This window comes from Pristis pectinata, chromosome 8 (assembly GCF_009764475.1).
Source record: "Pristis pectinata isolate sPriPec2 chromosome 8, sPriPec2.1.pri, whole genome shotgun sequence".
NCBI classification, from domain to species: Eukaryota; Metazoa; Chordata; class Chondrichthyes; order Rhinopristiformes; family Pristidae; genus Pristis; species Pristis pectinata.
Genome location: NC_067412.1, coordinates 5,579,993 through 5,652,081, shown reverse-complemented (window position 1 = coordinate 5,652,081; position 72,089 = coordinate 5,579,993). Strand labels below are relative to the sequence as shown.

The window sequence follows — 72,089 nt, the reverse complement described above, 5'->3', positions numbered from 1 at the left end:
CAGTTAGCGTAACACTATTACAGCGCCAGCGATCCGGGTTCAATTCCAGCCGCTGTCTATAAGGAGTTTGTACGTTCTCCCCGTGTCTGCGTGGCTTTCCTCCTGGTGCTCCGGTTTCCTCCCACATTCCAAAGACGTACGGACTAGGAGCTGTGGGCGTGCTATGTTGGTGCCAGAAGTGTGGCAACACTTGCGGGCTGCCCCCAGCACATTCTCAGTAACGCAAAAAAGATGCATTTCACTGTGTGTTTCAATGTACATGTGACTAATAAATAAATATCTTTTCTTATCTATGGACTTGGGGTTTATGGTTGACCATTTCCTGCACTAACCTTGCGACTCTTAATTCTCGAAATCCCTAAAAATTAATCAACAGGCTCCTTCTGTGGTGGAATTATTCCACAATTCCACAAACCGTTCAGTGGGCCATGGGGAAAGAGCAAGAGTGAACGTTTATCTCTTTCAAAGAGCTAACACAGAGCAAGACGGGCCGTATGGCCTCCTTCTCATGGCATCATAGAAACATACAGCACAGAAACAGGTCCTTGCTGCCCACCTCGTCCATGCCAACCATGACGCCTACCTGCGCTAATCTCATTTGCCTGCATTATGTCCTTTCCACAAGCCTCGTGCCCACCTCTGCTCATTCTGAGAGGATTATCCATGCTCATTCTGGGAGGTTTATCCATTGCGGCATGGAATGCGCTGCCTGGGGCGGTGGTGGAGGCAGGTACATTGGTCAAATTCAAGAGATTACTAGATAGGCATATGGAGGAATTTAAAATAGAGGGATATGAGGGAGGAAGGGGTTAGATAGAGGAATTTCCCGCTTTTTCTCTCTTATCTAATTATCTGTCCAAATACCTTTTAAATGTAATAATATCTGCCCCCATCACCTTCCGTCGCAGCTCATTCTAAATATTCACCACTCTCTGCATAAGAAACTGACCCCTCAGATCTCCTTCACATTTCCCTCTTCTCACCTTACGCCTGTGCCCTCTAGGTCTAGCTTCCTCTACCCTGGGAAAAAAGATTCTGACTCTCTTTCCTACATCTGCCCCTCATAATTTTATAAGCCTCCATAAGGTCCCCCCTCAGCCTCCTGCACTCTGTTGAGAATAAAGCCAGCCTGTCCAATCTCTCCTTTTAACTACACCCTGCTCTACAGTCTGTTTTCTTGTTCTATTATTGTAGAATTCTTAACTCAATCAGCACAAAATTTGCCACGTTCATGTTAAGAAGAAACATTGATTGATGAGAATTATGGATCATTTTTAATTAGCTTCCAGTTTCAACAAAAAATGGACATTCCATCAAACCAATTTTCCATTAGCGTAAGTGGTCCAATTTAAGACAGGCGGCTGATTCAGCCAATGATATCGAGATTAGATGTTATCATCTAAAGAAGAAACACTTTGCAAAAATACAAATTTGCAATAAGGCTGAACAAACAGGAATGTAAAAGGGTAGGGAGATTACACAGATGAATATGCATTGTTAACAGGGACAGAAGCTGCTCAGGCAATGGAAAAAGTGAGGCAAGACATTTAGCTGCGTTGTTCCAGTTTTCCTGAATAATTTAAATACTATTGATCTCCGGGGAAGTATAGGACATTGCTATCCATATGATTAATTCCAGGCAGAGGTAGTGGCTTCATATCCTTGTTCTCCTGGTGAAGTTTTAACCTGGGAGGTAAAGGATAACCATATGGACTGGAGACACAAGAGAGTCTGCAGATGCTGGAAATCTGAAGCAACACACAAAATGCTGGAGGAACTCAAAGTGATCCAAAAAGTCGCCTGTCTCTATCTGTCCATAGATGCTGCCTGTCCTGCTGAGTTCCTCCAGCATCTTGTGTGTTGCACCATATGGACTAGCCTCGTTCAGCACCAGTCTAATCCCTGACAGCACTTCAAATGACAGCCAGACTTTGATGGTACCATCGAGGACATCTTCAAGAGGCAGTACCTCAAGGAGGCAGCATCCATCACTAAGGACCCTCACCACCCAGGACATGCCCTCTTCTCGTTACTACCATTGGAGAGGAGGTACAGGAGCCTGAAGACCCACACTCAATGATTCAGAAACAGCTTCTTCCCCTCCGCCATCAGATGTCTGAACGGTCCATGAACCCGTGAACACTACCTCGTTATTCCTTTCATTTTGAACTATTTGTTTATTTTTGTAATTTATAGTAACTTTATGTCTTTGCACTGTACTGCTGCCACAAAACAACAAATTTCACGTCACCTAAGTCAATGATAGTAAATCTGATTCTGATGATTCAAATGGTGCAAGAGTGACAATCAGTCTGGTCAACCCAGAGGTCAGGGTCAGCAATGCTGTAAGGTCAGTGGTTGGTCAACATTTAGACGGCGCTCCAACAGAGTATTGTCTGTAAATGCAGTGATACAACAAATAAAAGCAGCGTCCTATTGCAGTAGCATGTTGGGCTTGGTCAAAAGCTACATAGCACAGAAAGAGACTCTTGGCCCAATAAGTCCACATTGACCATCAAGTACCCACTTACACTAACCTGATTTATTCTCCCACGTCCCCATCTACTTTCCCCTCCACCAATTCCACCACTCACCTACACGCTATGTGCATTTCAACCGGCGCCGGCTAAGCTACCAATTTCGCAGGTCTGTGGGAAAACCCGGGGGGAACCCCACACGGTCACAGGAGAAGTTGGAAGATCCACACAGACAGCACCCGAGGTCAGGACTGAACCCGGGTCACTGAAGCTGTGAGGCAAGCGGCTTTACCACTGTGCCACTGTGCCGCCCTTGGGTCCTTGGTTCAGTCTCTCAGATATGAACAGTCCTGCAGAGGACATCTACCTGAGCACTCCGTGGAACCTGGATGAGACTTGAGGATGTGCAATGTTAGCAACAGCACACCAAGGAAATCAACCAAATGGAACTTAAGTCTAAAGGCAGAGAAAGAGAAAAAAATTTAACTTATGCAATGCACTTCAGAACCTCCGGACATTCCAACGGCAGTGACACACATTTCACCACGATGCAGTCATCTTAGTAGTCAGGTCGAGTTTAGTCTCCTGTGCACAAGTACAGTGAGGTACAGGGACAATGAAAAACTTGCTCGCAGCTGCATCACAGGTGCATAGGCACAGACAACACACACGACTATAAATTATACAGAAGTTGTATAAGGCAGTGAAGAGAACTAAAAAGAAGACTGCGAAACAAGACATTAGTGCAAAAAAAAAAGCTTTGTGCATTGAGACGTCCTTCAGTAAATCCTTGGTTAAAGGATTAATATTGGCAGGACACAAGTTCTTCAGAATATCTCCATGGGATCTTTGCCTCCAGTTTGATCCTCAGTTTAACACCTCATTGGACTTCCTCGGGGACGGAGGGATCTGGATCATGTGCAGTTAGATAGAACACGGAACATAGAACACTACAGTACAGTACAGGCCCTTCGGCCCACAAAGTTGTGCCGACATTTTATCCTGATCTAAGATCTATCTAACCCTTCCCTCTCTCTCTCTTTCTCTCTCTCTACAGATGCTGCCTGACATGCTGACTATTCCCAATACTTTCTCTCCATGTTCCAGGGATAGTGAAACTCAGGAACATGCAAAACACCAGAACCTGAGGAGCAGAGAGATTTGGACAACTGGTGGAGCATACTGCTCTGACAACCAGAAGTTTGATGAGTGACCTGACGACTGTCTCTAATGTGCAGATTGGGTGATTGCTTTGTGGAACCCCTGCATTGTCTCCTCAGGAGTGACCCTGAGCTTCCTTTCGCCTGTCACTTCAGTTCCCCATCCCATCCCCATTCTGACCTATCTGTCTGTGGCCTCCTGCACTGTTACAGCAAAGCTTGAGGAACAGAACCTCATCATCTGTCTGGGCACATTGCAGCCTTCCAGACTCAGTACTGAATTATCCAACTTCAGGTTTCTTATTCTGTTTCAGTCGGACATCAGTGAGGTTAGCTCAGCTCCAATGCTCCAACTTCAGGTAACCTGCTCCCCCTCTGTCCCTTTTCTCTATCCTCCTGATCTACCCAGTTCCCCTGACACCCACCCCAGCCCCCAGTCACCCAGTTTCTTTCCCCTCTACACCCACTCCTCCTGTCCCGTCAGTGGGATGGTGCACAGATCCCTCACTGGCCTCATCAGCTCAGAACTTAACAGCATTGATTACAGTTGGAGCTCAATCCTGACAAGTGTGAGGTGTTTCACTTTGGGAGGTCAAATGTAAGAGGAAAATATACAGTAAATAACAGGATCCTTGGGAGTACTGATGTACAGAGGGATCCTGAGGTCCATCCATAGCCCCCTGAGTGTGACCATGCATATGGCATGCTTGCTTTCATTGGTCGGGGTGTTGAGTATAAGAGTCAGGAAATCATGTTGCAGCTGTAAAACTTTGGTTGGGCCACACATAAGAGTGTTGTGTGCAGTTCTGGTCAGCCTGTTACATGGACGTAGAGTCTTTGGAGAGGGTGCAGAAGAGGTTCACCAGGATGCTGCCTGGATTAGAGGGTATGAGCTGTAAGGAGAGGTTGGACAAACTTGGGCTGTTCTCCCTGGAGCATCAGATGCTGAGGGGAGACCTGAGAGATTATGGGATGCATAGATAGGACAGACAGTGAGAATCTTTTTCCCAGGGTAGAAATGTCAAATACTAGGGGACATGCATTTAAGGTGAGAGGGGGGAAAGTTTAAAGGAGATGTGTGGGGCAGGTTTTTTACACTGGGAGTGGTGGGTGCCTGGAATGGGCTGCCAGGGGTGCGGGTGGAGGCAGATATAATAGTAGCATTTAAAAGGCTGTTGGATAGACATGAACGTGCAGGGAACGGAGGGATACAGATCACGTGCAGGCAGGAGAGATTTAGTTCAACTCAGCATCGTGTTCGGCACAGACATGGTGGACCAAAGGGCCTGTTCTGTACTGTTCTATGTTTAATGTTCCACGTTAACTCCCAAAGTCATCCTGGATCCCAATGCATCATATCATACAGAGACTAGGGCTGTGCAGAGTTACACCGTCCCAAGTTTGAGTCAAGATTCCCATAACTTAGACCCTATCGGTGTATAACCTGGAGATCAATCAGTGAGAAATAGAGGTTAAAATGGAAGAGTTAATAAAAACACCAAAGACTTCTCCCTTTGCAACAGCAGCAGTCAGTGATGTGGAACAGTATAATGAGATAATGAATGGCTGCTTCAGTCAATGCCAGTGAAACCACAAAGTCTTATCACCCTGTGCTCAATGAACAATCACTCATCTTCCTTGTTCCTCTGCCTTTTATTTACTCCTCTCCCTGTTAGTTTTAAACAGTCTAATCGTCAACTGTAATTAGCAGTCATTTTGCAGTGATAAATTATGGCATACATACAACCGCTGCAGTGTACGTTCTCTCCATGGTTAGCTCTCTTGCCTCAGTAGGTTGGTGGAGGTTTGAGTTCAGAATCTATGCCGTCATTCACGGAAGATGGAACATAGAACAGTACAACCCAGGAACAGGTCCCTCAGCCCCCCACGACGCCAATCTCATCTGCCAGCACGTGGTCTCTATCCCTCCATTCCTTGCCTGTTCATGTGTCTGTCTAAGTGCCTCTTAATCGTTGATATCATACCTGCTTCCACCACTTCCTCTGGCTGCGTATTCCAGGCACCTACCCCTTGCTGTATAAAACTTTTCCCTCGTGAATATCCTTTGAACATTCCCCCTCTCACCTTAAATCTATATCCTCTAGTAGTTGACATTTCCACTCTGGGAAAAAGACAGGGACGGTAGTGTAGCGGTTAGCGTAACACTTTACAGCGCCAGCGACCTGGGTTCAATTCCGGTCACTGTCTGTAAGGAGTTTGTACATTCTCCCCTTGTCTGCGTGGGTTTCCTCCGGGTGCTCCAGCTTCCTCCCACATTCCAAAGACGTACGGGTTAGGAAGTTGTGGGCGTGCTATGTTGGCACCGGAAGCGTGGCGACACTTGCGGGCTGCCCCCAAAATACTCTACACAAAGGATGTATTTCACTGTGTGTTTCGATGTACATGTGACTAATAAAGATAACTTAAATACATGCCCTCTAATATTAGACATTTCAACCCTGGGAAAAAGATTCTGGCTGTCTACTCTATGCCTCTCATAATTTTTTAGCCTTCTCTCAGACCTCCCCTCAGTCTCTAAATTCAGTATATCATGTGCCTAAGAAGGTTGAAAAGTGAGGACATCTAAACATTCAGGGAGCGGGTGTATAGAAAGCGTTTCTTCTTGATCCAGAGACCATCAATACAAGGCAGTCACCAAAATATCCAACTGGTAATTCAAAAGCAATTGTCTACCCAAAGTGTGATGAGAATGTGGAATTTGTTCCCACAAGAGACAGCAGACGCTGGAACCTGAAGCAACAAACAATCTGCTGGAGGAACTCAGCGGGTCGAGCAGCATCTGTGGGGAGGGGAAAGGAATTGTCGACGTTTCAGGCGGAAACCCTGCATCATTTCCTCGAGCAGATTGTTTGTTGCTTTGTTCCCACAGGGGGTGTTTGGAGTGATTGGTATGGATGCATGCAGGAAGAGACCGGAGAAGGGAATAGAGGGTCCTACTGATAAAGTTAGATAAGAAAAGAGAGGAGGTTGCAGTGGAGCAGAAATGGTATCATGGACAGGTTGGGCTGAATGGCCTGTTCCTGAGCCGTACAGCCTGTGGAATCCAGTGCAGAAGATCCCTGCTCCTTCTCCAGTTATAGCACGTGTTTAACCTTGATTGTCACAGGGAAACGTCTCTGAAGTAAATATTCACCTTTGACATAACAGGAGATAACTTATTCAGCAAAGTTTGTGCACCCAGTAACTTTCTGATTGGACCAATTAATTTTACGACCAGACTTTCATTCCCAGTATACTTCAGCCAGTGATGTTATGCTATGCACTCCCAGCTCACTTACATTGAATTCATCTCTCTCCACTAACTTAATAGATCCCATTTAACTGTGTTAACATCTGCTAAAATAGCGGAGGAATTTGATTACGCGTTCCTACAATAATGTCACCCACAGTCAGAGGCTGGTTTTAAACCACACAGAGGTTGCCTTCTCTGCAGCCTGAGTTTTGATGTGATGATATTCCGGTGGGTCTGCAGAGCAAAGAAGCCAAACATGTTCGTGCTTTGTCGTCATAGCGCCTTCCCAAAGTCGATCGGAATATTGAACTGGATCGGAAGTGCGGAGAGTAAATAAACACTGGGCAGAGTTTTTACATCTGCACTTCCTGGAGAAATTGTGCCCTGGAGATCACATAAAAATCTCCCAAATTTCAGTGCCTACGCTGTATGCTGTGAAGATTCTTCCCAAGTTTGTTTGTTCAAGGGACGTGGGTGTTGCTGGCAAACCCAGGATGTACGGACCATCCCTAATCGCCCCCTGAATTTGTTGGGCCTACTTAGAGGGCAGTTAATTGAAGCCACATATGAGTCAGATTGAATAAAGATGGCAGATTTCCTTCCTTGAAGGACATTAGTGAACTAGCTGGATTCAAAGGCAGTCTGGTAGTTCCAAAGCTACTATTACTAAGGCTAACTTCTTATTCCAGATATATTTAATTACTTGGCTTAGATTCCACCAAAAAAATAATGCAGTTGAAAACCCGTCATCACGTCTATCCTAGCCAAAGTAAATGTGCAGTTATGAATTTTATCTGTGCTGTATTTAAGCAGAGGATCTAATCATTTCGAAGGAATGTCAGACTTTTATTAAACTAGCAGGCAAAAAATAACAGAGCCAGGAAAATTGGCTCTGAAAGTCATGAAACTGTAAGAAGTAGAAGTTAGGAACAACAAGCTACAGCTCATTGTTCCTACTCACCTTTCCAAAAGAGCACAATCATTTATCTCAGTGCCACTTCCCCGCATTCCCTTCCTACTTCATTTTCTTAACATCCAAAAACCTATCTCGCATCTGCACAGCGACCGAGTTTCCACAGCTTTCGTGGGTAGAGAATTTTACCACTGTCAAGGAGAGGAAATTCCTTTTCACCTCATAGGACATAGAATATAGAACATAGAACAGTACAGCACAGGAACAGACCCTTCAGCCCACAATGTTGTGCAGAATTAATTAAGCTAATTACACCTAATCTCTTCTGCCTGCACATAGTCCATATCCCTGTATATTCTGCATATTCATGTGCTTATCTAAGAGCCTCTTAAATGGCTCTATTGTATCTGCCTCCACCACCATCCCTGGCAGCATATTCCAGGCACCCACCACCCTCTGTGTAAAAAACTTGCCCCGCACATCTCCTTTGAACTTTGCCCCTCTCACCTTAAACGCATGCCCTCCAGTATTGGACATTTCGACCCTGGGACAAAAATACCGGCTGTCTACTCTGTCTATGCCCCTCATAATTTTATAAACTTCTATCTGGTCTCCCCTCAGCCTCTGACTCTCCAGAGAAAACAACCCAAGTTTGTCCAACCTCTCCTTATAACACATGCCCTCTAATCCAGGCAGCATCCTGGTGAACCTCTTCTGCACCCTCTCCAAAGCCTCCACATCCTTCCTGTAATGGGGCGGCCAGAACTGAATGCAATACTCCAGATGCGGCCAAACAGAGTCACCCCAATCTACTCAGCTTACGAAAGAGAAGGCAAGCACAGCACAACAGATGGCGGCAGCACTAGTGTAAAGACATAAAATTACTATATAAAAAAAAATGGACAGCACGGTAGCGTAGTGGTTAGCGAGACGCTATTACAGCGCTAGCGATCGGGGTTCGATTCCCGTCGCTGTCTGTAAGGAGTTTGTACGTTCTCCCCGTGTCTGCGTGGGTTTCCTTCGGGTGCTCCGGTTTCCTCCCACATTCCAAAGACTTACGGGTAGGTTGATTTGGGCTTAAAATGGGTGGCGAGAACTCGTTGGGCCAGAAGGGACCGTTACCACAATGTAAATTAAAAAAAGTCGTGCAAAAAAATGAACAACAAGGCCCTGTTTCTCTTTCCACAGACTTCCACTGCTTTTTGTTTTATTTCTGATTTCCAACATCTGCGTTTTTTTCAGTTTCTGGTTAAAAGCCTGTTGTGCATTATTAATATCTGTACCAGATCTTAGTCGAGGTTTTCCCTGCCTGTTCATTTACCTACAGCATTAACCTCTGTTCAATTCACCAACAAATAATCCTCGGAATGAGACACTGCACCAGGTGCCAACATCACACAGCTTCCTCTCAACCTACAAGTGTTTTGTTTGCAAAGGAAGGAGGGTGATTGATAACACTCCTGAGTACTGCCATGCATCAGACTGACCCTACTGCCTACACAACACCAGGGTCTCTCTTCCAGCAACGTGTTTGTATTGGTGAAGGAAAAAATGATAGGAAGCTTGGCTCTTTATCTCCCATGGGCAATACCTGATACGTTCTTCCAGACAGGAAGTTACGATGAGGTTTAACACTCGCAGTGCTACTGAAAAGTAAGTGTTAGCCTTAAAGGAATGCCTCTCTCCACTGTGCTGTGGTCGAGAGGGTTGACAGCTTCAAGTTCCTGGGAGTGAACATCACCAACAGCCTGTCCTGATCGAATCACGTAGATGCCACGGCCAAGAAAGCTCACCAGCGCCTCTACTTCCTCAGGAGGCTAAAGAAATTCGGTTTGTCCCCTTTGACACTCAACAACTTTTATCGATGCACCATAGAAAGCATCCTACCTGGATGCATCACGGCTTGGTACGGCAACTGCTCTGCCCAGGACCGCAAGAAACTGCAGAGAGTTGTGGACACAGCCCAGCGCATCATGGACACCAGCCTCCCCTCCTTGGACTCTGTCTATACCTCTCACTGTCTTGGTGTAGCAGCCAGCATAATCAAAGACCCCACCCACCCGGGACATTCTCTTCCATCAGGTAGAAGATACAGGAGCCTGAGGGCACGTACCACCAGACTTAAGGACAGCTTCTACCCCACTGTGATAAGACCATTGAACGGTTCCCTTATACGATGAGATGGACTCTGACCTCACGATCTACCTTGTTGTGACCTTGCACCTTATTGCACTGCACTTTCTCTGTAGCTGTGACACTTTATTCTGTACTGTTATTGTTTTTACTTGCACTACCTCAATGCACTGTGTGCTAACCCAACGTAACTGCACTGTGTAATGAATTGATCTGTACGATCGGTGTGCAAGACAAGTTTTTCACTGTACCTCGGTACAAGTGACAATAATAAACCAATACCAATACCAATAATTCTCTGGGAGGTTCCCAGACCCAATTCTTACCCCACCATGCTGCCTCATCCCCTGTCCACATTATCAGGGTATGCAGAAATTGTACTCAAGGGGAAATTCTCCTGAGGTTGAGGGTAATGTGCAGGTTCAAATCCAAGCAAGCTACATTCTTCATCAGGACTGTGGCCTCACCAGGGATTATTGGATGAGGCTTTAATTTATGACCCAGCCTCCTCTCTCATGGTTATGGAAGTTTCCAATGACACAGCTTTGAAGAAGAGCAGGTGGGTTCTCCCTAGCGTTCCTTTTTTTATTATCCAGGACCACAAAGAACAGACTGCCTGGTGTTATCACGTTGCCATTTGCGGGAGCTTGCTGTGTACTAATTGGCTGCCGTGTTTCCCACATCACACCAGTGACTGCACTTCAGCTGGTGTTAAAGGACGCAAAGGGTGCTATAGAAATACAAATCTTTCCTTCTCTTTTACTTTTATTCTTGTGATACCAAAAACCATCAGTGGGAATTCCTTAAATGGCCTTTCATAGACCAGTACAGCACAATAAAGGCCCTTCGGCCCACAATGTTGTGCCGATCTTTAAACCTTACCTAAGACGATCTAACCCTTCCTCCCACATATCCCTCTATTTTAAATTCCTCCATATTTCCTCCAAATTTCCTGATATTATTCTGGAATGTTTGAATTAATCTCACGGCATCCCCTCCATATCTCCTCTCTCAGGACCTCGTATAGAGTCATAGAGTTGGACCACACATAAACAGGCCCTTCAACCCACCATGTCCTTACTGAGCTCACCCATCAACGCATCCCATTTGCCTGCACTAGTCCATATCCTTCTATTGCCTTGCCTATTTGTGCCTGTCTAAATATCTCTTAAACACAGTGATTGCATCTGATTCCACCTCCTCTGGCAGTGAGTTCCAGATACCAACCACTATCTGTGTAAAAAACTTACCCCACAGATCCCCTTTAAAACTCCTTCCTCCCACCTTAATCCACTGCACTCTTGTTTTCAATACCCCTACCGTGGGAAAAAGATTCTATCTACCCTATCTACAATCATTTTATACACCTTCCAACAGGTCACCCCTCAGCCTCCTTTGTCCCAGGGAGAACAAGCCCAGTCTACCCAACCTCTCGCCACAACTAAAGTCCTCCAATCCAGGCGACGTCCTGGTAAATCTCTGCACTCTCTCCAGCACAACCACATCCTTCCTATAGTCTGGTGACCAGAATTCCACACAATACTCCAAGTGTGGCCTAACCAGTGTTTGTAAAGTTGCAACAAAACATCCTAGCTCTTAGATTCTCTGCCCTGACCTACGAAGGCAAGCATGCCACATGCCTTCTTCACTACACTATCTGTCTACATTCAATGTTTCAGTCAAAAACCCTCTCATTCTACTAAATTTCAGTGCATAACAAGCCTAGCTTGTCCAACCTTTCCTCATACAACAACCCACTTATTACAGGTATTAGTCTACTCAACTTTCTTTGATTGTTTCCAAGTTAACATCTTTTTTTAAATAAGGAGACGAAAAGTGTATGCCAGTGTTCACAATATGGTCTCACAACATTCCAGTAGACAGCATAATCAAAAACCCTTCCCAGCGTGGTGATTCTCTCTTCTCCCCCCTTCCATAGGGCAGAAGATACAAAAGCTTGAAAACACGTCCCACCAGACTCAAAGACAGCTTCTTCCTCACTGTTGTTGACTCTTGACCAGAACTCCCCTTCGTTGACTCCGTCTATACTTTCTGCTACCAAGAAAGCAGCCAGCAGGACCCTTCCACCCCAGACATTCTCTCTTCTCCTCTCTCCCCGTCAGGCAGAAGTTATAAAAGTCTGACAGCATGAACCACCAGGCTCCAGGACACCCTCGATCCCACTATGACAAAACTCTTAAACGGACCTCTTGCACAATAAAGATGAACTCTTGATCTCTCAGTCTACCTCGTCATGGCCCTTGCACCTTATTTGTCTACCTGCATTGCAACTTCTTCACCATATTCTACATTCTGTTTTCCTTATATTACCTCGATGTACTTATCTGTGGAATGATCTGTATGAATGGCATGCAAACAAAAGTTGTTCACTGTACATGTGACAATAATAAACATCACCAATATAACTAGAGTGTGAACTCCCTACTTTTGTATATTATTCCCCAGCTATTAACAAATAACATTGAAGTAACTTTCCTAATTCATTGCCCTACCTGCAATGTGAATTGTGCTCTGAACTCCAGACCCCTTTTGCAGATCAGAGTTCTGCTCATACCTTTTAGATAATATGCTTTATTGTTACTTTTCCTACCACAACGGACAATGTCACATTTTTTCACAACTACGTGCTTCTTTATACAGTGGTATAGTGAAGGAATGAGCAGCCAGGGTTCTGAAACATTGACCCAATGCATGTTCCAATCCCAACATGGCAATTGGGGAATTTAAATTCAAGTGATGTAAGGAAGTGTATGGTCATGGACTTCGGCAGAAGGAATAAAGGCGTAGACTATTTTTAAACGGGGGAGAGAATTCAGAAATCGTAGGTGCAAAGAGATTTGGGAGTCCTTGTGCAGGATTCCTTAAAGGTTACTTGCAGGTTGAGTCGGTAGTAAGGGAAGGCAAATGCAATGTTAGCATTCATTCGGGACGACTGGGATATAAATGCAGGGAATGTAATGCTGAGGCTTATAAGGCATTGGTCAAACCACTTTGGAGTATTGTGGAGCAGTTTTGGGGCCCAATATCTAAGGAAGGATGTGCTGGTGTTGTCAAGGGTCCAGAGGAGGTTTACGAGAATGATCCCAGGGATGAAGGGTTAACGTATGAGGAGTGTTTGATGGCTTTGGGCCTGTACTCACTGGAGTTTAGAAGGATGAGGGGGAATCTCATTGAAACCTACCGAATATTGAAAGGCCTGGATAGAGTGGATGTGGAGAGGATGTTTCCAGTAGTGGGAGAGTCTGGGACCAGAGGGCGCAGCCTCAGAATAGAAGGACATCCCTTTAGAACAGAGATGAGGAGGAATTTCTTCAGCCAGAGGGTGGTGAATCTGTGGAATTCATTGCCACAGACAACTGTGGAGGCCAAGTCATTGGGTGTATTTAAAGTGGAGGTTGATAGGTTCTTGATTAGTAAGGGCGTCAAAGGTTACGGGGAGAAGGCAGGAGAATGGGGTTGAGAGGGAAAAATAAATCAGCCACGATCGAATGGCAGAGCAGACTCGATGGGCCGAATGGCCTAATTCTGCTCCTATGTCTTGTGGTCTCATAAATATAGATTTTTAAAAATCTGGCCTCAGTAACGGTAACCGTGAATTTATATTGGAATTGCTTTATTATTGTCACATGTACTGAGCTACAGTGAAAAGCTTTGTTTTGTGGCATCCATACAGATCTTCCACACATAAGTACATTGCGGTATTAAAAGAAAAAAAGATACAGAATATAGTGTTACAGTTACAGAGAAAGTCATCGTCATAGGGTCATAGAGTCATACAGCTGGAAACAGGCCCTTTGGCCCAACTCATCCATGCTGACTGTGTTGCCCAGCAAGCTGGTCACATCTGCCCACGTTTGGCCCAGAGCCCTCTAAACCTCTCCTATCCATGTACTTATCTAGATGGCTTTTAAACATTGCTAATGTGCCCGCCTCAACCATTATTTTTTATTTTATTTTATTTTACAGTGTGGTAACAGGCCATTCCAGCCCAACAAGTCTGCACTGCCCATTTTTTAAACCCATATTAACCTACCCGTACGTCTTTGGAATGTGGGAGGAAACCGGAGCACCTGGAGGAAACCCACGCAGACACGGGACAACGTACAAGCTCCTTACAGACAGCGACGGGAATCGAACCCCGATCGCTGGCGCTGTAATAGCGTCGTGCTAACCGCTACGCTACCGGCAGCTCATTCCAAATACGCACCACCCTTTGCGTGAAGAAGCTGCCCCTGATGTCCCTTTTAAAGCTCTCGTCTCTGATCTTAAACCTATGTCCTCTTGTTTTTAGCACCCCCTCCCTGGGAAAAAGACTGTGTGCTTTCACCCTGTCTATGCCCCTCATGATCTTGTACACCTCTATCAGGTCGCCCCTCAATCTCTTACGTTCTGGGGAATAAAGTCCTTGTCGACACAACCTCTCCTTGTAACTCAGGCCCCCAAGTCCAGGCAACATCCTGATAAATCTTTTCTGCACTCTTTCTAGTTTAGTAACATCTTTCCTATCACAGGGTGACCAAAGCTGTGCACAATACTCCATGTGAGGCCTCACCAATGCCTTATATAACTACAGCGTAACACTCCCCAACTCCTATACTCAATGCCCTGACTGATAAAGGCCAGTGTGCCAGAAGCCTTCTTCACCACCCTGTCTACAGTACCTGTGACGCCACTGTCAGTTCTTGCACTCCAAGGTCCCTCTGTTCCATAACACTCCCCAGGGCCCTACCATTCACTGTATAAGTCCTACCTTTGTTTGATCTCCCAAAATGCAATACCTCCACATTTATCTCGATTGAAAACCATTTGCCAATCCTCAGCCCAGAGACCCAGAAGATCAAGATCTGCCGTAATTTCTCATCACCTTCTACACTATCTACAACACCACCTATTTTAGTATCATCCACTAACTTACCGAGCACGCCTTGTCCATTCACATCCAAATCGTTTGTATAAATTACAAACAACGGTCCCAGCTCTGACCCCTGTGTCACATCACTAGACACAGGCTAGAAACAACCCTCAACCATCACCCTCTGCTTCCTACCACTGAGCCAATTATGAATCCAATCCACTATTTTCCCCTGGATCCTAACCTTCCAGACTCACCTGCCATGAGGTACCTTGTCAAAGGGCAGAAAGTCCAGTGCAGGTTGACAAATAAAGTGCAAGGGTCACGACAAGGTAGATTGGGAGATCAAGAGTTCATCTTTCAGTGTATGAGAAGTCCGTTCAAGAGTCTGGTAACAATGGGATAGAAGCTGTCTTTGAGTATGGTAGTTTGTGCTCTCTTTTGTATCTTCTGCCCGATGGGAGGGGGTAGAAGAGAGAATGATTGGGGTGGGTGGGGTCCTTGATTATGTCGACTGCTTTCCCGAGGCAGCGGGAAGTGTGGGCGGAGTCAGTGGAGGGAAGAACTGTTTTCTCACAAAAGCCTATCAAGTTCACTAATGTCCTTCAGGGGAGGAAATCTGCCGTCCTTACCTCATCTGCAACTCCAGACCCACCAAACTGGCTGACTTTTAACTGCCTCCCAGTTCAGGGGCAAATAGGGATAAAAAAATGCTGGCATTGCCAATGATATTCCCATCCTGAGAACAAATAAAACAGTGAAAACTGCGTGGACATACACTGGACAGTAAAGTGACATGGTGTGCTTACTGTATAACAATGCAACACTAACCTGAAGCATGCAGAAGTTTGGAATCACAACATGTTCATATGTTTATAAATTAACCCTGAACATAGAACATAGAACAGAACAGCACAGGGACAGACCCTTTGGCCCATGATGTCTGTGCCAAACAAATTAATGACAAATTAAACTAAGTCTCTTTTTAAAGATAAGATCTTTATCAGTCACATCAAAACACACAGTGAAATGCATCTTTGTGTAGAATGTTCTGGGGGCAGCCCGCAAGTGTCGCCACGTTTCCGGCACCAACATAGCATGCCCACAACTTCCTAACCTGTATGCCTTTGGAATGTGGGAGGAAACCGGAGCACCCTGAGGAAACCCACGCAGTCACGGGGAGAACGTATAAACTCCTCACAGGCAGCGGTGGGAATCGAACCCGGGTCGCTAGCGCTGTAATGGCGTTACGTTAACCGCTACACTAACAGCCTCTGGAATTCCAATATCATATCTGCCTCCACCACCACCCCTGGCAACCTATTCCAGGCACCCACCACTCTCTGTGTAAAAAAACTTGCCCCGCACATCTCCTTTAAACTTTTCCCCCTCTCACCTTAAGTGCATGTTTTCTAGTACTTGGCATTTCTACTCTGGGGAAAGGATTCTGACTGTCTACACTGTCTATGCCTCTCATAATTTTATGAACCTCTATCAGGTCTCCCCTCAGCCTCCGACACTCCGGAGAAAACAACCCAAGTTTGCCCAACCTCTCCTTATAGCTCATACCCTCTCATCCAGACGACATCCTGGTGAACCTCTTCTGCACCCTTTCCAAAGCCCCCACATCCTTCCTGTAATGGAGCAAACAGAACTGCACACAATACTCCAAGTGTGGCCTAATCAAAGTTTTATATAGCTGCAACATGACTTCCTGAGTCTTATACTTAATGCCCCAACCAATGAAGGCAAGCATGCCATGTGCCTTCTTTACCACCCTATCTACCTGTGTGGCCACTTTCAGTGAGCTATGGACTTGGACTCCCTTAACGTGTATGTACTATGCCTCAATGCATTTGTGAGGGTGTTTCAATGGCAGAGATGCACAAATGGCTCAGTTCAATTTTATATGATTTTGTAGCGGCCCGTACTTACGGGACTTGAACCGCCATCGACGGCCGCGGGCAGATGTGCGGCAGCGCGTCGTGAGCTAACCGTGGGGCGGGCCTTCCCGCGGGATCCTGATGTCACATCTGCCGGAGAGGCTCTCGGGTATCTTCAATCGCGCGCGCGTTTTGCTTCACACAGTAAAGTGTGCTCCAATTCAGCCACAACGTCTCCGAGTTTTCCTTTCAGGAACACGTCGTGTTCGGCTACACTTGGTGACCCCGGTGCTTCCAGACGGCACCTGGAACCCGCGACATGAATTCCAATGACTCGCACAACGCAGTCTCGCTCAAGCTCCCGACTTTCTGGGCCGCTCAGCCCCACGTCTGGTTTGAGCAGGCTGAGGCCCAGTGCAGCATCAGAGGCATTACAGCCGATGCCACGCGGTATCACTACGTGATCAGTGCGCTCGACCAAGCCACAGCAGGCCGGATCATCGACTTCCTGCACCAACCACCAACGGAGGACAGGTACGCTAGCATCAAGGCGCTCCTGATCCGTACTTTCGGACTCCCAGCAGACATCCCCTCCGACAGAGGGGCACAGTTCACAGTCAGGCCTGTGGATAGCACTGGCGCAGCTCTTGGCACCCGGTTACATCACACCACGGTGTACCATCCCCAGTCCAACGGTTTGGTCGAGCGGTTCCACAGGCATCTCAAATCAGCCCTGATGGCGCGCCTCCCCTCGGTTTTACTGGGCATCCGCACGGCCCCCAAGGAGGACCTGGGCACCTCCTCAGTGGAGTTAGTCTACGGCACTCCCCTGACGGTCCCAGGCGAGTTCGTGCCAGAGGCCCAAGGTCCAGCAGGGATGCCGGCGGAAGTGCTGACGAGGCTATGGGATAAGGTAGAGACCCTGGCACCGGTTCCCACCTCCAGACATGGCACTACACCGTCCTTTATCCCTAAGGACCTCCGGGACTGTGAGTACGTTTTCATCCGCAGGGGCATGCACAAGTCACCGCTGCAGAGGTCGTACGAGGGACCCTTCAGGGTGCTCCGACACAATGGATCTACGTGTGTCGTGGAGGTGGGTGGCCGTGAAGAGACTTTTACGGTGGACCGCCTCAAACCGGCGCATTTGGACATTGAACAGCCGGTGAAGGTACCCTCACCGCGCTGACAGGGCAGGCCACCCAAGAGGGACACACAGACTGGGGGTCTCACGCCCCCGATGGACACTTCTGGGGGGGGAGGGGGTGGTGGTGTAACGGCCTGTACTTATGGGACTCGAACCGCCATCGGCGGCCGCGGGCGGACACATGGCAGCGTGTCGTGAGCTAACCTCAGGGCGAGCCTTCCGGCGGGATCCTGACATCACGTCTGCCAGAGAGGCTCTCGGGTATCTTCATGCGCACGCGCGTTTTGCTTCACACAGTAAAGGGTGCTCCGATTCAGCCACAACGTCTCCGAGTTTTCCTTTCAGGAACGTGTCACATTCGGCTACAATTTATGTTAATGTTCCTCTTGTGAATGCTGCTTATCTGATGCTATGTGCTTGTGATGTTGCTGCAAGCAAGTTTTTCATTGCACCTGTGCATACATGTACTAGTGCACATGACAATAAACTCGACTTTGACTTTATAGATTCATACAGCTTGGAAACAGGCCCTTCAGCCCATCGAGTTAGCACCAACCATCAAGCAGCCATCTCACACTAATCCTACACTGATCCCATTTTACCCTGCCCGCATCTTGGTGGTTGCTTTAAGTGCTCCAAGGGCAGGAAGACTTGAGCAGAGCCGGTGGCCTTTCTTTAGCTGGTCCCAGTCGAGGATTTGTACCCGGAAAGCATGTGGGAGTGTGGGATGCAGGGGGTGGTGAGCAGGAAGGTTCATCCAACCATCTCACAGCACAAAGGACCCAGTGTGTTTCTTATTTACATCGAGGCTTTGAAAGGCCACGACGGATTATATTTTGATTGGGTCACTGTCAAACTATACAAAACCTTTTAAAAATGCACAGTAAAAATTTGTTTTCCAGTTGCTGGGCAAACCACATACAGTAATCATAGCTGTGTTTCCATGACACAGCTTCTGTACCGGAATTTGGAATCTTTGCTTGGTGGAAACCACATCTGGAGGAAGACCAACATCACATGATCAGGCAGAGGGACATGTGGACAGCAGGGAGTCCAATGATCGCTCCGCGTGCAGGATTCCACCCCCACTGACCCTGCCCCCAGCTTGGGGGGATAAAGTGAGTCATCCCATCTCGGAAGGAACTGAAGGAACCTCTTCATAAACTCGGCTCCTCTCTCTCTCTCTCTCTCACACACACACACACACACACACACTCTTTCTCTCTCTGTCATACAGACACACACTCTCTCTCTCTTTCTCTGTCATACACACATGCACACTCTCTCTCCCCTCTCTGTCATACACACACACACACACACACACACACACACACACGCACACTCTCTCTCTCCCTCTCTGTCATACACACACTCTCTGTGACATACTTTCTCTCTCTGTCTGTCTCTCACACACACACACTCCCTCACACACTTTCTTTCTCTCTCTGTCAGACGCACATGCACTCTCTCTCTCTTTCTCCCTGTCATAAACACACACACACACACACACACACACTCACACACACGCCCTCTCTCACACATTTACAATCTCTCTTTTTCTCTTTCTCAAGTGCACACACACACACAATCTCTCTCACACACACATACACGCAAACACACAATCTCCCTCTCTCTCACACAAACACACACACATACACATATATATAAACACACAAGCCTGTGCCTTCTCAACCAGCCCAGCTTCGCTGGGCCCCTGTATAGCTCATGCTAACATGTAACCATGTTGTTATTTACAAAGTGGTGCATTTATACTCAAGGTCCTGAGCTTTATTCCTGTTATAGAGGGCTAACCTGGCCAGTATGAGGACCTACTGTCTGTTTCAAAGCTGACCCAACTCACCTTTGAAAGGCACAGTGAGATCCCATTGGGCGCTGGTAGGTGGTCAGGTCCCACCAGAGGATGCAAGTGAGCTGTGGCTAATATCCAGAAGCAACTTTACACCTGATGGTCAGGAAACAGTTAAGTCCTGGTTTGCCTGCTCTCGCATGGTTTACACAGTGAATGGTGGGGCCTGGGGCATGTTGTAGGATAGACAGAACAAGTGGTACAGATACCTAGTTCCCTGAAAGTGGCCATGCATGTAAACAGGGTGGAGAAGAAGGCATTTGGCACGCAACATCGGTCAGGGCACTGAGTATAGAAGTTGGGACATCATGTTGGGACGCTGGTGAGACCACACTTGGAGTATTGTGTGCAGTTCCGGTCGCCCAGCTATAGGAAGGCTGTCATTAAGCTGGAAAGGGTGCAGGAAAGATTCACAAGGCTGTTATCAGGACTGGAGGGCTTGAGCTATAAGGAGAGACTGGATAGGCTGGGACTTTTTTCCCATAAGCGTAGGAGGCTGAGGGGAGACCTTACAGAGGTTTATAAAATCATGAGGGGCATAGGTAAGGTGGACGATCACAGTCTTTTCCCCTGGGTAGAGCAGTCTAAAACTAGACAGCGTAGATTTAGGGTGAGAGGGGAAATATTTAAAAGGGACCTGAGGGGTAATTTTTTCACACAGAGGGCAGTGGGTGGATGGAACGAACTGCCAGAGGAAGCTGTAGAGGTGGGTACAATTACACCGTTTAAAAGACATTTGGACAGGTTCATGGAAAGGAAAGGTTTAAAGTGATATGGGTCAAATGCAGGCAAGTGGGACTAGCTCAGATAGACAACTTGGTTGACATGGACGAGTTGGGCCAAAGGGCCTGTTTCCATGCTGTATGTCTCTATGACTCTGGTTAGGCCACATTCAATTCTGGTCACTCCATTATAGGAAGGATGTGGAGGCTTTGGAGAGGATGCAGAAGAGCTTCACCAGGATGCTGCCTGGATTAGAGGGCATGTACTATAAGGAGAGGTTGAACAAACTTGGGTTGCTTTCTCTAGAGCGGCAGAGGCTGAGGGGAGACCTGATAGAGGTTTATAAGATTATGGGAGGCATAAATAGAGTAGACAGCCAGTATCTTTTACCCAAGGTTGAAGTGTCTAATACTAGAAGACATGCATTTAAGGTGAGAGGGGGTCAGTTCAAAGGAGATATGAGGGGCAAATCTTTTACACGGAGAGTGATGGATGCCTGGAATCTGCTGCCAGGGGTGGTGGAGGCAGATACAACAGGGGTCTTTAAGAGGCTCTTAGATAGGCACATGAATATGCAGAGAATGGAGGGATATGGATATTGTGTAGGCAGAATGAATTAGTTTAGGCATTTAATTATTATTTTAATTGGTTCGGCACAACATGGCCTGTTCTTGTGCTGTGCTGTTCTATGTTCTATGTTCTGGGGCTGCATTGCTGAGCTGGCACTCGGGTCCAGTGCCTGGTTGGTGAGAACAGACTAAGAGAGCAGCGGAGGGAGAACTCCCTCCAATATCCAAGTCCGTCCTCCTCCCCGGTGAAATAAACAGGTGACCCGTGGCATTACCAATACAGCAGGGAAGAAAACACAACACTCCTTGGGCACCATTGCAATTCCAAATCAACGTTCCCTCACTTACAGTCGTTTTGTTTCATACATGGCCAAGAATTTTGCTTAATACAAACAAACCATCCACTGCAACATAACAGGGGAACATTCAGAAAACACTTGGCTGCTTGTACTTGTTAAAGTGTTTTCCTCTTTAATGCATTGCCGGTCATTTCAGGCATCAGTCTGAAGCTCCTCCAGCTTCTTGTTTGTTGCTACGGAATTAGTTGCTCCTGCTTTAGCCAGAGAGCGTCCAAACATTCCTTTACTTGTGTGGAAGATAACAGGGATAGGTTTCTTGGCAAAGTCCAATTTAGCACAAGAACACAAGAGAATAGGATAAGATAAGATATCTTTATCAGTCACATGTATATCGAAACACACAGTGAAATGCACCTTTTGCGTAGAGTGTTCTGGGGGGCAGCCCACAAGTGTCGCCACGCTTCCAGCGCCAACATAGCACGCCCACAACTTCCTAACCCGTATGTCTTTGGAATGTGGGAGGAAACCGGAGCACCCGGAGGAAACCCACGCAGACACAAGGGGAGAAGGTACAAACTCTTTACAGACAGCGGCCGGAATTGAACCCGGGTCACTGGTGTTGTAATAGCACTGCGCTAACTGCTGCACTACCGTCCGTGCCCAAAGCAGGAGAGAGAATAATTTGCAGTGTTCTGGGACAGTGAAAGAGCAGAGAAATGGGACTGATAGGTCTGCTGTACCAGGAGACAGTATGGACTCAATGAGCTGATTGGTCTCCTGTTCTGCTGTAATGATTCTATGTCTAACAGATGATTGCAAAACCTTCAGACAACAGTGTGATATCGATCCCTTGTTCAGCTATCAGTTACGGCCTTGGGATCTTTACACTCACCCTGGAGCACAGGTGGTGCCTGGGTTTGACGTCTGACAGTGTAGCATGTCCTCAGCTCTGCCCGGGAGCTCTACACATTGTGCTCTGGTCCCTGGATGTGAGAGAGCTGTTGATCCCATCTACACCCCCCCCATCAGGACACAAGACACATACACCACTGATATAAAAATTGTACAACAGAAGAGTTCACCAGGACCAAGTGGGAAGTGTCTGCCAAATCACATCCCACTTAGATAAGATAATGTGGGAGGAAATCGGAGCACCCGGAGGAAACCCACGCAGACACGGGGAGAACGTACAAACTCCTCACAGACAGTGGCTGGAATTGAACCCGGGTCGCTGACGCTCCGGTTTCCTCCCACATTGCAAAGACATACGGGTTAGGAAGTTGTGGGCATGTTATGTTGGCGCCGGAAGCGTGGCGACACTTGTGAGCTGCCCCCAGAACACTACGCAAAAGGTGAATTTCACTGTGTGTCTCAATATACATGTGACTAATAAAGATATCTTATACCTTATCTCTTGAATAATAATCTGAATTAATCCTTGTACAAGTTCAAGTTTATTGTCAGGGACATACATACCCAGGGTATAAATGCCATGAATATTAGCCTTTTACAGCAACAACAACAGCACAGTACGTTACAAACATGACAGATGTAAATTACTTAAACTTAACTGAACATTAATTATACATAACTTACATGACAAAGTAAAGGGGCTCTGACCTCATGATCTACCTTATTGTGACCTTGCACCTTATTGCACTTCACTTTCTCTGTAGCTGTGACACTTTACTCTGTACTGTTATTGTTTTTACTTGTACTACCTCAATGCACTCTGTACTAACTCAATGTAACTGCACTGTGTAATGAATTGACCTGTACGATTGGTATGCAAAACAAATTTTTCACTGTACCTCGGTACAAATGACAATAATAAACCAATACCAATACCAATACCAAAATATAACAACATCAGTGCAAGTTGAGAGAAATATGGTCCGAGGTAGAATGAGAGTTCCTCAGGTGGGTTCAAGAACCTGAGGGCAGTGGGGAAGAAGCTGTTGTTGAACCTTGAGGTGAGGGTCTTCAACAACAGTTTCTTCCCTGTCTGTGTTTGCATCAACCAAAATGTTTACGTCCTCTCATCCTGATGGATACCAGTCCAGTCTCTCCTACCTGTGGGACAACTCTTCCTAAAAATACTCTCTGAACCACACACAAGCTCTGGCGCATATTAGAACATTCAGTTGAAGCCAGGGAGTCCTGGGATAGTTGGAGCTCTTGCCTGTATTGTGCCATGTGCTCCAGCTGTCTTGAGTGACAATCACACAACACCAGCTGTCCCTCTCTCCGAGCACTGGAGCGAATGTTTGGATTGGGACAAGATGTACCTGGCTCTGCGCTGGCTCAGATAAAGCACATTCTGCTGAGCGAGGCAAGGCTTCCAAAGCTTTCCCTGACTTTTGAATCCAAAGGCATTGTGAAATCCCACTGTGACTGAAAATCTCCTATCGAGATCACAGTCAGAAATGTAGACAGAAGGATGGTTATTCTCAGTTTGAATTTATACATATCAGTCAGATTGGAAGGTCACAGTGACGTTTTTCACTCCCTCCAACCCTTCCGATTCCAAATATATATCCTTGGTTTTCCTAACTCCACCACCGGCAGCCATCCCTTCAACTGTGTGTCCTAAGCTTTGGAATTCCTTCCCTCTCCACTCACTCCCACCATTTAGGATTCTCCTTAAAACCTCCCTTTGACAGAGCTTCAGTTATCTGCCCTGATACCTCTTTACATGCTGTCGAATTTTAGTCATAGACTCATACAGCACGGAAACAGGCCCTTCGGCCCAACTGGTCCATGTTGACCAAGATTCCCATCTAAGCTCGTCCCATGTTTGGCCCATAACCCTCTAATTCTTTCCTATCCATGTACCTGTCTGAGTAGCTTTTAAGTGCGGTTAAATTTTGTTTCATTATGTCCGTGTGAAGTTCTCAGGGTCAGATTTCTACATAAAAGCAAATGGTTACGGTTTATTGATGGTAAGGCCTCCCCAGACACACTACACACTTTGACAGTAACAACATATTGTCCACCTCACTTGCACATCTTCCTGATGGGATCGTAGAGGGAAATTCTATAAAATTTTAAACTCAGCCAAGATAATGTCAATGAAACGACCTTATGGAAGAGAAACAAAGGACTGCAGATGCTGGAACCTAAACAAAAAGCACGATGATGCTGGCGGAACTCAGCAGGCCAGGCAGCATCGGTGGAGAAAAGCAGGCGGTCAACGTTTCGGGTCAGGACCCTCCCTCAGGACTAAAGATAGGAAAAAGGGAAGCGCAATATATAGGAGGGAAAAACAGAGCAGTGATAGGTGGACAAAAGAGGGGAGGGGGGTTGGGAACAGGGTGGTGATAGGTTGATGCAGGTAGGAGATAGTGATAGGCAGGTGTGAGGGAGGAGGGGAGAGCAGATCCACCGGAGGGTGGGTCAAAGGTAAGGAGAGAGAAGAGTAAAAGGGCTAGGAAAGGGAAGATGAGCAGAAGCATGGTGGGGAGGGGGGGCGGGGTGGAGGGGTTGTGGGGAAGGGGGGGCTGCGATAACCTAAAGTGGGAGAATCCAATGTTCATGCCGTTAGGCTGCAAGGTTCCAAGACAGAAAATGAGGTGCTATTCCTCCAGTTTGCGCTTGGAATTCTCCTGGCAGGGAGGAGGCCGAGGACTGACATATCTGTGATAGTGTGGGAGGGGGAGTTGAAGCGATTGGCAACGGGGAGATGCAGGTCGTGGTTACGGACGGAGCACAGGTGTTCTGCGAAACGGTCACCTAGTCTGCGTCGTCTACCTAGACCTTATGGAAACATTCACGATTCTGAAAGGATATGTTCTTTCGAATTGGGTCTTTGGAATTCTCCACCCTAGAGAGCTGTGGAGACTGGTCATTGAATATATTTACAGCTGGGGTGGACAGATCTGTAGGGGAGTCAAATATCATGGGGGACTCCCGTCATTAGGAACAGCTTCCCTCTCACCACCTGGCCTGAACCAATCGTCCACCCCTGTCAATCCCCCTCCTTCGCTCCAAGGTGACCGACCCCATCTTCTCCAGTCACCTTCTAGTGCTTACGTATACCGTTGGGTCATTCCCCACCAATGAAGGCTTGGATTCCTGTTGTAGACCCAGGAAAGTAAGCACAGAATAAGCAACGAGAACCCAGAACGGGAAAGCTCAGCCCCTGTGATCTGTTTTTAAATTTGTTTGTGGTTGAGATGTGGCAGTGTTGGCAATGCCAGCATTTATTGGCTATCCTTAATTGCCCCTGAAGTGAAGAGGCTGTTCGAGAGTCCATCACATTGTTGGGCCTGGAGTCATACATAGACCAGACTAAGGATGGCATCAGTGAAGTGGCTCCAGTGATTTAATGTTTACACACACACTCACACACACATACACGCACATGCACACACACACGAATACACACATGCACACACACACGAACACACATGCACACACAGACACACAAATGCACACACACACACACTCACACACACGTGCACACAGACACACACGCATGCACACACAGACACACACATGCACACATACACACAGACGCACACACGCACACACACAGGCACACACAGACACACACACAGACACACACACACTCACATACACATACTTACACATGCACATACTCACACACACACTAACACTCACACAGACACACACACAGATACACACACGCACACACATACTCACACACACACACACATGCACACACAAACAAACACACACACACACACGAACACACACACACACGCACACAGACTCACACACGCACACACACACAGACACTCACATACACATACACACACACATGTACACACACACGTACACACAGACAGACGCACACACAGACACACACACACAGGCACACACGTACACACAGACATAACATACATACATGCACACTCACACACGCACAAACACATGCCTCCTAGTCCAATAACAACCACTATACCACCATAGCCCCGACCTGCTTCTGGAGACCCCCAGCTGCTGACTGACCTCACTGACTTTTGTGACCTCTCATCCTGCCTGCTTGAAAAACTCGTGCCTTTGGAGCTGAACTGCAAATCCAGGGGCGAACACACGGGAGAGTGTTGGACCTGTGACTGCTGAAGTCTGTGGATGTTTGAACGTCAAGGGAGGTGAAGGGTTAATCCTGAAATTAAAAGTGATACAAAAACAGAATTGAAATTGGAATGTGATTTTATTGAGATAAGATTATAGGCTTCATTTCACCACCAAATTATATTTTAAATGTAAACCAGCCTCTATAATCTCCTCAGTATGGCATTATGTTTTTATGGTTACAGAAAGTAGGTTGGCTAGTTGGATACAGGATCGACTGTCCATTTCCCTCCGTGGATGCTGCCTGATCCACTGAGTTCCTCCAGCTCCTTTGTGTATTGCTCCCGATTTCCAGCATCTATAGTCTCTCTTGTGTGTCCTCCAGTTATAAGATCTTTATTAGTCACATGTACATCGAAACACACAGTGAAATACATCTTTTTGTGTAGAGTGTTCTGGGGGCAGCCCGCAAGTGTCGCCACGCTTCCGGCGCCAACATAGCATGCCCACAACTTCCTAACCCGCACGTCTTTGGAATGTGGGAGGAAACCGGAGCTCCCGGAGGAAACCCACGCAGACACAGGGAGAACGTACAAACTCCTTACAGACAGCAGCCGGAATTGAACCTGGGTCGCTGGCGCTGTAATAGCGTTATGCTAGCCTAGCCACACGTTGGATAAACTGTTGGGGAACTGGAGTCCCACGTGGAGTGGACCCATCACTGAGGATTTTGGGATTGTTACTGGGGCAACTGCGCTGTGCTCTGGACCAACCTCCCCTCTCGTCTCCCGAGATGTGATTTACTTCACACGGAAACGCTGAGCTGAGCTTGCAGAGCATGCAGTTGACGTCGTGTGGCTGAGCAGAAGAGCACCATGTTTCTTTATGAAAGAACTGAGCAGGCAGAACTGAGACTGCAGTGGACATGTGGACCTTATGCAATGAGACGGAAAGGAAGACCTTGCATTCATTTACCAGGTGATGTCAACCTGCCTTTAATGAAATGCAGGAGCTCAATTTGCTTCAAGTAGCTTCACAGACAACTAAGCAGCTTTTGTAATGTGGGCACCATTGTAATGTCGGGAATGAAGCATCAGATTTCTACACAGCAAGATCCCCCAGAAAGAAACACCATCACAGCCAGATTGTCATTGGATAAATCTTTTTATTAATGACGTTGGTTGAGCTCATCCTCTTAAAGTCACAGTCATACAGCAGGGAAACGGGACCTTCAGCCCACCAAGTCTATACGGACCATCAACCATCCATTTGCACTAATCCCATTTTTTATTCTCCCCACATTCCCATCAACTCATCCCAGATTCTACAACTCACCCACACACCAGGGGCAATTTACAGCGGCCAATTAACCGACCGACCTGCATGCCTTTGGGATGTGGGAGGAAACCGGAGCGCCGGGGGTGGGGGGGGGTGGTAAACCCACGCAGGAGAGCACTGGGAGAACATGCAAACTCCACATGGACAGCACCCAAGGTCGGGATCTAACCCGGGTCTGCGGCGCTGTGAGGCAGCAGCTCTACCGCTGAGCCACTGTGCTACTCGTTTTCCCCCGTTCAGCAGCTCACCTGATCACAGGAGTCACGTAACACTGACCAGGGCGGCGTGACCTCTGAAGGCTGGAGGTTGACTGCTCTGCCAATAAATCTCAACGCCACTCTTTGCTTTGTTGCCCGCTGTTGGTGTTTGGAAATAGTGAGTGACAGCTCAGCGGAGGGTCTGGGACGAAGAGCTGTCTCTGAAAAAGGCAGTCTCTCGGCTAAGGCTCTACTCTGTTGACAGGGGAACACCACCATCTGCAGGTTCCCCTCCAAGTCGCACACCATCCTGATTAAACTGGTAATTGTTTTATTTTTGCCACAAGTACCAAGGTACAGTGGAAGGATTTTGTTTGCATGCCGTTCGGATAGATCATTCCCTGTATAAGTACAACAGGGTAGTACAAAAGGACAAAAAAAAGAATGCAGAATAAAGTGTTACAGCTACAGAGAAAGTGCAGTGCAGGCAGACAATAAGGTGCAAGGTCATAATGAGGTAGCTAGTGAGGTCAAGAGACCATCTTATCATACCGGAGACCATTCAATAGTCTTAAAACAGTGGGATAGAAGCTGTCCTTGAGCCTGGTGGTACGTGCTTTCAGGCTTTTATATCTTTTGCCCAATGGGAGAGGGGAGAAGAGAGAATGCCCCGGGTGGGTGAGGTCTTTGATTATGCTGGCTGCCTTTACCGAGGCAGCGAGAAGTGTAGACAGAGTCCATGGAGGGGAGGCTGGTTTCCATGATGTGCTGAGCTGTTTCCACAACTCTCTGCAGTTTCTTGCGGTCATGGGCAGAGCAGTTGCCGTACCAAGCCGTGATGCATCCGGACAGGATGCTTTCTATGACAAAAAAAAATGCAGAATAAAGTGTTACAGTTACAGAGAAAGTGCAGTGCAGGCAGACAATAAGGTGCATGGTCCATGACGAGGTAGACTGAGAGATCAACAGTTCAACTTTATCATACAAGAGGTGGAAATATATCACGGTTCCATCATTGTCACCTGGTTCCTTTGTTTAAGAAGGGCAATAGAGCAATCCAGCACATTATAGGCCTGTGAGCCTTACCTCAGCGGTTGGGAAATTATTGGAGAAGATTCTTAAGGATAGGATCTATTCCTATTTGGAAAAGCATGGACTTTTAGGGTTATTTAGGGATGAAACCTTATAGAAGTGTTTAAAATTATGAGAGGCAATACATAAGGTGGACGGTAACAGTCTTTCCCCCAGGGTAGGGGATTCCAAGGCTGGGGGGGGGGCATAGGTTTAGGGTGAGAGGGGAAAGATTTAAAAGGGACCTGAGGGGCAACTTTTTCACGCAGAGGGTGGTGAGTGTATGGAACGAGCTGCCAGAGGAAGTGGTTGCGGCAGGTACAATAGTATTGTTTAAAAAGCACTTGGGTAGGTACATGGAGGGGCAGGGCTTGGAGGGATATGGGCTGAACGCAGGAAATTGGGACTAACTAGGTGGCACCGTGGTCTGCATGGACTGGTTGGGCTGAAGGGCCTTTATTTGTCCTGTTTTGCTCTATGACTGTATGAGAGTCAGCATGGCTTTTGGAGAGGGTGCAGAAGAGATTCAGCAGGAGGTCAAGTCTGACAAAATTGATTTTGAGGAGGTGATGAAGATGACAGATGAGGGTGGAGTAGTAGATTCTGTATACACGGTTCCATGTGGGTGGCGTAGTAGATGCTGTATACATGGTCCCATGTGGGTGGGGTAGTAGATGCTGTATACACGGTAAAACATTCAAGAAGGTCCTATGTAGCTGGCTGATCTAAAAGATCCGATGGGATCAATGACAAGCTGGAGAATTGGATTCAAAATTGCCTCTTCCATGGAAGGCAGAGGGTTGTGGTGGAAGGGTGATATTCTGACTGGAGATCTGTGACGAGTGATGTTCCACGGGGATCACTGCTGGGACCTCTGTTGTTTGTGATATATATATAAATGGCTTGGAGGAAGATGTAGGTGAGTTGATCAGGAAGTTTCCGGATGACACAACAATTGGCAGAGTTGTGGATGTTGAGGAAGGTTGTCAAAGGATACAGCAGGATATAGACCAGTTGGGAACTTGGGCAGGTAAGTGGCAGATGGAGTTTAATCTGGACAAGTGTGAGGGGTTGCACTTTGGGAGGTCAAACATAAGAGCAAAGTATACAGTAAATGGCAGGACCCTTAGGAGCTTTGATGTACAGAGAGATCTTGGCCCAAATCCATAGCTCCCTGAAAGTGGCAACACAAGTAGTAGGGCAGTAAAGAAGGCATAGGGCATACTTGCCTTCGTTGGTCGGTGTGTTGAGCGTAAACAAATTCAAGTCATGTTGTAACTGTACCAAACTTTAGTTAAGCCACATTTGGAGTATTGTGTGCAGTTCTGGCTGATGCACTGCAGGAAATATGTCAAGGTTTTGGAGAGGGTGCAGAAGAGGTTCACCAGGATGCTGCTTGGAATAGAGAGTACTAGCTATAAGGAGAAGATGGATAAACTTGGATTGTTTTCTCTGGAGCGTCGGAGGCTGAGGGGAGACCTGATAGAAGCTTATAAAAAATCATGAGATGCATAGACAGGGTCGATAGTCAGAGTCAGGATGGAAATGTCAAATACTACAGGGCATATTGTTAAGGTGAGAGGGGGAAAGTTTAAAGGAGATGTGCGGGGCAGGTTTTTGTTACACTGAGAGTGGTGGGTGCCTGGAATGGGCTGCCAGGGGAGGAGGTGGAAGCAGATACAACTGCAACATTTAAGAGGCATTTAGACAGACACATGAAGGATACAGACTATGTGCAGGCAGATGGAATTGGTTTAAACTGGCATCATGGTCGGCACAGACATGGTGGGCCGAAGGGCCTGCCCCTGTGCTGTACTGTTCTATGTTCTGTCAGGTTGGGTCTGCAGGCCTTCTCCGGTTAGTGTCAACTGTGGCTGAGCTTATAACTGAATCGCTTATGATTCAGGTGCCCATCTCACTCCAGAGACCAGTGTGCGGAAATCAAGGCTGATTCCCAGTGCTGTGTCGAGGGAGTGCTGGAGGTTCCATTGTCTGGGTGACTGTGCAGGACCTCACTGTGCAGCCTAGAAGACCGTGGGAGGTACATATATAGAAGTTCTGATAAAGATTTATCTTGTGACTAACATTATCATGAAAACAAATTATTTGTCATTACCACACTGCTATTAGTGGGATCTTGCCGTGTACCAATTGATTGGCCTGTTTCCTACATTGCAGGAGTGACTCTGTGCCATTTATCACCATCTCGCTCAAAGGATAGCCAGTAGGTGAACTAACAAAGTGCATTATTTAACAAGAGGACTCACAGAGAGAGGGACAATGCCTTTCCTTCGAACTTTGCCTACTCCCAGAGAGACAGCAAGCGATATACAGTGAGTTGATGGCCACATGGTTCCCTAGAACAGAAGTATCCAAAAGTAGAGGGCATAGTGTTAGGGTAAGGGGCGAAAGATTTCGAGGGGATCTGCTCAGCCAAAGCAACGCTGCTGTTATGAATCAGCTCACCCCTCTGTTGCTGTACCCTGAAGGTGCTCTCTCCCAAATGGAGAAGTGATATCTACTCTGTCACCTGTCAGGAAACTGATTTCTACTTGCCTGGCTGGATGGAAGATTGTTTCCAATGGTCCTTGTCCAGAAAAGGACGGTATGTTCCTTGCAGTTGCAAAACACAGAACTCCGTCATCTGGTCCTGACGAAAGGTCTCGGCTCGAAATGTCAACTGTTTGCTTCCCTCCATAGATGCTGCCTGACCCGCTGAGCTCCTCCAGCACTTTGTGTGTGTTGCTCCAGATTCCAGCATCTGCAGAATCTCTTGTGTCTCTGGTTTGCTTCTCCACTGCAAAGTCTCTTCGAGGTATGCCTACCCTGAAGAAATTGTCCTCCTCTGTTCCACGGGAGTTCTGTGAGACCCTCTCTCCCTGCTCCCCCTTCCATGATCTTTGCTGCTCTCCAGCTCTTCGACTGCCCGTTTCTACCTCCTACCCAAGATTCACAAACCCAACTGCCCTGGTAGATCCATTGTCTCTGCCTGCCTTTGCCCCTCTGAACTTGTGTCCTCATATCTTGACTCCATTTTGTCTCCCTTGGTTCAGTCCCTTCCTGCCTACATCCACGACACTTCACATGCTCTGCATCACTTCAGCAGCTTCTAGTTCCCCGGCCTCATTTTCACCGTGGATGTCTAGAGTCCTGATGAAGGGTCTCGGCTCGAAATGTCGACTGTTTGTTTCCCTCCATGGATGCTGCCTGACCTGCTGAGTTCCTCCAGCACTTTTTGTGTATTGCTCCAGATTCCAGCATCTGCAGAATTTCTTGTGACTCTGTGATCCACAGGCTGTTCCCAGGAATGCAAATATCAAGGGCTGCTGGAAAATCATCAACTGAGTGAAAGACGCACTTTGGTCTGCCATTTGTTAGTTTTCCTGGAAAGGAAATGTCCACAAACAAATGCTGCTGACTGGCACATTCCAGGCTGCAGGAGCAAATGCTGAGGGACTCATTGAAGCTCAGTGCAGCCAACACGAAGGCTCTGTCAGGGAGGAACACAGTCCAGGTCTGGCTGCCACTGGACGCTGAGGGACTGGGTCCTGTATAACAGCCTCTCAAACACTTCACAGGTACATTGTTTAAGGAGGAAAGGTGAGTTGCACTGACACATGGTTAGGGACAAGAAATGAAGTAAACTTTGGACAGGAATGTTAAATTCAGGCCCTGTCCCCTATCTCAAGAGGATGCTAAAGATCGGTATTGGTATTGGTTTATTATAGTCACTTGTACCGAGGTACAGTGAAAATCTTGTCTTGCATACCGATCGTACAGATCAATTCATTACACAGAGCATTGAGGTAGTACAGGGTAAAAACAATAACAGAATGCAGAGTAAAGTGTCACAGCTACAGGGAAGTGCATTGCAGGTAGACAATAGCGTGCAAGGTCACAACAAGGTAGATTGTGAGGTCAAGAGTCCATATTATCCTATAAGGGAACCATTCAATTATCTTATCACAGTGGGATAGAAGCTGTCCTTGAGCCTGGTGGTACGTGCCCTCAGGCTCCTGTCTGCCTAATGGGAGAGGGGAGAAGAGAGAATGACCCGGGTGGGTGGGGTCTTTGATTATGCTGACTGCTTCATCAAGGCAGCGAGAGGTATAGACAGAGTCCAAGGAGGGGAGGCTGGCTTCCATAATGTGCTATCCATGGCTATTAATATCTCCTTGGAGTCCTGGGCCAATATGTATACCTTCTCGGAGACATTTGATGTATGATTAACACATAAGAATCATAGGAACATACAACACAGAAACAGAACCTGTCGATTCACTTGCCCACACCTTTCAATACTCGTTTGCCTGAATTAGGCCTGTATCCCTCTAAGTCTTTCCTATCCCAGTACCTTCCAGACAGTTCGAGTAATTAGATCTATATTCTCTTTGGAGTTTAGAAGAGTGAGGGATGATCTTGTTAAAACAGGTAAGATCCTTAGGGGGAACAACAGGGTAGATGTCAAAATGCTTCCACAAGTGCGAGGGTCAAACAAGGGGCGATCATTTACAACTGAGGTGTGTAGGAACTTCTCGTCACAGAACCTCTGGAGCTGTCTACCTCAGACAGTTGTGGAGGCTGGATCATTGGGGAGATTTAAAGAGGAGTTAGGTATATTTTTGAAAGATCAGGGAACCGAGGGCAGTGGGGAACTGACACAGAAGAGGCGATGAGACCTGGGACAGATCAGCCATGATCATATTGAATGGTGGGGCAGGCTGGAGGGTCAAGTGGCCTACTCCTGCTCCTGTGTTCTTGTGTTCTTTGTGTTGGTTGGTTCCTCTGCTTCCTAGAGTAACAGCACTTCAAAAGAAATTCATTGCTGTGAATTGCTTTGAGGTGATCCATAAGTTGCCAAAAATTAACAAATCTCAAATGTATGGCCAGGATGCTCGGAAACCTTCATTTTATCTTTGTTCTGTGGGATGCAAGGCCAGCATTTATTGACCATCCCTTGCATTAAGTGACTTGCTGGACCATTCATGGGATAGATAATCTCCAACCACTTCAGACCTGGAAACTGAGGGCCTGGAGTCACAAACTCAGCTTATGGTGGGCCGAAGGGCCTGTTTTATGCTGTATTGTTCTATGGTTTAAACCACACAGATGGCAGACTGTACAGTTTCAAGACAGAGATGAGGAGAAATTTCTTTACCCAGAGGGTGGTGAAATTGTGGAACTCCTTGCCACGCACAGCAGTGGAGGCCAGATCAGTGGGGGTGTTCAAGGAGGAGATAGACAGATATCTAAATAGTCAGAGTATCAAGGGATATGGGGATAAGGCTGGAAAATGGGATTAGAATAGTTTTTTTCTTTTTTTTCTTTTTCTTTTCTTTTCTTTTTTTCTTTTTCTTTTTTCTTTTTTTCTTCTTTTTTTCCCACCCCATTTCTTTTTCCCTTTTCCTTGGAGCAGACTCGATGGGCCGAATGGCCTGCTTCTGCTCCCTTGTCTTGTGATCTTGTGATCTTGTGATGATATCAGTCAACCTGATTGTTTACTATGGACAAGCCCATAGATTTGCAGTTTCTATTAATGAGACTAACATTTTATTCTTAATTGATTTAACAATGCAAATGTAGGTTCCCAAAATGCCATTAAAGGAAGGATGTTGGTTCTTTGGAGAGGGTGCAGAAGAGGTTCACTAGGATGCTGCCTGGATTAGAGAGTATTAGCTATCAGGAGAGGTTGAACAAACTTGAGTTGTTTTCTCTGGAGCTTAGGGGAGACCTGATAGAAGTTTATAAAATTATGAGAGACATAGATAGGGTAGACAGTCAGAGTCTTTTCCCCAGGGTGGAAACATCAAATAATAAAGGGCGTAGATTTAAGGTGAGGGGACAAATTTTAAAGGGGATTTGCAAGGCAAGTTTTTTTTGCATAGTGAGTGGGAAGTTCCTGGAACTCCCAGCTGGGGAGGTGATAGAAGCGAATCCAACAGCAATGTTTAAGATGTATTTAGACAGGCAAGTGAAAGGTAGGGAATGGAGGGGTAGGTGCACGCAGATGGGATTAGTTTAAACTGGCACCATGGTCGGCACAGACATGGTGGGCCGAAGTGCCTGTTCCTGTGCTGTACTGTTCTATGTTCAATGTCTTGGAACCAGCAAGTCGGTCACCTTTACTCCTCAGCTACAGTTCCTGTTACACATCCCTGGGCTCACACGGGGGCAATACCTGGAGTTCTCTCTTGTCGATGGACAATTGAACGCTCTACAACTGAGATCGATAACACCCACAGATGCAAAATGTCGCAGATGCAGGGTATCTGAAATAAAAGTCGAAAATGCCGGAGATACTCAGCAGGTCAGGCAGCATCCGTGCAGGGAGAAACAGGGTCAACATTTGAGGCCAATGATCTTCAATCACGCTGCTTTTTGAAGCTAAGGGTGGAATTAAGATGCAGATCAGCAAAGCTCTAGCAGAATGGTGGCACAGGCCTTTGCTCTTGCTCCATCCAAACCCAAACATGAGCTCGAGGAAGCTAATCTAATTTCATCATGATTATCATTCCCATACTGTGGGAATCTGCTGTGCTTCAGACTCCAAGTCAGTGCTTTTCCAGTTGTAATTTTCTTCCTCTGGATCTATATACATCAACAAGCTCTAAAGAAATACCTTCACAGATGATCAGGGAGCATCTGACATCCTCCGGGAGATGATGTCTCCATTACATCCCTGGGCAGTGTGGCAGTCACAATCCCACGCCCTCCAAGGGCATCAGGGTAAGTTGGTGCTGGGGTCACTGACTGCTCCCAGTTCTCCCCATGTACGTCTGGGCAGAGGCTTCAGTTATAAATGCCACCCCGCTGGCTCTCAGCTGGAGGAGGGAGCGGAGTGACACGTGCATTTGTGTATGTGAATAGATCTTTGTGTTTGTCTGTGTGTGTGTGTGTGTGTATGTGTGTAAAAGTGTGTGTGTATTTGTGGGTATATGTATATGTGTGTGTAATCATGTGTGTATGTGTGAGTGTGTGTAAGTGTGTGTGTCTAAGCGTGTGTGTGCATGCATATGTGTATGTGTGCATGTCTGTAAGTGTGAGTGTGCATGCATGTGTACACATGAGTGTGTGAGTGTGCGTAAGCGTGAGTGCGTGTGTGAGCGTGAGTGTGTGTGTGAGTGTAAGTGTGAGTTCCTATGTAAATGTGTGTAAGTGTGAGTGAGTGTGTGTGAGTGTGTGTGAGTGTGTGTGTGTGTAAGTGTGAGTGCCTATGTAAGTGTGTGTGTGTATGTGTGTAAGCGTGTGTGTGTGTGTCAGCGTGAGTGTGTGTGTGTGTGCGTGAGTGTGTGTGTCAGTGTGAGTGTGTGTGTGTATGTGCGTGAGTGTGTGTGTGTGAGTGTGTGTGTGCGTGAGTGTGTGTGTGTGTGAGAGTGTGTGTGTGTGTGAGTGTGTGTGTGTGAGTGTGTGTGAGTGTGTGTGTGTAAGTGTGAGTGCCTATGTAAGTGTGTGTGTGTGTGTATGTGTGTAAGCGTGTGTGTGTGAGTGTGTGTGTGTGTGAGTGTGTGTGTGTGTGTGTCAGCGTGAGTGTGTGTGTGTGCGTGAGTGTGTGTGTCAGCGTGAGTGTGTGTGTGTATGTGCGTGAGTGTGTGTGTGTGTGTGTGAGTGTGTGTGTGTGAGTGTGTGAGTGTGTGTGTGTCAGCGTGAGTGTGTGTGTGTGCGTGAGTGTGTGTGTCAGCGTGAGTGTGTGTGTGTGTGAGTGTGTGTGTGTGTCAGTGTGTGTGTGTGTCAGTGTGAGTGTGTGTGTGTGTGAGTGTGTGTGTGTGTGTGTCAGTGTGAGTGTGTGTGTGTGTGAGTGTGTGTGTGTGTCAGTGTGAGTGTGTGTGTGTGTCAGTGTGAGTGTGTGTGTGTGTGAGTGTGTGTGTGTGTGAGTGTGTGTGTGTGTCAGTGTGAGTGTGTGTGTGTGTGTGTGTCAGTGTGAGTGTGTGTGTGTGTCAGTGTGAGTGTGTGTGTGTGTGTGAGTGTGTGTGTGTGTGAGTGTGTGTGTGTCAGTGTGAGTGTGTGTGTGTGAGTGTGTGTGTGTGTGTGTCAGTGTGAGTGTGTGTGTGTGAGTGTGTGTGTGTGTGTCAGTGTGAGTGTGTGTGTGTGTGAGTGTGTGTGTGTGTGAGTGTGTGTGTGTGTGTCAGCGTGAGTGTGTGTGTGTGTGTCAGCGTGTGTGTGTGTGAGTGTGTGTGTGTGCGTGAGTGTGTGTGTGTGTGTCAGCGTGAGTGTGTGTGTGTGTGTGTCAGCGTGTGTGTGTGTGAGTGTGTGTGTGTGCGTGAGTGTGTGTGTGTGTGTCAGCGTGAGTGTGTGTGTGTGTGTGTCAGCGTGAGTGTGTGAGTGTGTGTGTGTGTGTCAGCGTGAGTGTGAGTGTGTGTGTGTGAGTGTGTGTGTGTGAGTGTGTGTGCGTGAGTGTGTGTGTGTGCGTGAGTGTGTGTGTGTGTGAGTGTGTGTGTGTGTGTGAGTGTGTGTGCGTGAGTGTGTGTGCGTGAGTGTGTGTGTGTGTGCGAGTGTCTTCCCTTTGCACCTGCCCGTTAATGATTCTCCAAGTGTAACATATTTGAGGCTGATGTTAACATGATTCATACCTTTATTTTTAAATTAGCCCAGTTGCTATGGAGATCACCTTCCACATCCTGACAGTACTTCTACTTCCTTTCATTTTAAAGTTGAAGGTTTCTATAGGATGAAAAGGACGACTGCATTTCTGTAGCAGCTTTCACATCCTTTTTAGGATGTCCCAAAGCTCACAGCCGGAGGGATGCTTTACAGGGAAACACTTCAGCCGATTTGTGCACAGCAAGATCTCACAATCAGCGATGTGATACTGATGAGATCATTTGTTTCGGGCATCAGTCCAGAACCTCAGCCTGAGCTGGGGCCCAGTACTGAGGGAGTGCTGCATTGTCAGAGGAGCTTGCTCTCAGATCTGATGCTAAGTTGCTCCCTGTCTACACTCTCAGGAAGGCGTGAACTTGCCAGAGTAGTGCTTCACAGATGAGCTATTCCTAGGCCACAAGTTTCACTCAGTAGATGACTCAGTCATTGTCATTGCCATGTCCCTTGCATGGGATCTTGCTAAGCACACATTGGCTGCCATGGATCCTGCTTTATAGCAGACGACACTTCAAAAGTATTTCATTTTTGGAAAAAAAAACAGAAAAACTGCAGACACTGGAAATCTGAAATAAAATCAGAGAACGCTGAAAACACTCAGCAGGTCAGGCAGCATCTGTGGAGAGTTAACGTTTGAAGTCAGTGACCCTGGATTGGAGCTGGCCAGTTTTGACATAACTCGAAAATGTTGTTTATCTGAAATTGTTGAATTCAATATAGAGTCCTGTAAAATGCCCAGTCAGAAGAAACGATGTTGGTGAAAGCATCAACCTGAAACATTAACTCTATTCCTCTCTCCACAGATGCTGCCCGACCTGCTGAGTGTTTCCAACATTCTCTGCCTTATTTCAGATTTCCAACGTCTGCTGAACTCTGTGGTTCACAGTTCCAGCATCCGTGCCCCTTCTCCAGCTTTGCTCTTCTTTTCTCAGTTCTTATTCACCTCTTATTTACACCTCCAACAGACAGATCAGCTGCAGCTAACAAGTCTTGGCCTCCTTCTCCCAGGCAGGATCACTTGTGCCGTTCAGTCTCTCTTGGTCTCCATCCCATAGAACATAGAACATAGAACAGTACAGCACAGAACAGGCCCTTCGGCCCACAATGTTGTGCCGACATAGCTAATCCCTCCTATCTACAGAATGCCCAGATCCCTCCATCTTCCTCTCATTCATGTGCCCATCCAAGCCCCTCTTAAAAGCCCCCAGTGAATTTGCCTCCACCACCCTATCAGGCAACGCACTCCAGGCATCCACCACTCTCTGAGTAAAAAACGTACCCCTCACGTCGGTTCTGAACCTACTCTCTCTCACCTTAAATGCATGACCTCTGGTATTGGATCGTTCAGTAATGGGGAAAAGATATTTCTTGTCCACCCTATCTATGCCCCTCATAATTTTATACACTTCCAACAGATCACCCCTCAGCCTCCACCGCTCCGGAGAAAAGAGCCCACATTTGTCCAGCCTCTCTTGACACTCATCACAACATTCCCTTTGTTCTCTCCACTCCCCCTTTCTGTTTGGTTTCTAGTTTTGCCGAGTTACTATTAACATTTTTACCCAGAGAGCGGTGGGTGCCTGGAATGTGCTGCCAGGGTTGGTGGTGGAAGCAGATACGATAGTGGTGTTTAAAAGGCTTTAGACAGACACATGAATATGCAGGGATGGAGGGATATGGACCATGTGCAGGCAGAAGGGATGAGTTTAATTTGGCATCATGGTCGGCACAAATATTGTGGGCCAAAGGGCCTGTTTCTGTGCTGTACTGTTCAATGTTCTCAACATTAACTTGAAATTTGTCTCTCTATCTCCACAGTTGCTGGCCCGACCTGCTGAGTGTTTCCAACATTTTCTTTTTATATCTCATTAGCCATAACATTAAAAGTTCTATAGAAATGTAAATCTTTATTAATGAAAAAAAACACCAGGATTTCTTTCTGTCTGTTCTTCAGATCAGGAATCAATTGATTCTGATTAAAAATAACTTTCAGTTACTCGAGAGGTGGTTTCAGTGTGGTCAGTGCTCTGCCATGTGTGTTGATGAAGCAGTCTGTCAGAGTTGAAGGATTAGACTGGAGCCACATTCTGTTCTACCGTGGTGTCTCTTTGCAGTGTTGCAGGCTCTAGATACCATTGGACAGATGTTCAGTTTGGGTGCAGTCAATCACCGAAGGGCACAGACTGTGCCAGAAGTGAGAGATTTTTAAAAACAGATTTGCATATCGCCAAACAAAGACAGATGTCAGTACTTACAAGCAGCATTTAAAAACATTGAAAGAACACATTTTATGCTCTTGAAGCAGTTCCTTGCTGCGGGGCAGAGCACACGCCCCTGTATTCTCAATGGTGCTGAGGCGGAGAGGGTTGATAGCTTCAAGTTCCTCAGTGTAAACATCACCGATAGCCTGTCCTGGTCCAACCACGTAGATGCCACTGCCAAGAAAGCTCACCAGTACCTCTACTCCCTCAGGAGGCTGAAGAAATTTGGTATGTCCCCATTGACCCCTGCCAATTTTTATAGATGCACTATGAAAATTATCCTATTGGGATACATCACAGCCTGTTATGGCAACTGTTCTGCCCAAGACTGCAAGATATTACAGAGAGTTGTGGATACAGCTCAGCACATCATGGAAACCAGCCTCCCCTCCATGGACTCTGTCTACACTTCCCACTGCCTCGGGAAAGCAGCCAGCATAATCAAAGACCCCTCCCACTCCGAACATTCTCGCTTCTCCCCCCTTCCATCAGGAAAAAGATACAAAAGCCTGAAAGCACGTACCACCAGGCTCAAGGGCAGCTTCTATCTCGCTGTTATAAGACCATGGAATGGACCTCTTGTACGATAAAGATGGACTCTTGACCTCACAATCTACCTTGTCATGGCCCCTGTACCTTATTGTCTGCCTGCACTGCACTTTCTCTGTAGCTGTAACACTATATTCTGCAGTCTGTTATTGCTTTTCCCTTGTACTACCTCAATGTACTTATGTTTTGGAATGATCTGTATGGATGGCTTGCAAAACTAAGTTTTTCACTGTATCTCTGTACATGTGACAATAATAAACTAATTTCCAATTATTACAAGTGCTAGCTTTTTGCAGGCTTGTCATAATTTGGTAATTCCCCCTTTTAATTAAGTTTGGAGATATCAGTGACTGAGACCAACTTCATGAACAGAATTTGAGTTCAACAATCCTCCACTAACAGAATGTCTCTGGAGAAATTATCCTGCTTTTACCGGGAGAAGTTGTGTCCTCAGTAAATGGACTTTGTTTGCCGTACATCAGACTCCTTGCAATGAGTCAAAGCACCTGCCTCAACTTCACCTCATTAATTCATGCAGATCTCTACCCAAGTATGCCAAAAGAATTACACATCTTTAATTACCATGTCAATCCAGCACTCAAGAAAAAAATTTGATTTTAAATGATTTGAAAAAAATTACAGAACCATTTCAGATTACATTCATATGGAGTAGTCAGTTACTTAGTAAATTAAAGAGATCAACATCAACACATTGGCCTCCTGATGTGGTAGCTTCTTGTCCATCCCTAATTGCCCCAGGGCAATTAAGAGTCCACTGCATTGTGTCAGGAGTCACATATATGTTAGACTGGGTAACTACGTCAGATTTCCTGCCCTGAAGGACAGAGGTTTATAAGATCATGAGGGGCATCGATCAGATGGATTGTCACAATCTTTTTCCCTGGGTAGGGCAGTCTAAAGCTAGAGGGCATAGGTTTAAGGTGAAAGGGGAAAGATTTAAAGGGGACGTGAGAAGCAAGTTTTTCACACATAGGGTGGTGGGTATATGGAACGAGCTGCCATAGGATGTGGTAGAGGCGGGTACAATTACAACGTTTAAAAGATGTTTGGACAGGTATGTGGTTTGGGAAGGTTCAGAGAGATGTGGGCCAAAGGCAGGAAAATGGCTCAAGAAGACACCTTGGTCAGCATGGACTAGTTGGGCTGAAGGGCCTGTTTCTGTGTTGTATATCTCTCTGATTCTAGAAGTGAACCAGTTGGGAACTTTACAATGATCACACTGCTATTATTGAGAATGACTTTAAAATTTCCAGATTTTTTCTAAATACTTAAATTTAAATTCGCCATAGTGTGACTTGAAGGTACACATCTGGATTAGTGGCCCAAAACTCTGGCCACTCACATGAACAACACCATGCTACAATTCATCAAGGGCATTGGTATGGAAAGGATGGTAGAGATATCTACCCAAGCTTTGAGATGTGGAAATCAGGCCTCCCTGGGCTAAGAAGTGGCAGATTGAGTTCAACCCAGATAAGTGTGAAGTGATACACTTCGGGAGATCGAATTTGAAGGCAGAACACAAGGTTAATGGCAGGACTCTTCACAGTTTGGAAGACCAGAGGGATCTTGGGGTCCACATCCATAAATCCCTCAAGTTTGCCACGCAGGTCAATAGGGTTGTTAAGAAGGCGTATGGTGTGTTGACCTTCATTAGTCGGAGTACTGAGTTCAAGAGCCATGAGGTGATGTTGCAGCTCTATAGAACTCTGGTCAGACCACACTTGGAGTATTGTGTTCAGTTCTGGTTGCCTCATTATAGGAAGGATGTGGAAGCTTTAGAGGGGGTACAGAGGAGATTTACCAAGATGCTGCCTGGATTGGAGAGCATGTCTTATGAGGATAGGTTGAGTGAGCTGAGGCTTCTCTCTTTGGAGAGGAGGAGGATGAGAGGTGACTTGATAGAGGTGTACAAGATGATAAAAGGCATAGATCGAGTGGACAGTCAGAGACTTTTTCCCAGTGTGACAATGGCTAACACGAGGGGACATAATCTTAAGGTGATTGGAGGAAGGTATAAGGATAAGATTTCTTTATTAGTCACATGTACATCAAAACACACAGTGAAACGCATCTTTTGTGTAAAGTGTTCTGGGGGTAGCCTGCAAGTGTCGCCATGCTTCCAGTGCCAACATAGCATGCCCACAACTTCCTAACCCGTATGTCTTTGGAAAGTGGGAGGAAACCAGACCACCCAGAGGAAACCCACACAGACATGGGGAGAACGCACAAACTCCTTACGGACAGCGGCTGGAATTGAACCCGGGTCGCTGGCACTGTAAAGCATTACGCTAACCATTACATTACCGTGCCTGCCCATGGGGGATGTCAGGGACATTTCTTTTACACAGAGAGAGGCGGGTGCATGGAACGCACTGCCTGCAGATGTTGTGGGGGCAGATACATTAGGGACATTTAAGAGACTCTTAGATAGCCACATGAATGATAGAAAAATAGGGGGCTATGCAGGAGGGAAGGGTTAGAGAGATCTTAGAGCAGGATAAAATGTCGGCACAACATTGTGGGCCAAAGGTCCTGTACTGTACAGTAATGTTCCATGATCTATGTTCAAAATCAACTGCCTGAGGTTCTGCCAGGGCTGGGCTAATTGTTGTGGGATTCCCCTCCTTGGATGCACCCTGACTGCTGAGATAGAATCAACATTTGATGTTAAAATGTCAGGCAGAAGATGTCGTGAAAATCTTTTCCAAGGGTTGTTTATGGACCTGGAGTTGGCCATTTGATTGGCCTTGAGCCAGATCTGCCATTGAGGTGAGCTCATGCCTCACCTATACTCCTCACTGCCTCGGTAAAGCAGCCAACATAATCAAAGACCCCACCCACCCCAGACATTCTCTCTTCTCCCCTCTCCCATTGGGCAAAAGATACAAAAGCCTGAAAGCACGTACCACCAGGCTCAAGGACAGCTTCTATCCCACTGTTATAAGACTATTGAACTAGTACAATAAGATAGACTCTTGACCTCAAAATCTACCTCGTTATGGCCTTGCACTTTATTGTCTGCCTGCACTGCACTTTCTCTGTAGCTGTGACACTTTATTCTGCATTCGGTATTGTTTTACCCTCTGTATCACTGCTTTGTTTCTCCTCTTGCTCTTTGCCAGAGTTTGGCACCATCCCAGGGAGCCGGAGGTTGGGAGCAGTGCGGATCTCTCTGGACAACTGGAGTTCTGCCCCTATTGTGGATTAAACTCTGGAATTCAGCTTCTCCCAACACTGACGCAGCCCCTAGGGTTGTCACCTCACAGCTCCAGCAACCCTGGTTTGAGTGCTGATCTCCAATGCTGCCTGCAACCAAGTACTCCAATTTCCTCCCATATCCCAAAGACATGCTGGTTGCTAGGCCAATTGGCCACTGTGGGTTAGTGCAGGCGAGCGATAGGTGAATCGAGATGAGTTTTAATGGGCCTGTGAGGGAGAATATGATACAGGGAAATAAGTTAGTGCGGGGGGGGGGGGGGGTTATGGGACTGAAGTGATTGCCCTGAGATCTGGGATAGACTGGATGGACCAAATGGCTTCTTTCTATATCTTAAGGGAAAAAACATGAATTCCAGGATTTGAGGGGCAAGTTTATTTTTACACAGAGAGTGTTGATATCTGGGATGCACAGCCAGAGGAGGTAGTGAAATCAGATACAATCGCCACATTTAAGAGACATTAAGTAGGTAAGGCATCGAAGGATATGGTCCTAAAGAGGGCAAGTTGGTTTGGTGTAGATGGGTAAAAGGGTTGGCATGGATATGGTGGGCCGAAGGGCCTGTGTCTGTGTCCAAATGATCCTGCCTTCACTGCCTTCCCCATGGATTACAGTGTGGAGTCTGGAACCGGAGGTGATTTCTTCACCGAAGCAGTGAAGCAGTCGTTCGTCAGCTTTACAGTGTGAGCAGAAAATGCCGCAAACACTCAGCAGGTCGGGCTGCAGCCGTGGAGAGAGAAACGGAGTTAGTGTTTCAGGCTGATGCTTTCACCAACACCTTATCTTCCGACTGGGCACGTTACAGGACTCTACATTGAATTCAACAATTTTAGATAAAGAGTTCATGTTTCAGGTCAGAGACTTTTCATCAGAACTTGGGCAGAGAGTAGAGGTGGAGATGGAGGCCAGGGGAATTGTGGTGGTGCTGTGCAGACTTACAGCAGGCTCAATGGTTCACCTGACATGTCCTCTGGCTGTACTTCACATTCATGGGGCTAACTCCTAAGATGAGAAATTCAGCCTATCAACAACAGCAAAGAAAATGAGTTAGACAAATGGAGGGTGATATTACATAAGACGCTGAGGGAACATGACAGTGTAGATGGTGAGATACTTCCACTAGTCAGGGAGTCTTAAATAAGGGGACACAGCTGTAAGATAGGGGGCCGGTTATTTAAAGCTGAGTTGTGCGAATCTCTGGAATCCTCTACACTGAAGGGTCGTGGAGATTGGAGGTGTTCAGAGAGAAGGTTACTAAGTAGGGCAGGCACGGCAGTGTAGCGGTTAACGTAACGCTATTACAGCACCAGTGACCCAGGTTCAATTCCGGTCACTGTCTGTAAGGAGTTTATACATTCTCCCCGTGTCTGCGTGGGTTTCCTCCGGGTGCTCCGGTTTCCTCCCACATTCCAAAGACGTACGGGTTAGGAAGTTGTGGGTGTGTTATGTTGGCGCCGGAAGAGTGGTGACACTTGAAGGCTGCCCCCAGAACACTCTGCGCAAAAGGTGCATTTCACTGTGTACATGTGACTAATAAAGAAAACTTATAATCTTATCTTTTTGAAAGATTTGGTAAGTTGAAGGCAATGTAGAACCAGCATAGAAGAGGAGTTGAGATCACATTGAATGGTGGGGCAGGTTTGAGGGGCTGCGGCCGATTCCTACTCCTATTTCGATGTGTTCTGCCTGACCTTTACCTGAGCCTCCTTGACCATATTTGACTTGTATCAGGCGTAATCCTGATCTTCCCTGATTTTATGCCTGGCTCACTACTAACCTTTACTCTTTGCTTCTTGCTCGTGAACATCAGAAAGGAACAGGCCTTTCGGCCCACAATGTCTGTGCTGACCATGATGCCAAATGACATTACTCCCATCTGCCTGCACATGATCTGTATCCCTCCATTCCCTGCCTGTTCATGTGCCTGTCTAAATGCCTCTTACACATTGCTACTGTATCTGCTTCCACCACCCCCCCTGGCAGTGATTTTCAGGCACCCACCACTCTCTGTGTAAAAAACTTGCTTCATAAACTTGCTGCGTAGTGCCATTTTATTTCAGTTTAGAGTGTGCTGGTCCCTCATGTACAAAGTATTGCCTCTTTAAGTGTGTAGAATCTATTAAGCATTGTGCTGGAGTGCGGAGAGAGAGTGGGACCAAGCAGAAATTGGCTGCAATGGAGCGTAACATCTCCCCTGCAAACAGCCAAATTAGAAATGGTTATTGACCCAGCTGAGTCCAGATTTCTGGTTCAGGTGAGTGGTGTTGCTGAGCCCGGTCAGATTAGTCTGTCATTTCTTAATGCCATGGCAGCTGTCAATCACTCCTTACTGCTGGATAACTTCCAAACTGTCTGTAAGGAGTTTGTACGTTCTCCCCGTGTCTGCGTGGGTTTCCTCCGGGTGCTCCGGTTTCCTCCCACATTCCAAAGACGTACAGGTTAGGAAGTTGTGGGCGTGCTATGTTGGCGCCGGAAGCGTGGCGACACTTGCGGGCTGCCCCCAGAACACGCTACTCAAAAGATGCATTTCACTGTGTGTTTCGATGTACCTGCAACTAATAAAGATATCTTACCTTAACTCCCAGATGACAGGTGAGTCCAGGTGAGAGGGGGAGGGTAGGTGGGTGGGGGGGGCGGGGGGAGATGTAAGAAGCTGAGAGGTGACAGGTAGAAGAGGCAAAGGGCTGAAGGAGGAGGGATCTGGTAGGAGAGGGCAGTGGACCATAGAATAAAGGGAAGAAGGTGAGGAATAAATGGGCAGGTCATGAGGGCAGGGGGAGGGGAAAGAGCAGGAGCATTCAGGACGGTATTGAGACCCACAGGACAGGCATCAGGGACAGGAGTGCCCCACCTCGCAGACTACCCAGACAAATGCCCAGTTTTCCATCACTTGCCTCATCCGTGGAAGAGACCCCCATTCCCACACCAGCCACCACCGAACCAGAGTGGAAGCAAGTTGTCCTCGATCCCTGGGGATGCCGAAGGAGATAACAATGTCTGTGCATGTGTAACTCTTACGATTTATGGAATAAATGTACTATCAGTTTCTGGACACTGCAGGTAATTCCAGAGCCCCATTGATCTTTTAATTCCATTCCTGTTTCAAAGAACGACAACATAAAACAGAATTCAAGTGCTGAAGTTAACAGGATTTTTTGCATTTTGCTATCAAGTTGCAAACCTTTCATAATTTAATGATAAATCTCGAAACTTCATTTTCCCAGGGACCTGTTGGGGAGTGGGCCGGTGGGTGCAGAGTCAGATTATCAGGATTAAACCTTCTGTCTGTGATAACAGGTCATTAGTTTGTGCAGCAAAATTAGTGGGATGTGTCAGATTGTGAAGGACAATCACCACTGACTTTTATCAATGCACCATAGAAAGCATCCTATCTGGATGCATCATAGCTTGGTACGGCAACTGCTCTGCCCAGGACCGCAAGAAACTGCAGATAGCTGTGGACACAGCCCAGCACATCATGGAAACCAGCCTCTCCTCTATGGACTCTGTCTATACCTCTCGCTGTCTTGGTGAAGCAGCCAATATAATCAAAGACCCCACCCACCCGGGTCATTCTCTCTTCTCTCCTCTCCCATCAGGCAGAAGATACAGGAGCCTGAGGGCACGTACCACCAGGCTCAAGGACAGCTTCTATCCAATGGTGATAAGACTATTGAATGGTTTCCTTATACGATGAGATGGATTCTTGACCTCACAATCTACTTTGTTATGAGCTTGCACCTTATTGTCTACCTGCACTGCACTTTCTCTGTAGCTGTGACACTTTATTCTGCATTTTGTATTGTTTTACCCTGTACTACTTCAATGCACTGTGTAATGAATTGATCTGTACAAACAGTATGCAAGACAAGTTTTTCACTGTACCTCGGTACATGTGACAATAACAATCTGTTTACCACCCCAAAGGTCTCCTAACCAAAACTTAGAAGCTAAGGTCCGTGTGATCTAACAGACAACCCCATTTAAACTGAGTCCTGCACCATATTGATCCTGATTTTGCTTATTGATACAGTATTTCCCCAGTGATCACTGCGATCTGCTAAATGCAGAAACAGACAGCCAGCAATCAATCCTTGATGGATCTGGCTCCTGATTAAGCCGTCACTTCTCTGCATGGAGGATGTAACAAAAAGGTGCCAGTAGCATGATTTGGGATATCATACACAGCTCCGTACGGGGTTCACTTAACAAAGCATTGGCTTTCGTTCCATTGCTGACTCTTCTTGGGGGGAGGGGGGAGGAGGGACGAGGGAGGAGGGAGGAGGGGGGAGGTGGAGCTGTGGCCTTGATCACATTTGGGTACAGATCAGAACTCCAAGCCAGTATTAACTTACAATGAGTTTTGTTCAGGACTTAACAAGAACTAGGAGCAGGCAGGCAGGCACAGTGGCAGGGCCGCTGCTTCACAGCTCGAGTGACCCGGGTTCAATCCTGATCTCGGATGCCGTCTGTGTAGAGCTTCCACGCTCTCCGTGACTGTGTGGGTTTCCCCCGGGTGCTCTGGTTTCCCCCCACATCCCAAAGGTTAGTTGGTTAATCAGCCGCTGTAAATTACCCCTCTGTGTAGGTAACTGGCAAAATGTATTGAAGTTAAATGGAGTCACACGGCAAAGTCCCTTTGGCCCACCATGCCCTTGGGACAACCATGCCCCAATCCATACCAATCCCATTTTCCATTGCTTGACCTGTAGTGTTCTCTGGCTTTGCATGTGTAGCAGAGAAGAAGATGCAGGATCCAGAGACGTAAGGGGGAAAACAAGACCCAGGGGACTACTCCGCTGGCAGCCAGCATGAGTAAGATGGGCTGAATGGCCTCTTTTTATATGTCCAAGAGGAGGTGATTCGCGAGCCTGCTCTGCTTGTCAATAAAATCTGGGTGGACCCTGTCCTTGGCAACCTTCCCTCTCAATAATCAGTGAAAACTTTCTCAGTCTTGAATGCTCTTAACACGCTATTCCGTATCTCCGGAGCGGGAGAATTCCAGGGATTTTCAGCCCTCCGTATGCAGAAATCTTCCTTGTCTCAGTCCTAAGTGATTGGCCTCTTTATCCTGCAGCTATGGACCCTCCCGGTTCTACACTCTCCAGGCAGAGGAAACCACCTCTTGGTATCGACTCTCAATCCCACACAAAATATTAAGCTTCACCAGAATCACCCCCCGTTCGCCTGAACTGCTGAGCCTTTCAACGATTGTCAGTGTGGCTCGGTGAGGAGCCCTTGCACGTCTACACCAGAAGTTCTGAGTTTGTGTCCCATTCCCCGGGCTTGAGTGGTGAGGGAGAGCTGCACCATCAGCAAGGTCTTCTTTACATTGCACCACACAGGTCAGGCCCTTTGGCCCACCACGTCCGTGCTGACCGTGATGCCAATTTAAACCAATACCATCTGCCTGCACAAGGTCTATATCCCTCCATTCCTTGACTGTTCATGTTCTGTCAAAACATCACTATTGTATCTGCTTCCACCACTTCCCCTGGCAGCTCGTTCCAGGCACCCACCTCTCTCTGTGTAAAAAAAATTGCCACGTAAATCTCCTTTAAACTTTCCCCTCACCTTCCAGCTATACTGTCTAGTATTTGACATTTCCACCCCTGGAAAAAGTCTCTGAGTATCTGCCCTATCTATGACCCACCTATTTTGAGCTCACCCCTCAGCCTCCAACTCTCCAGAGAAAACAATCCAAGTTTGTCCAACCTCTCCTAACAGCTAATACCCTCTAATCCAGACAGCATCCTGGTGAACCTCTTCTGCACCCTCTCCAAAGACTCCATGTCGTTCCTGTAATGCAGTGACCAGAAATGCAGACAATACTCTGCGTGTCGCCTGACCTAAATTTTATACAGCTGCAACGTGACTTCCCAACTTTTATACTCAACTCCCCAACCAATGAAGGCAAGTATGCCGTATACCTTCTTTACCACCTTATCTATTTGTGTTGCCATCTTCAGGGAGCTATGGACTTGGACCCCAAGATCCCTCTGTACATCAGTGCTCCCAAGAGTCCTGCCATTTACTGTATTCTCACGACGTTCAGTTGAGATATTTAACTGAAGCACTGCCTCCCATTCCAAACTGATGTAAAAGGTCTCAAGGTGGGTAAGATTTCAGACGAGAAGCAAGAGTTCAAGACATCAATCTCACCTCACAAGTTTGAGCCCCATTGTGGCACCGACCAATTGAATAAATCTGGAATTTAAATACAAAATCTAGTCTCAGTGATGGTGACAACAAAAAAAGTTTATTTTGTTCGCTAATGTGCTCCAGGGAAGGAAATCTGCCATCCCTCCTTAGTCTGGATTATGCATGACTCCAGACCAACCACTGTGGTGGACTCTTCATTGCCCGCCTTAGTTCAGGGGCAATTAGAGATGGACAACGAATGTTACCCTTGCCAACAATGCCCTTATCCCATGAAAGAGTAAAAAGAGATGGTAAGTGGACCAGTTCTGGTTAGTGTGCAGCGAGAATTGGTATGGTGGTTGAATTTGGTCCTTAGGTTAGTTACCATCGGGCAGGAGGTACAGAAGCCTGAAGTCCGACACCACTAGGTTCAAGAACAGCTACTTCCCTTCAATCATTCGGTTCTTGAACGAACTGGCACAACCCTAATCACTATAAGTATAGAAACACTATGACCACTTTGCACTATAATGGATGTTTATTTTGTTCTAATTGTGTTCTTTCTTGTAAAAGTTGGGTATAATTTATGTTTAATTTATGTTTTTCTTGTGAATGCTGCTTCTCTGATGCTATGTGCCTGTGATGCTGCTGCAAGTAAGTTTTTCATTGCACCTGTGCACACATGGACTTGTGCAGATGACAATAAACTCGACTTTGATTCTGCATCTCTCCTGTTCTCCGGTTTTCTCCCAACCTCTACTGGTTTTATATTTGCATGTAGTTCCATGGGAGGGGAATGGGGGAAGGGGAAGGAGTCACCTACTCTCTGTTGAACTCCATTCTTTTAATTCCCAGCCTAATTTCTGGTAGGTGCCTCGCTGACTGATTGTGACGTTCTTCTGTGATTCAACGGGGGAATCCTGGTCCAATCTGAAGATTGATTTGTTCCAGTTTGGCCTTCACTCTTCAGCAACTGTTGAACTGTTCCTCTCTCAGGTACCTTGGCACTTCTAATATTTTCTGGATGTACTGTTCAATCTTGGAGTCATGTATAAGGCAGAGTTTTCTGGCCATCTCTCGTTTTCCATAAATATGTTTAGAAATCTAAGGAGAATTCTGGCACCTCCTTGAGCTCAGCCAGGACAAGTTGACTTTCTAAACAACAGGAGTGGATTTGATGGCTTTAGGACAATAATCTCCCTGTTCCTTTTTCTCTGGAGCTATTCCAGATTAAGCACAGATTTACAATTTTTCCTGACAGGAATTCAAAATCAAGAGCTTTAAGTTCCTGGGCCCAACACATTGATGCAATGCATGCCAGCGGCTCTACTTCATTAGGAGTTTGAGGAGATTTGGTATGTCACTAAAGACTCTTGCAAATTTCAACAAATGTACAGTGGAGAGCATTCTGACTGGTTGCATCACAGCCTGTTATGGACCCTCCAATGTGCAGGATCACAAGAGGCTACAGAGGATTGTAGACTCAGCCGGCTCCATCACAGGCACAACCCTCCCCACCATCGAGGACGTCTTCAAGAGGCGGTGCCTCAAGAAGGTAGCATCCATCATTAAGGACCCTCACCATCTGGGACATGCCCTCTTCATGTTACTACCATCAGGGAGGAGGTAGAGGAGCCTGAAGACCCAAATTCAATGATTCAGGAACAGCTTCTTCCCCTCCGCCATCAGATTTCTGAACGGTCCATGAACCCATGAACACCACCTCGTTATTCCTTTTTTTCCACTATTTATTTTCATAATTAATAGATTTTTATGTCTTTGCACTGTACTGCTGCCACAAAACAACAAGTTTCACATCACACGTTGGTGATTATAAAGCTGATTTCGAGAACGTTGAATTGTCAGCCCGTAGCCTTTACACCTAGTGCAGCAGATTTATCAGACAGCAAAATTCATTTTACCGTACCTCAACAAAATGGCTCATCAAACCTCTGATCTCCCCGTTGAGCCAGTGTCTATTTTCCACACCAGATGTTCTGTCACCTCTCGGACTGAGATTACTAATTTACTGTCAATTAGCATCAAATTGGGAGGAATTCTATGTGGAGCCTTGTCCATTAACTGCTGGATTGCAGCTCCCCACTCATATTCCTTAAGACTTACAGTGGCATTTTAAACCAAGAGGAAAATTGATTCTGCTTCTTGTTAATTAAAGCATCCTGACGTCCAAAGTTTTGATGACGAAGGGATCTGAAGAATCCCCAGATATTAATTAGTAAAAGGACATGTTGTATTTCACTTAAAGCCAACAAATAAATTCCAGATTGTAACTGTTTCTCAGCCTTCAGAACTCCATGGCCCACTTTGTCTCTGTGACTTTTGAGGAGTGGAAGAGAAGCTTCCTGATAAAATAGCACGGAACATAGAACATTACAGCACAGGAACAGGCCCTTCGGCCCACGCTGTTGTGACGAACTAATTAAGATAACGACACCTAATCCCTTCTGCCTGCACATGGTCCCTATCCCTCCATTGTCTGCTCTCTCATGCCTATCTGAGAGCCTCTTAAATACCTCTGTCACAACTACCTCCAGAGTTCAGAGAAGCAAAGAAGTAATCTTTACAAACAGTGGAATGATTAACAGTCCTTACAATACTTTAGGTAGAATGTTGTGTGTGCAATTGCACTGTAATTTTTATATTATAATTTTTATATGAATTACAGGGAAAGACTGAACATGTTAGGACTTTATTCCTTGGAGCGCAGAAGAATGAGGGGAGATTTGATAGAGGTTTACAAAATTATGAGGGGTATAGACAGACTAAATGCGAGTAGGCTCTTTCCACTTAGATTAGGAGAGATAAGTACGAGAGGACATGGCTTTAGGGTGAAAGGGGGAAAGTTTAGGGGGAACTTCTTCACTCAGAGAGTGGTGGGAGTGTGGAACGAGCTGCCATCTGATGTAGTAAATGCAGGCTCACTCTTGAGTTTTAAGAATAAATTGACTAGATATGTGGACAGGAGAGGTCTGGAGGGTTATGGACTGGGTGCAGGTAAATGGGACTAGCGGAATACTGTTTCGGCACAGATTAGAAGGGCCGAATGACCTGTTTACTGTGCTGTAGTGTTCTATGGTTCGATAACAGTCCAATATCTTTTGGGAAGTAAACGTGAAAGAGTATTTCAGCTAAGATCCAGCCTGAGCCTTATTGAAAAAATCCTCATCCAGCTTGGTATTCCAGTTTGTAGCTAATTTGCTCTCTTAACTTCCCTCTGAGGCAGCCTGCTTCTTGTATGTTAGTGCAAGTTATTTGTAGCTCTGTGGATGGGACGAAGATTGAATCAGTTGCTCTGCAAGGAGACAACATGGACTTGATGGGCTGAACAGCCTTCTAACGATTCTATAGATGCCAGCCTTGCCAGTAATGGACTAAATCCATCCTCCCAGTGCGGGATACCCTGATGTTCACCAACATGAGCAGCAACCCAATAGTGAACATTCAGACTCTTGCCCCAAGCTTAAGCAGAGGGAACAATGAACCAGCTGACCAACAACAGCCATGTCCCACACAATAAGGAAAATACATTTTCCAGATGGATGCAGTTGATTGGATTGGTGCAGTTCATCAGAACCTCCGGTACATTCTCTTGGATATTCTGTTCGCTAAATGAGGAATGATTTACAGTCCGCCTTCAAGGGTCAGGCTGGGTGTTGGAAGGAAATCTGCCTACAATCTGGTATTGGGTTATTATTGTCACTTGTACCGAGGTACAGTGAAAAACTTGTCTTGCATACTGTTCATACAGATCAATTCATTACTCAGTGCATTGAGGTAGTACAGGGTAAAAACAATAACAGAATACAGAGTAAAGTGTCACAGCTACAGGGAAGTGCATTGCAGGTAGACAATAAGGTGCACGGTCATAACAAGGTAGATTGTGAGGTCAAGAGTCCATGTCAGCATATAAGGGAACCGTTCAGTAGTCTTATCACAGTGGGATAGAAGCTGTCCTTGAGCCTGGTGGTATGTACCCTCAGGCTCCTGTATCTTCTGTCTGATGGGAGAGGGGAGAAGAGAGAATGCCTGGGGGGGGTGGGGTCTTTGATTATGCTGGCTGCTTCACCAAGGCAACGAGAGGTATAGACAGAGTCCATGGAGGGGAGGCTGGTGTCCGTGATGCGTTGGGCTGTGTTCACAGCCCTCTGCAGTTTCTTGCGGTCCTGGGCAGAGCAGTTGCTGAACAAAGCTGTGATGCATCCAGATAGGATGCTTTTCTTTCTTTTTCAATCTTTTTATTAAATTTCAAAATAATACACATAGCAATAGTGATTGTACACATGGTGCGAAGAGATCGGGATTACAATAATAACAGTTGACATATAAAAACACAGGGAGCAAAATATATAATCTGAACCTTCCAATCTCTTACTAAATTAATAATCTCAATTATTACTTTAATAATCTCATCATTATTTGAGATTCAGCCCACTACGGTGGTATCATCTGCAAACTTGTAGATGGAATTAGAGCAGAATCTGGCCATGCAGTCATGAGTGTATAGGGAGTAGAGTAGGGGGCTGAGGACGCAGCTTTGTGGGCACCAGTGTTGAGAATAATCGTGCTGGAGGTATTGCTGCCTATCCTCACTGATTGCGGTCTGTTGTTCAGAAAGTCAAGGACCCAGTTGCAGAGGGAGGTGTTGAGTCCTCAGTCTCGGAGTTTGGTGATGAGTTTGCTTGGAATTATAGTATTGTAGGTGGAGCTGTAGTCAATAAGCAATAGTCTAACGTGGGTGTCTTTACTGTCCAGATGCTCCAGAGCTGAGTGTAGGGCCAGGGAGATGGCGTCCGCTGTAGACCTGTTATGGCAGTAGGTGAATTGCAGTGGGTTGAGGTTGTCCAGGAGGCTGGAGTTGATGTGTGCCATGACCAGCCTCTCGAAGCACCTCATGATGGTGGATGTCAGATCCACCGGTTGGTAATCATTAAGGCATGTTACCTTGTTTTCCTAAGGTACCGGGATGACAGTGCTCTTCTTAAAACAGGTGGGAACCTGAGATTGAGGCTGGAGCAAGTCTAAGAATGGTGCAACTTGGAGTAAATTTGAATTTGAAATCATCTTTTGACACAGCGGTGCCGTTAGTAGAGCTGACACCTCACAGCTCCAGCGACCTGGGTTCGATCCTGGGCTCTGGTGTGGGAGGGAGAGAGAGGGAGGGAGAGGGAGTGTGCACGTGCACATGAATGCTGGAAAGTGTGTGGGGGCATGTATGTGCTGGCGAGTGCATGCATGTGTGTCTGTGTGTGAGAGACTGCAAGTAGATGTGTGGAGTTATCATACTCCCCTAGTGACCAAGAGTTTCCTCGGCGTGCTCCAGTTTCCTCCCACATCCCAAAGACAGGTGGGTCAGTCGTCCTATTGAGTGCTATAATTTGCCCCCAGAGTGTGGGTGAGTGGTAAAACCTGGGGGGAGCGGGGTGGGGGGGGGGGAGGTTAGTTGATGGGAATGTGGGGAGAATAAAATGGGATTAGTGTAAATGGACACACCCACAGACCAACCCCTCCCGCTGGTTCCCCTCCCCCATTACTTCCCTCGGCCCTCCCCACCTCCCTCCCCTCTATTCCATGCTCCGCCTTCCTCTCCTATCAGATTCCATCATCGTCAGCCCTTTGTCACGTCCGTCTATCACCTCCCAGTTTCTGGCACCATTCCCACTCATCCCCTCCCCATTCTGCCCATCACACCCCCTCCCCCCACCCGACCTGGATCCACCTATCACCCGCCAGTTCTTACCCCACCTCTTTACACTGGCTATCTGCCCTCAATCTTTCTGTCAAGATGAAGTGTCTTGGCCCGAAATGTCGACGTTCCAGTTCCCTCCATAGATGCTGCCCGAGTGTTTTGAGCGTTGTTGGTGTGAATGGATGCTTGATAGTCAGTGTGGACTCGATGGCCTGTGTGACAGTGTGGCCTGTTTCCGTGGCTGTACAACTAGAGGAATCAAGAGATATTGGGGTCAGCCAGGAAAGTAAAGATGAGGTAGGTCATCAGCCTTGATGCCACTGAACAGCAGAGACTTGGGCAGCCAGAAAGCCTTTTCCTGCTTCTTAATCACACTGGGATGAACAGAACTTCACCAGAAGTACATACCAGCAGTCATAAGCTAATTGCAATATCACATACATTGTGCTCAAGATATTAGACCCCTGGACACGCACTGGGTGCAAATTAAAAGCAGTCACTATGATGCTGGAGGAACTTAGCAGGCCAGGCAGCATCCGTGGAGAAAAGCAGGCAGTCAACGGCACACACAACCTCATCTTCACCATGGACGTTCAGTCCCTATATACCTCCATTCCCCATCATGAGGGCCTCACCGCCATCCGCTTCTTTCTTGACCAGAGACAGATCCAGTCCCCTTCCACTAACACTCTCCTCCGCCTGGCTGAATATCCTCACTCTAAACAACTGCACTTTCAATTCCTCTCACTTATTACAGACCAAGTGTGTAGCCATGGGCACTAACGTGGGCCCCAGCTATGCCTGCCTCTTCATTGGCTACATTGAACAGTCTCTGTTCCAAGTCTAGTCCGGCCCCATTCCTCAACTCTTTCTCCACTAGTTGACCGCCTGCTTTTCTCTACGGATGCTGCCTGGCCTGCTGAGTTCCTTCAGCGTCATCGTGTTTTTCAGCTCGATCTGCAGTCCTTTGTTTCTCTGTTGAAAGCAATCACTATTGATTCATCACATCCAGCCCTGGCAACCACTTTCTATGATGGAAAAATGTGACCTTTTCATTGAATTTTTCAGTTTGCTATACTCACAGGTTTTCCCCTCTCTAGAATCTTGGATGTCAACTGGCCAGTGGACAGTTTCTATTTCACATCAGGTGCTCCCTGGTCAGGAGCATACCACACCAGGAGAATTGGTGGTGGAAGCAGGTACTCTCACAGTATTTAACTCCATCTACAAGGTTGCAGATGACACCACCGTAGTGGGCTGGATCTCAAACAGCAACGAGGTGGAGAATGGGAAAGAGATAGAGAGCTTAGTGGCATGGTGTCAGGAAAATCTTTCCCTCAATGTCAGCAAAACAAAAGACCTGGTCACTGACTTCAGGAAGCAGGGCGGACCACACACCCCTGTCTGTATCATTGGTACTGAGGTGGAGATGGTTGAGAGCTCCAAGTTCCTAAGTGTAAACATCACCAACAGCTTGTCCTGGTCCAACCATGTAGATGCCACGGCCAAGAAAGCTCACCAGCGCCTCTATTTCCTCAGGAGGCTAAGGAAATTCGACACATCTCCGTTAACCCTTGCCAATTTTTATTGATGCACCATAGAAAGCATCCTATCCGGATGCATCACAGCTTGGTATGGCAGCTGCTCTGTCCATGACCGCAAGAAACTGCAGAGTTGTGGACACAGCCCAGTCCATCACACAAACCAGCCTCCCCTCCATGGACTCAGCCTATATTTCTTACTGCCTTGGTAAAACAGCCAGCAGAATCAAAAAACCCCTTCCACCCTGGACATTCTCTCTTCTCCCCTCCTCCCATTGGGCAGAAGATACAAAAGCTGGAAAACAAATACCACCAGGCTCAAGGACAGCTTCTGTCCCACTGTTATAAGAGTCTTGAATGCACCTCCTACATTAAAGATGAACTTGACCTCACTATCTACCTCGCCATGGCCCTTGCACCTTATTGTCTGGCTGCTCTGCACTTTCTCTGTAACACTACATTCTGGATTCTGTTATTGTTTTCCCTTGTTCTACCTCAATGTACTGATGTGGAATGGTGTGTATCTTGGTACATGTAGCAATAATAAAGCAATTACCAATACTTGGGAAATATTGAGACAAGCACTTGAATCGCTAAGGCACATTGGGCTATGTACCAAGTGCTGGTAAATGGAATTAGTATGGGTGGATAGTCAGCATGGACATGGTGGGCCAAAGGGCCTGTTTCTGTACTTAATTCCATGACCCTGTAGCAGGGTCTATCTCCAACTAATTACATCAATCACTTTTGGGTTAATGGATATAATGAAAACATTTGCTGGCTCATTGAGCAACAACAGTGTGCAATAACGTAGCGCCTTAAATGTGGTAAAATGTCTCAACAAGCATTACAAGATGAAAAACAATGCTAAAAGAACTCAGTGGGTCGGGTAGCATCTGTGGAGGCAAAAGGTGCAAGTTGACGTTTTGGGTTAAAATGCTGCATCAGGACTGAGAGGAAGAGGAAACATTGCCAAGAAGGTGCATGGAGTGTTGGCCTTCATTAGTCGGGGTATTGAGTTCAAGAACCGCAAGGTAATGTTGCAGCTCAAAACAACTCTGGTTAAACCACAGTTGGAGTATTGTGTTCAGTTCTGGTCAGCTCATTATAGGAAGGATGTGGAAGCTTTAGAGAGGGTGCAGAGATTTACCAGGATGCTGCCTGGATTGGAGAGCATGACTTATGGGGATAGGTTGAGTGAGCATGGGCTTTTCTCTTTGGAGAGAAGCAGGACGAGAGGTGACCTGATAGAGGACTACAAGATGATGAGGGCTTGAACAGGAGGATGAAAGGTTTTAAAATCAGGGCGTTATCTGACCAGGAGTCAGTGTGGGACAGTGAGCAGAGGGTAGGGCAACTACAAATGCCGGTAAATGGGAATGGTATAGATAGATACTTGGTAGTCAGCGATGGGGTGTAAAATAGCCCCCAAACTGATTTTGCCTTTTGTGTCTCCTTGAATCTTCGAAGGGCAAGTCTGCCTGTTACTGTTGGACAAAGGATATCAGAGCCACGTGATGTCAGCACACTCTGCACACCTCACAACTTCCCTGCATCCTTCCCACGGCACTGATCACACTCTGGGTGTATGTCACCCATAGACCAAAGCACAATTAACACTGCTCAAGAATCCAACAATGGACGTTAATTCTCTCTCTGGGTGATTGCTCATTTCTTGAGAAACTTGTCAGATGTGGAAGGAGAGGCCTCAGCCTTCATCATCTCCTGTCCAAAGACAAAGAGGAAAGCGCCCTCCTGTGGCGATCCATTCCAGGAAAGACCTGGGCTTCTCCCAAGTCGAACAGCGGCCATATAGGATGACCTGAGATGGGAAGGGGTCGCGGCATCTCCGTGGAGAATGAGGGACCACACTTACAAGGACACCTTGGAGATGCTGGGACTATTTGCTTCAGAGAGAAGGTGGCTGAGGGGAGACCTGATAGGTGTGTGTAAAATGATGAGAGGTCTGGGTAGCAGGACGCTGTTCCGTATTGGGAAGGCTCAATGACTGAAGGTCAGAGGTACAAGATAAAATGGAAGAGAGGGATCTGTGGGAGGAAGGGGTTAGATAGGCTTAGGCAAGGTTTAAAGGTCGGCACAACATTGTGGGCCGAAGGGCCTGTATTGTGCTGTAATGTTTTATGAGAATTAAGAGTGACACGAGGTCAAACTTTTTTTATGCAGTGTGGTTGGAATCTGGAACACACTGCCTACAGACGTGGGGGAGGTTGGTTTCTCTGTAGCCTTCGGGAGGCATTGGAAAAATATATGGTGGAGAAAATTTGAAGGCTACAGAAAAGGAGCTGGGATACAACTCGACCATCTAGTAGAGAGCTGGCATGGACAGGATGTGCTGTAACCATTCCATGATTCTGACCTGATGCAGCCACGTAGAGTCAATACAACTCATTCAGCTTGGTGGTCTCATCAACTTTCCAGTCAGTGCTACTTCCCCACAGCCCAGTGGGTTGATTTACCACCATTGGGGGTATCTGTTTCCACCAAGTTACAAGGGTCATTGTCAACCTCAGCAGTCGAGCAGCGGTATGCAGATCACTCGTGTTTGCACATGCTCAGCAGCTGAGCTCCAATTCATGGCCTACTCCTTCACGAGAGGACAGGCCTTACACTCAACATCCATAAGACAATGGTCCTCCACCAATGTGTCCCCAGTGTAACCTCCTCCATTGCTAACGAGCCTGCAGAACGTGGACCCCTTTTCATCCCTCGGGAGCCATCCCTCAATGAAGATGAAATTCCAAAGTGCATTCAGTGCACCAGTAGCCTTTAGTTAATCGAGGATAAAAGGTGTTTGAGGATGTGGCTCAACACTTGTGATTCACCAGTCAGCATTGAACCTTGTCCTCCTATGTGCCCTTGAGATCTGACATACCTACAGCAGGTGCTGAGGTTGAGAGGGTTGAGAGCTTCCAGTTCCTTGGAGTGAACATCACCAATAGCCTGTCCTGGTCCAACCACGTTGACGACATGGCCAAGAAAGCTCACCAGTGCCTCTACTTCCTCAGGAGGCTAAAGAAATTTGGCACGTCCCCTTTGACACTCACCAACTTTTATCGATGCACCATAGAAAGAATCCTATCTGGATGCATCACAGCTTGGTATGGCAACTGCTCTGCCCAGGACCACAAGAAACCGCGGAGAGTGGTGGACACAGCCCAGCACATCATGGAAACCAGCCTCCCTTCCATGGACCCTGTCTATACCTCTCGCCGCCTTGGTGAAGCAGCCAGCATAATCAAAGACCCCACCCACCCGGGTCATTCTCTCTTCTCTCCCATCAGGCAGAGAATACAGGGGCCTGAGGGCAGGTACCACCACGCTCAAGGACAGCTTCTATCCTACGGCGATAAGACTATTGAACAGTTCCTTTATACAATGAGATGGACGCAACCTCACAATCTACTTTGTCATGACCTTGCACCTTATTGTCTACCTGCAATGCACTTCCCTGTAGCTGTGACACTTTACTCTGTACCGTTATTGTCTTTACCCTGCACTACCTCAATGCACTGTGTAATGAATAGATCTGTATGAACAGTGTAAAAGACCAGTCTTTCACTGCACCTTGGTACAAGTGACAATTATAAACCAATATTGGAGAGACACTACCAGCAGGGTAAGTGAACTAACACCAGGCCCATATTCCTGGTATCGAAGTTCTGATTACACTCAATTACCTTAAGCAGGCCATATTGATCACATGGTAGACACCAGACTCTCAAAACAAACACTCCATTCCGAGCTCTGTCATGGGAAGTGAATACCAGGTGGGCAGGAAAAGATTCAAGGAAGTGCTCAAAGGCTCCTTGAAGAAATGCAACATCCATCCTGACTGGGGAATGTCTGGTCCACGACTGCTCAAATTGGAGGAGGGTTCAGGATGGTATCGAGAAGCTCGAGGCCATGCGTTCGAGGCACTCAGAGGCCCAGTGTCAGCAGTAGAGGGAGAACGCACGTCGCACACTACCCGCCCACCCCATCAGCCACCTTCTGCCCCTTCTGTGGAAGTGTCTGTGAGTCACATCAGCCACCTTAGAACCCACAGACCCAGTGTGGAAGCAAACCATCCTCGATCCCAAGGGACTGTCTCAGAAGAAGAACTTGTATATGTCAAAAAAGCTTTGTTGCTAGTACTGACCCTTGAGTGACGGAACATGTTCCAGAATAACAAACAACCATTCGCCACCACTCACTGGTTTCCGTCCTTAAACCAGTCTTCTATCGAAGCTGACATGTACCCTCTTAATCCACATGCCTCAGTAATATTAAGATAAAGACACAAGCGATTCTGCAGCTGCTGGAATCTGGAGCAACCCACACAAAATTCTGGAGGAACTCAGCAGGTCAGGCAGCATCCATGGAGGGAAATAAACTGTCGTCCCTTCATCGGGACTGAAAAGGAAGAGGGCAGAAGCCAGAATAAGAAGGTGGGGGGGGAGGGGGAGGAGCACACGCAGGCAGGAGACAGGTGAGTTCAGGTGATAGGTGAGTCCAGGTGAGAGGGGGAAGTTAGTGGCTGGGGGAGGGAGATAAGATGTATTTAGCTGAGAGGTGGTAGGTAGAGGCTGAGGGCTGGGGGAGGAGGAATCCGGTAGGACAGGGCAGTGGATCATGGAATAAAGGATGAGGGAGGGGAGGAGAGGAGATGGGCAGGTCATCAAGGTGGGGGAAGGGAGCCACAGGAATAAGGGAAGACAAAGGATTGGGGGGGGGGGGTGCGGGGAGGAGGAAAAGAAGTGGAGAGGTTACCAGAAGTTAGAGAAATCGATGTTGAGGCCGTCAGGTTGAATACTCCCAAGGCGGAATATGAGGTGTTGTTCCTCCAACCTGCACCTGGCCTCAACCTGGCAGTAGAGGAGGCCGTGGATAGACATGTCGGTGTGGGAATGGGATGTGGAATTGAAGTGGGTGGTCACCGGGAGGTCCTGGCTGTTGCGGCGGACAGAGCAAAGGTGCTCAACGAAGCGGTCACCCAATCTGCTTCAGTTCTCACCGATATATAAGAGGCTGCACTGGGAGCACCAGATGCAATAAATGACAGTGCTATTAAGTAACGTTTTACATGGTATCGTATCAAATGCTTTCTTAAAATCTGCATGGGCAATTTCCATGACAGTCCTTTCATTGTCTCTGTTTCTTACTTTTAAACACTTCTATAAAGTCACCCCTCATTCTCCTACGTTCCAAGGAATAAAGACCTCGCCTGGCCAACCTCTCCCTGTGGTGAATGGGCAGTTAGGGGCTGCTTCTTTGTCTGTTGGGCTAGGCTGTACTAATGGAGAGAAAGAAACTGAACCAAAGTCATAGATGGATAACTGGCAGAAATAGTCAGTTCTGATGCAGACAGAAAGAATGAATTACCCAAAGTTGGAGGGTTCCATATTAAAACAGAACAATACACCATCAGAACAGACCCTTCAGCCCACGATGTTGTGGTGAACTAAATAAGCTAATGACACCTAATCCCTTCTGCCTGCACATGGTATTGGTATACTATTGTCACATGTACCGAGGTACAGTGAAAAACTTGTCTTGCATACCGATCGTACAGGTCAATTCATTACACAGTGCAGTTACATTGAGTTAGTACAGAGTGCATTGAGGTAGTACAGGTAAAAACAATAACAGTAGTGTAAAGTGTCACAGCTAGAGGAAGTGCAGTGCAATAAGGTGCAAGATCACGACAAAGTAGATCGCGAGGTCAGAGTCCATCTCATCGTATAAGGGAACCTTTCAATAGTCTTATCACAGTGGGATAGAAGCTGTCTTTAAGCCTGGTGGTACGTGCCCTCAGGCTCCTGTATCTTCTGCCTGATGGGAGAGGAGAGAAGAGAGAATGACCCGGGTGGGTGGGGTCTTTGATTATGCTGGCTGCTTCACCAAGGCAGCGAGAGGTAAAGACAGAGTCCATGGAGGGGAGGCTGGTGTCCATGATGCGCTGGGCTGTGTCCACAACTCTCTGCAGTTTCTTGCTGTCCTGGGCAGAGCAGTTGCCATACCAAGCCGTGATGCATCCAGATAGGATGCTTTCTATGGTGCATTGATAAAAGTTGGGAGAGTCAATATCCCTCCATATCCATATTCCTCCATTCTCTTCACATTCATGCAGAACCTCTGAAACGCCCCTATCGTATCTGCCTCCACCACCAGCCCTGGCAGCACATTCCAGGCACCCACCACTCCCTGTGTAAAAAATGTGCTCTGCACATCTCCTCTGAAGATAGAACATAGAACAGTACAGCACTGTTTGGGCCCTTCATCTCACGATGTTGTGCCGACCTATATAAACCTTATCTACATTCTATCTCTCCCCCTCTCTCCTCCACCTCCCATAACCCTCTATTTTTCATTCCCCCATCACCTTAAATGCATGCCCTCTAGTATTTGGATCCTGAGGAAAAGATACCAGCTGTCTACCCTATCTCTGCCTCTCATTTCTATCAGGTCTCCCCCTCAACCTCCTACGCTCCAGAGAAAACCCAAGTTTGTCCAACCTCTCCTTATAGCTCATGCCTTCTAATCCAGGCAGCATCCTGTGTGAAGCTCTTCTGCACCCTCTCCAAAACCTCCACATCCTTCCTGAGAGTCTGGAAGACTGCGACCTGCCCAGATGGAGGATGAGGTGCCGTTCCTCAAGCTTGCGTTAGGCCTCATTGTAACAGGCCACAGAGACCGGAGTGGGAGTGGGATTAAAGTGGTATTCAACAGGAAGCTCAGGGTGACCCTGCAGACTGAGCACAGGTGGTCCTGAGAGCAATCATCCCATCACTAGTGCTCCTGAATCACTGCTTCTCCTGGAATGACTGGTTAGGTCCTTGGATAGTGAGAAGGGAAGAGATGAAAGGACAGGTGTTGTATCTTCTCCGCTCACTTGGGAAAGTGCCATAAAATGGGACAGAAGAGCTGACCAGGCAGTCACAAAGCAAGCGATCCCTTCAAACCACTGAAAGGGGAGAGGACGATGGTGGATTCTTATTGAAGCCAGCCGAAAGTCCAAAGAAGGATCTGTTGAATGCAATGGCTGGTGGGATGGAAGGCGAGGATGAGGGGAATTCTGTTCTTGCAATGTCTGCGAGAGGGGTGAGATCAGAAGCACAAGAATAGATGCGTTCAAAATCTCTGTACACCATGAGGGAGGGGAAGCCATGGTTAAACCAATGTCAGCCATTTCCATCATACACAGAGCAACCAGACAAAGAAAAGTATTTAGTGACCATAATGCAAAGACTCTTGCAAATTTCTACAGATGTACGGTGGAGAGCATTCTGACTGGTTGCATCACCGCCTGGTACGGAGACTCCAGTGTGCAGGTTCGCAAGAGGCTGCAGAGGGTTGTAGACTCAGCCAGCTCCATCACGGGCACAACCCTCCCTGCCATCGAGGACATCTTCGAGAGGCAGTGCCTCAGGAAGGCAACATCCATCATTAAGGACCCTCACCATCCAGGACATGCCCTCTTCTCGTTACTAGCATCGAGGTGGTGGTACAGGAGCCTGAAGACCCACACTCAACGATTCAGAAACAGCTTCTTCCCCTCCATCAGATTTCTGAACGGTCCATGAATACAACCTCATTATTCCTTCTTTTTTGCACTATTTATTTTTCTTGTAATTTATAGTAAATTTATGTCTTTGCACTGTACTGCTGCCACAAAACAACAAATTTCATGTCATAAGACAGTGATAATAAATCTGATTTTGAGCAAAGTGATGCAGATGCTGGAAATCTGAAATAAAATGGAAATTGCTGGAAATGCTCGATAGGTCAGGCAGCATCTGCAGAGAGCGAGTGGGAGTCAATGATCTAGAGTGATGTCCTTTCATCAGAAGTGGGAAAGGTCAGAGGTAAATCCGATTTAAGATGAGAAAAGGGGAGGGACGAAGGGATGATAAAACAAAAGGGGAAGTCTGTGATAAGAGTTGACTATTCAATGTCAATTTACACAGAAAACAGTTTATTTTGAGTGCTAAGGAAACTGAAACTGTAGCAACTTCTCCCAAAAATAAACAGGGCAATTTCTCCAGGGAAATGCAGTGAGTGATGGATTGTTACAAAGAAATTATGTTGCATAAAATCAAGTTCTGTCATTTATTACAGGTGTGGAAAGCAAACTTGACTGACAGAGGAATTATCCACTCATCTGTCAGAGGGCAGCAGCATCCAAACTCAAGAGACTGCTGGTACTGGAATCTGGAGCAACAAACTAGATGCTGGAGGAACTCAGTGGATCAGGCAGCATCTGTGGAGGGAAATGGACGGTCAATGTTTCAGATTGAGACCCCTCATCTGGATTGAATAAAGGGTCTCGACCCGAAACGTCGACCGTCCATTTCCCTCCATAGATGCTGCCTGACCCGCTGAGTTCCTCCAGCATCTAGTTTGTTGTGGCAGCAGTATCAGGATTTGCAGACAAATAGACAAGTCACCTCAGTGGCTGTCAGGGAAGGTTGAAAGGCCAGGCATGTCTTCAGCCAATGGGGATTAGTGGAAGAGACAGGCTTTCAAACAGTAGTGCTATCAGCTTTACTAACTGCTCTCTACATGTTCCACAACCTTCAAAGACATATGCACTTGTACACTGAGGTAAAAAAAATTGGTAAATTAGTTTATTATTGTCAAATGTACTGAGGTACAGTGAAAAACTTTCTTTTGTGTGCCTTCCTAACAGATCATTTCATCACATCAGTGCATTGAGGTAGTACAAGGGAAAACAATAACAGAACGCAGAATAAAGTGTTATAGTTACAGAGAAAGTGCAGTGCAGGCAGATAATAAGTTGCAAGGCCATGATGAGGAAGATTGTGAGGTCAGGAGTCCATTTTATCATATTAGGGAACCGTTCAATAGTCTTATAACAGCAGAATAGAAGCTGTCCTTGAGCCTGGTGGTAAATGCTTTCAGGCTTTTATATCTTCTGCCCGATGGGAGGGGGTGAGAAGGGAGAATGTCTGGGGTGGGTGGGGTCTTTGATTATGCTGGCTGCTTTACCGAGGCAGTGAGAAATGTGGAGAGTCCATGGAGGGGAGGCTGGTTTCTGTGATGTGCTGAGCTGTGTCCACAACTCTCCGCAGTTTCTTGCGGTCTCGGGCAGAGGTCCCTCAGTTTCTGTATACTCCTTAGCACTTGGTATTCAGATCAAGTTGTGCAAGTTGGGCTGTTGTCCAAAGTTCTACTGTCAATCATTTCAGGAGGGGTGCAGAGAGAGAATGTGTGCAGAAGAGTACTGGTATAACCATTCTAGAGCTTGCTAAGAAATGTCATGGCTATGGGTGACAGATGTACAAGAATGCACCTGCATTCTCTGTACATCAACTCAGAGAGATACAGCACAGAAACAGACCCTTCAGCCCATCATGTCCTGCTGACCATCAACCACGCATTATACTAGTCCTACATTAATCCCATTTTCCTCTCACTCCCAGCAACTCAGAGACCTTTCCCCAGAACAAAAATGGCTAACAAGGAGGCATACTTTTAAGGTGATTGGAGGAATATGTAAGAGGAATATGTAAGCTTTTTTTTTTACACAGAGAGTGGTGGGTGCATGGAACGCACTGCCAGCAGAGGTTGTGAGGGCAGATACATTAGGGACGTTTAAGAGACTCATAGATAGCTACATGAATGATAGAGAAATGGAGTTCTATGTGGGAGGGAAGGGTTAGATATTAGAGCAGGATAAAATATCAGCACATCGTGGGCCAAAGGGCCTGTACTGTGCTGTAGTGTTCTAGATACATTAGGGACATTTAAGAGACTCTCAGATAGCCACATGAATGATAGAGAAAAGGAGGGCTATGTGGGAGGGTAGGGTTAGATAGATCTTAGAGCAGGATAAAATGTGAGCACAACATTGTGGGCCAAAGGGCCTGTACTGTGCTGTAATGTTCTATGTTCTAACTCCCTCTAGATTCTACCACTCACCTGCACATTAGGGCAATTTACACTGGCCAATTAACCTGCCAACCCTGCGTGTCTTTGAGATAACAGGCAGAAACCAGAGCACTCAAAGCAAACCCACATGGTCACAGGAAGATCAGGCAAAATGCAAACTCCACACGGAGAGCACCCAAGGTCAGGATCAAACCCAGGTGTGTGGTGCTGTGAAGCCATTCCCTACTAGCTGCACCATTGTACTTCTAGAAGAACAGTTTAAGTTTGGTATTACGTTAAGGCAAGTTTAAATAAACCATTCTGCTGCATAGGCTGATAACTGCAAGGAAATCACAAGTAAGGACACACTCACTGCCATCAGAATCCTTGGAGACATCACACATCCATTCACCAGACCATCAATTACATTGACATCATTCTCCGGACTCCTCCGTATCCCCAGGTATAGATATAGACCGTGCCTTGTATCAATGACAAGCAATCAGGTGCCATGGTCTGACTTAATGAACCACCTGCCTGTAATTATCATCCCGACCGGTGATCTTAAGTTTTACCTTAAAGAAGAAGGATTTTATTTTAAAACTTGTGTACAGTGCACATTTTATCAGAATTTTAATTGGTTAACAGAAGGAATAAAATAGTTGTTGTTGCCTCTCTGTTCTCCCCCCTCCTCCCTCCCTCTTGACATAACTGGGGCTCTGGGTGGGATAATTAGAGCTCATTTATTGCAAGGTATTACAATGGGATGTGGTTGTGTTGTCAGTCAGGGACAGAATGAAGCTCTAACGCTGCAGGGAATGGGCCAGGAGTCTTGTTTTGCCTTCAGTATGCTATTAGGATTAGGTGAAGCAAAATACTTCTACTATTCATTAAACCTGCCAAACATCCCTATGTTTTAGACCATGTAATGGAAAATGACTGAGATTTTCAGTGAATTCAGTCTGGTGATCAGATTGCACAGGATGATCCCAGGAGCCCTCACATCCAAGGACCGACCAGGCCTGAGAGTACCTCCTGTGAAATGCCGTTGGCACTTACATTATTAGCAATGTTACGACGGGATGTTGTCGAACTTCCGCATTATAGTTCTAACTTGATAGGCCGCACTTGCAGTTCCCTGTCACTGGAGGTGATCCTGTGCCTCAATTGTGTGTGTCTCCCAGGGTCCAGTGACACAGTGGAAATCCAATGCCCTGACTCGGCCCCGCCAACCAACGTTTTTATGAGCCTGGGTGTACATGGGTGTCCTATCCGTGTGGGCAAATGGGTCACTCCAAGCCTTCCCAGAGCATTACAAATTCCAGTTGTTGCTAGGGTGGGAAGGAACAGGGATGTTATGTTCATAAAGCGTTTGAAAGACTGTAAAGCAATTTGGGACTTCCTGAGGATATGACTGTCTCTATATAAATGCAAAGTCTTGGCTTCGCTGGAGCATGCGTCCATTGTTTTCAAAATTCCCACCATTATTTGCAAATCCCTGTACCACCTTGCATCTCTCTGACTCCATAAGCCCTTCCTCTCCCTCAGCTACTTGGGATCTTTGCATTCCTCGAACCCTGACCTCTCAACTATCTTTGGATGTAGTTACCCCTTCAGCTGCTTGGGACCAAAGCTCTGAAATTCCCTCCACAAATCTTCATTCCTCCTTTGAGAAGTTCTTCAAAAACTATCCCATTAACCAAGCTCTCCATTATTTGCCCCAGTATGTACGTGGCTGGCATCAAATTTTGTTTGTCGGCATTGTTGTGTAGTGCTTTGGTGCATCTGTTGGGTTGAAGGCACCATACAAATGCAAGTTGATGTTACATTCCCAATAACAGAAGAATAAATTTGTAAGATATACTCTTTAACTTTAAACCCTCACCTGTACTCTCTGATATAGAGTCAAAGGGTAAGACGCACAGAAACAGGCCCTTCAGCCCAACTCATCCATGCTGACCAAGGTGCCCACCAAGCTAGTCCCATTTGCCCATGTTTGGCTCATATTCCTCTACACCCCTCCTGTCCATGTACTTATCCAAGTGTCTTATAAATGTAGTTATTTTACCTGCCTCAACCACTTCCTCTGGCAGCTCATTCCATATACGCACCACCCTCTGCATGAAGAAGTTGCCCCTCAGGTCACTTTTAAATCTTTCAACTCTCACCTTAAACCTATGTTCTCTAGCTTTTAGTTCCCCTTCCCTGGGATAAAGACGATATGCGTTCACCCTATCTATACCCCTCAGGTTTTATACATCTCTATAAGGTCACCCCTCAATCTCCTACATTCCAAGGAATAAAGTCCTAACCTGCCCAACCTCTCCCTATAACTCAGGCCCACGAGTCCTGGCAGCATCCTTGTAAATCTTTTCTGCACTCTTTCCAGCTTAATGATCTCTTTCCTGTGAGCAGGGCGACCAAAACTGTGCACAGTATATGTGTAAACGCACATAGTTAAAAGGAAACGGTTATGTTCCAGCAAATGTGAAAGGCAAAGGTGGTTAGAGTAGGGAACCTTGGATGACAAAGGATATGGAAGGTTTGATCAGGGGAAAAAAAAGCAAGAAACTTATGGAGGATATAGGGAACGGGGAGTCTCCTGACGGACGGATACATGGATAATCTGGAGCAGGTTGATATTAAGAAGGGGGAGGTGTTAGATGGCATGGAGTACATAAGGGTTGATAAATCCCCAGGGGCAGACGATATTTATCCCAGGTTGCTATGGGAACCAAGCTGAGGCCCTGACAGATTTTTTTCATCTTCATAAGCCACAGGTGAGGTGCCAGAAGACTGAAAGACAACTAATGTTGTTCCTTTATTTAAGAAAGGCATCAGGAAAAAGCCATTAAGTCTTACATCAATGATGAGGAAATTACTGGAGAAAATCTCAAGGAATAGGACTTATGTACATTTGAAAAGGTCGGGGCTGATCAGGGATAGTCGGCTTGGCTTTCTGCAGGGGAAGTCCTGCCTCACTGATCTGACTGAGTTTTTTGAGGAGATAGCTAAGAAGGTTGATGAAGATAGATATTATCCACATGGACTTTAGTAAGGCATTTGACAAGGTCCCACAGGGTGGGCTGGTCCAGAAGGTTGAGGCACATGGAATCCAAGACGAGCTGGCTAATTGAATTCAAAATAGGCTTGGTGATAGGAGGCAGACGGTGGTGGAAGGATTGGAGGTCTGTAACCAGTGGTGTACCACAGGGATTGATGCTGGGACCTTTGTTGTTTGTGATATATATTGATGACTTAGGTGTGAATGTAGGAGGTAAGTTTGCAGGTGACATTAAAGTTGGTGGTGCTGTGGATAGTGGGGAAGGTTGCCCAAGTCTACAGCAGGATAAAATGCTGTAGTTGGAAAGTTGGGCACAGTGCTGGCAGCTGGAATTTAATCTTGACAAGTGCCAGGTGGTGCATTTTGGGAAGTGGAATAGGGTAGGACGTTGACGGTAAATGGTAGGGCGCTAAAGAATGTTGAGGAACAGAGATAAGATAAGATAAGATTTACGTGACATGTACATCGAAACACACAGTGAAATGCATCTTTTGCGCAGAGTGTTCCGGGGGGGCAGCCCGCAAGTGTCCGGCGCCAACATAGCACGCCAGCAACTTCCTAACCCGTACGTCTTTGGAATGTGGCGGGAAACCGGAGCACCCGGAGGAAACCCACGCAGAGAGATCCAGTGGGTCAACATCCACGATTCCCTGAAAGTGACAACACAAGCAGATCGGGTGGTGATGAAGGCATGTGGCATGCTTGCCTTCATGAGTCGGGGCATAGAATATAAGAGTTGGGATGTTATGTTGCAGCTTTTGTAAAACACTGGTTGGACCACAACTGGAGTATTATGTGCAGTTCTGGTCACCACACTGCAGAAAGGATGTGATTGCGCAGGAGAGAGAGCAGAGGAGATTCACCGAGGTGTCGCCTGGATTGGAGGATTTAGTTATGGGAAGAGATTGGACAGGGTGGAGCAAAGGACACTGAGGAGTGACCTGATGGAGGTGTATAAAATACGAAGAGGATAGATAGGGTGGGTGGTCAGAATCTTTTTCTCATGGTAGGGGTATCAAAACCAAGAGGGCAGTGGTCTAACATGAGAGGAAGGAGGGGATCTGAGGGGTAAGTTCTTTTTACACAGAGAATGGGTGATATCTGAAACAGGCTGCCAGGGCAGGGGGTGGAATCAGACACAATCGCTGTGTTTAAGAGGCATTTAGACAGGCACTTGAATAGATGGGGCTGAGAAGGATACGGTCCTAATGTGAGCAAATAGGATTAGTGTAGCTGGGCAATCAGGTCAGCAGGGACATGGTGAAACAAAGGGCCTGTTTCTGCGCCAGACAACCCCATGACTTGATGCCTCCTCAAGTTAACAGTCAGAAGGGTTCATCTTTAATGTGCAATTTTGAGCAATGATGATTAAAATATTAATTGGGGCTGGTCTTCCAAAATTTCTCTCAAACCCTATCACATTGCAGTGGAGCCTGTAGATAATCTTTGCAGCCTGAACACTTTCCACACAAAGAGAAAGTGCACGTCATGTCCCAGAGACCCCCAGGGACGCTGCCAGCATTGGAAGAACTCAGCGATCGAGGAGTGACCAGACCGGAGCTGTTTTCTTTGGAACGGAGGAGGCTGCGGAGAGATTTAATCAGAGCCGACAAACCGGGTGACTAGAAACAAGATGTTTCCCTCAGCAGAGAGTTGATTGGAAGATGGGGGTGTTGGAAGAGGGGAGGCTTATGTAAATTTAAGGGAATAAGTCCTGATGCATAGTTTCGATCTGAAACATTGACAATTCCTTTCCTCTCACAGATGCTGCTCGACCCGCTGAGTTCCTCCAGCAGATGGTTTGTTGCTCCAGATTCCAGCATCTGCAGCCTCTTGTGTCTCCTCTGGAGGGGTCTAGCGGTCTGGAACTCACTGCTTGAAAGGTTGAATGGGGAACGAAACCTTCACCGCAGTGCACGAGTACCCACATGAGCTTGTAAAGAACTGGAATACAGAATGTCTGAGCAGCAGGTGGAGCGATGTTGGGCTTTTCTCTCTGGAGAAGAGGAGGATGAGAGGTGACTTGATAGAGGTGTACAAGATGATAAGAGGCATAGATCGAGTGGACAGTCAGAGACTTTTTCCCAGGGTGACAATGGTTAACACAAGGGGACATAATTTTAAGGTGATTGGAGTAAGGTATAAGGGGATGTCAG

At 46.8% G+C, this 72,089-nt stretch overlaps 1 long non-coding RNA gene across 1 annotated transcript; it reads left to right on the top strand.

Annotated features, from left to right (window-relative positions):
- Positions 1–32,417: 32,417 nt before the first annotated feature.
- Positions 32,418–64,535, top strand: LOC127573547 (uncharacterized). The gene is made up of 3 exons (XR_007956781.1): positions 32,418–32,543; positions 50,586–50,726; positions 64,246–64,535. It is a non-coding gene; the product is annotated as an uncharacterized LOC127573547 (long non-coding RNA).
- Positions 64,536–72,089: the final 7,554 nt, after the last annotated feature.